Source organism: Sciurus vulgaris (genome assembly GCF_902686455.1).
Source record: "Sciurus vulgaris genome assembly, chromosome: 2".
NCBI lineage: Eukaryota > Metazoa > Chordata > Mammalia > Rodentia > Sciuridae > Sciurus > Sciurus vulgaris.
In genome coordinates this window covers 120,053,883-120,124,771 of record NC_136462.1, presented here as the reverse complement: position 1 = coordinate 120,124,771, position 70,889 = coordinate 120,053,883, and the positions used below count along the sequence as shown (strand labels likewise).

At 48.7% G+C, this 70,889-nt stretch overlaps 2 protein-coding genes across 6 annotated transcripts in view; one reads left to right on the top strand and one right to left on the bottom strand.

Annotated features, from left to right (window-relative positions):
• The window catches only part of INSYN1 (inhibitory synaptic factor 1), a 14,624-nt gene extending 7,084 nt beyond the window's left edge, over window positions 1–7,540 (top strand). Inside the window, exons 2-3 of one of the 2 annotated variants that reach the window (XM_079126166.1) lie at window positions 3,061–3,135; window positions 3,231–7,540. In XM_079126166.1, the coding sequence (XP_078982292.1) occupies window positions 3,116–3,135; window positions 3,231–3,783 (573 nt within the window). In that variant the 5' untranslated portion in view covers window positions 3,061–3,115 and the 3' untranslated portion in view covers window positions 3,784–7,540. Of the gene's footprint in view, window positions 1–3,060 lie in introns of both variants that reach the window. The other variant, XM_079126165.1, reaches the window with a different exon arrangement.
• A 16,752-nt stretch (window positions 7,541–24,292) lies between these two features.
• On the bottom strand, window positions 24,293–53,439 carry CD276 (CD276 molecule). 4 transcript variants are annotated; one of them, XM_079129607.1, is made up of 11 exons: window positions 53,107–53,439; window positions 39,143–39,279; window positions 36,199–36,537; window positions 35,686–36,000; window positions 34,825–35,163; window positions 34,325–34,621; window positions 30,014–30,148; window positions 28,538–28,579; window positions 27,068–27,103; window positions 26,577–26,732; window positions 24,293–25,759 (listed from the first exon to the last, which is right to left on the bottom strand). In XM_079129607.1, exons 2-10 carry the CDS (start codon window positions 39,219–39,221, stop codon window positions 26,644–26,646), a joined length of 1,671 nt encoding a protein of 556 aa, XP_078985733.1. In that variant the 5' UTR covers window positions 39,222–39,279; window positions 53,107–53,439; the 3' UTR covers window positions 24,293–25,759; window positions 26,577–26,643. The 4 variants fall into 4 exon arrangements, with proteins under 4 accessions (XP_078985733.1, XP_078985735.1, XP_078985736.1 ...); XM_079129609.1 differs by having other exon boundaries at window positions 39,143–39,275; window positions 53,107–53,375; XM_079129610.1 differs by lacking the exon at window positions 36,199–36,537 and having other exon boundaries at window positions 53,107–53,438.
• Between the last annotated feature and the right edge of the window lie 17,450 nt (window positions 53,440–70,889).

Genomic DNA, 70,889 nt, shown 5'->3' with positions numbered 1-70,889 from the left:
CCCCCTCTTTTTCCTTCTGTGTATATAATTATTTCCCTGCACTCCAAGACAATCCCAAATTACAGGTAGGCAAAATGATTATTAAATCACAGAGAAGAATCACAGGTTACAAGACATCCAAAGCAGAGAAGCAGGTAGCACAAGGCCTGCCCGATGCGTGCCCTCCCCAGAGGCCCATGAGATGAGGCACCAAGGTTTGGGGACTGACCCAGGCCCCTGCATAGAAGCCAGGTACCCTTGTGCACATGGCTTTCCTTTCTGATTCTAACTTATATCATTGATCAAGTGGATGTGACCTACCCCACCTAATAGACTGGGCCAGATTTGCCTGCAAACCTCACAGCCATTTGGCTCATAGGACCTTCTGGTTCTATTCTACCTGGAGAGAGGTCTGCTTTAGGCAAAATTGGTATTACCCATGTCAAGGCTGTGAAAGGCCCACCATATCCCAGTATTCTGCCCCACGCTTGGAAATTTCCCCATTAGCGTGTCATTCATTTGGTGAAGAACTGATTCCCATTTGCTCTTGGCCTGGTGCCAGGGACCTGGGCATGCACTCCTGCCCAGTGGTGCATAGCAGATATTGGTAGGCTACGTTTTTCCCCAGGCTTTCCCAAGAGCATTAGGTCAATAAATCCTCACAGCAACCCTATCAAGTAGGTACTACGAGAATTCTTTGACAGAGAAGTTAAATAACTTGACCAAGTTCACAGTTCTGGCTCCAGAGCTCAGGTTCTTAAGTTTTGGCTGTTCTAACTGCAGTTTAATCTGTTCAGTCTTCATCAACCAAGCAAGGAGGGGAGTGTCATCCCTTTTAATAGGCCCCAGATCATAGCTTGGAGGTGGATTATCACATCTGCTTAAGTTCCAACAGCCAAGAGGAAGCAGACTTAGGACTTGAACCCAGGCTCCCTCTCTGCCTTTCCTTCATACCTCCAGGGTGGAACCCAAGAGGGGCACTAAAGAAGAAGGGAAGGGTCAAAAGGGAAGGCCTTCTGAGCAGGTGGCCAGCTGCGGCTTCCCGGATGGGAAGAGCGTGTCCAGGCCTGGGGCCCATTGGTGTCATCCTCACTGAGCATCAGGAAGCCTGGCTTCCTCTCTTAGTCTCTGCTGTCTGAGAGGTCACAGCCAAGTCACTGGACACCAAATTCCTCCTGGCAGCCCGGACCTCAGGCTGCAGCAGCTTCTCAAGAGCCCTGGGGACAGTGGGGAAAATGGGCGAATGGGTGTGGTTGCCTACCTTGCATTTTCACCTGAACTGAATCCCCAGTACCCAGACTAGTCCCTAAACCAGCAGTAGCAACAGCAGGGAGTATCATGGTCTCATGGGTGGAGGTAAGACTCGAGCAGGAAGGGTAGGAAAGCCTGGCACATAGTAGGTGGTCAGAGGCGGGAGATGATGTCATTTATTCCCAAAGCTCCTTGGAGTCCTTCCACTGCCCTTCTCATTGTTTCTTATGACACTCTGGTGAGTTGGCAGGGCTGGGAGTCTCACATCCACTTGGTGGTGAATGAAGCTGAGGTACAGAGAAGTTATGTGACTTGCCCAAAGACACACAGCAATGTCTAAGCCAAGTCTAGCCCCCCAGATGACCTGACTCCTCCAGCTATTCTGCAGGCCAGAGCCGTTCCTCGTCTGGGGCCATGGTAAGTGGACCTCCCTAGGCAGTGACACCCAAAACAACTTCTTAAACCCACCTCTACAACACAGTCCCCTAGAATCCCAGAGGTAGAAGGAACCTTGGAGATAAAACTAGTTCATCTCCTCTCCCTGTCAACAAATTGAGAAATTGAGACCCATAGAGTAAAAGAGTCAACCAGGTCACCTGCCCCTGGCCTCCAACCACTGACCCAAGCTACTCCTGACAGCATTTCTGCCCACTTCCTCTTTCACCTCAGGCCACTCACTATCCCACCCCTTGCCAAGCATCTAGCACATTCCTGGACAGCAGTAGCCTTCAGTACATGTTTGTTGAATTAAGGACCTAGTTGATTAATTAATTGACTGCTATGGCTCCAGGTAAAGAACACCAGCTGGCATTGGGAGCTAGATTCTGGTCCAGATGACTCTCTGTGTTTCTCTGTCTCTGAGTCTCTGTCTCTGACTCTGGGTCCCTCTGCTTTGCTTTCATTGTCTTACTATTTTGTTTGTGGACTGAATCTTCTCTCTCCTTTTTAGAACTCTGTCCTCTGATTGATGTGCTGACAGAGGCCCAGGCAAGGGGCTGTCCTAAGGCAGGGCCACCTGCATGGAGGCTCAGAGCTTCACTTTACACAGGGCAGGGAAGGATGTGCAGTGACCGCCACAGCTGAACTGCCTCCTAAGTGCATTTAACAAGCAGCTCTGGCCAAGAATGCATGGTTTCTTTATTGCTTACCAAATAATGCTCGCTTTATTCCTTTTCCAAACAAGCCAGGATGGATCTCTCCTCATTGGTGGGCAGGGAAGGCAAGGAGGGAGGAGGCTCTGGGGGCACAGGGGTAACCCAGCCAGTGCCACACACCTGCTGTTCTTATCCTGAAGGGCTGGTGGATACCCATGGGAGAGTCCCCAGCCAATGTCAGGAACTGTCCAGGAAGCTTTAGGAAGCCTGAACAGGGTCCTTCCTGTGGTCACCCTCTATTATTTCCTCTTTGAGGATGGCTAGGCCTCTGAACAGGCTTGCTGAACACCTTCAACCCTCTTTAATGGACCCCTCTCAAATGAAGATAAAACCCTGATCACCAGGGCAGCTCCCCAGAACAGAACCTTGGGGTAAGGATGTTTAAATGGATGGAATGCAGAGCTGGAAAGCAGTCTCTCCTCCCCCACCCCAAGGAACTGAGGAGTGGTGAATTGGCCTTGGGGAATGGCCAGAACAAGTTCTGTACATCCTGGTCCAATTCTGGTCCTTTGGGACCTCAAGAGAACAAATAAACCTATGACCTCAAATCCAGTCCCATCCTTTAGAGTCACCAGCCAGGAGGTCTAGCAGGGCAGGACAGAGGCACACTCACACCTCGGGGTTACTCGGGCCCCTCCCCCAGCCCCTCTCATCTCCTCTCCCCTTCCCTGGCTAGGTGGTGAGCCAGATCGACAAGCTAACGTCTGACTTCGACTTTGAACTGGAGCCAGATGACTGGACCACGGCCACTGTGAGCAGCACCTCTAGCAGTGACAAGGCGGGTGTGGGTGGCCCCTTTGACCTGGGCCATCTGGACTTCATGACAGCTGATATCCTCTCGGACAGCTGGGAGTTCTGCTCCTTCCTGGACGTCTCCACACCATCAGACTCCGTGGATGGCCCTGAATCAATGCGACCAGGGGCTGGCCCTGACTACCGGCTCATGAATGGCAGCATGCCCATCCCCAATGGGCCACGAGTGGAGACCCCCGACTCATCCAGCGAGGAGGCCTTCAGTGCTGGCCCTACTAAGGGCCAGCTGCCCCAGCGGACCCCAGGGACACGGGAAAGGGTACGGTTCAGTGACAAAGTGCTTTACCACGCTCTGTGCTGCGATGATGAGGAGGGGGACGGTGAGGAGGAGGCAGAGGAGGAGGAGGTGGGCCTGCCCCCTGAGCTGCCCCATACGGAGACCCATGCAGCCCCCCTCAAGCCCTCCCCAGTCCCCCATAAGACAAGGCGCTCTCCACTGACTGGCCGTCACTCAGGACCCACATTGGCTCCAGAACAGACCCGAAGGGTCACAAGGAACAGCAGCACCCAGACAGTGTCAGACAAGAGCACGCAGACGGTACTGCCCTACACGGCCACCAGACAGAAAGCCAGGGGGAAAAACTAGGGGTTGGGGAGGGGGATGGGGTGGGCACATAGAGCTATAAATATATATATATATATATATATATATATATATATATATATATATATATATATATATATATTTAAACAAACACAGTCATAATAAAATTTAAAAATGCTAAGGATCCGGCCCCGCAGGGCCCAAAGCTTTCACAGAGCTCATCTTAGACACAGATGCCCACTCACCTCCTCGGCCCCAGGAAGCATGGTGAGAGCCCACCCTCCACCCCTTCTCATTGCAGGGCCCCTGAGGAGGTGTCTGAAAGTACGTAAGTGAGGTGGGAGTGGTCTAACCTGGCAGGTGGTGAGCACAGTGGTTCTAGGTGGCTGCTGGCTGGGTCATGTCTTGGGAGAGACTCATCTGCAGAAGGCAGGCTCTAAGAGAGCAGTGTCAGATGCCAGGGCTCAGTTGGGATGGTTGAGTGACTGTAGGACTCAGGGCCCAGGGGTTGCATCGCTCTGGCTGGGCCCTGGGTCGCTTGCACCCCCATCTTTCTGCTCCACGGCAGACAGACTTTTGCCTTTCTTTCCCAAAGGAAAATTTACCTGGATAGATACAATTCCACCTTACCCACTTGCATCTTAGGATTTCCAGGGACATAAAGGAAGGGCAAACCTCTCCCAAGGGACTGGGAAGCTGGGCTTCCACAGAAGTTGCAGGACTGGGCTGGGCAGGGTAGGGGCTTGTTTAGAGGGCTTGGATCATTCCAATCCTTGCAGTTCCCATTCTCAGCTCATCTTCTGAGGATCAGAGCCTCAGAGCAGATCCTTAGCCAACCTCTGGCTTGGCTCTGAGCAGAACTAAGATGTGTATGAGCAACAGGCAGCAGTCCAGACAAGGCTATGAACCAGGGCCACACACCAGCCCCTAACCACCTTTGCCAGGCAGCCAGCAGGGAGGGGAGTGCAATGGCCCTCCTTGGCCCCTGCTTCTCCACACCCAGCCCCTGAGCCCACCTTAGCAGTTTCTTGAGCAGAGACAAGGGAAAAGCCAAGAGGCACCGGGGGCTTCACCTAGGACATGACCTGCCAATAGGGACAGCATCTGAATTTCCTTGGGATGGTAATCACAATCATTGCTCACATTTATAGAGCAGGTCTCTATGTCACTATATGCCAAATACATTTTATAGCATTATCTTATTTAATCTTCACAATAACCCAACAAGATAACTATTATGATTCCCATTCTTTCAAATGAGAATTACTGAGGTTCAGAGAACCTCAGTAGTTGCTAAGTAACTGGACTTAGGTCATAGAGCCTATGCCATCCTGCCCCTCATGAGCAAGTGGTTTCCAGACTGTACATGGCTCTGCTATCTAGCCGCTGTGTAACCTTGGGAAAGTTCATTTGCCTCTCTGAGTCTTTCTACCTCATCTATCAAGTGGGTCTATAGACCACCTACCTCACTGGCTACTATGGGACTCCAGCAAGATGGTGAATGTGAAAGTGCTTGATAAACTACAGGCACTGGATGGACTGAGGTCAGTGCGACTCCCATCCCATGTTTCAGTGATTTCCAAGGCAGAAGAGTCATGAGTGTGTGGAGAAAGAGCTGCTCCCTTCCAACCAGAGGTCATCCCTCAGTCACAAGCAGCACATCACTTTGTCCCTCAAAGCAGCGGGCAGTAAGGAGATGGCTACCACTTGATTTACTGTCCCTCACCCAGAGCGGAGAGGTGGTGCCAATGGCACAGCAAGGACCTGGCTCCTGGGGGGCCCTCTGCTGCACATTTCAATTAAGGCAGTTAGACAACCCTCCAGGGACTATCCAGAGGGGACCCCCATGTGAGGACTAAGGAGGACCTGCCTAGCAGGCCCAGCAGCACCCCTGCCCCTACCTGGAGAGGTGCTACCAGCCCAGGCGATGGGGAGCCAGTGAGAAGGTGCAGGCCAGTCTGGAGTGATGAGAGGATACAATCAGGAGACCATCAGCACATCTAGGGTGTTCTGAAGTGTGGGGTCTCTCTTTGGGCCCATGGTGAGATCAGAACCCTATAGAGCCAGCCTGCAGCCTCCAGAGTGGAAATCCAAAGATGAGGTGGATTGGTCCACGTCTGCAAGCCAGCAGGCAGAGCCCCTCTATCAGCCCCAGGAAGCCCCAAGCAGGTGATTCTGATCTTTACAACCATCAGGGAAAAGAATCCAATAGAATAGTTTTCCTATCACAGAGGAAGAAACTAAGGTCTGGAGCCAGGGTTCTCAGAGAGAGCCCTGAATAAGGATGTGTCCCCTCCCAGGAGATTCCCCCACCCTGCCCTGGCTCTGTGAGACTGTATGTGGTTATGGCTAGCGTTGTGTCACTTGTACCCAAATGGAGCAAGTGTGTCCTGGAAGTGTGGAGCGAATTTTGAAATGGATACAAGTTTACTTTGGTGAAAGCCCAGAAAGTACATGACTGCCAAACCCAGTGGAGCTCTGGGGTGGGATCCTTACCACTTCTCCTAACTTGAAATGTAGAATGTGTCCACTTGAAGATAATTATGACTATGTAATAAGCTGTTGAGCAGTAGAATGGGCACCTCCAGGGAGTGAGCTCCCCATCCTTGAGACAGATGTAGCCATCCCTGGACCCTCCTCCAGACCTGCCAGCTCCAGCCAGATGCAGTGCTTCCTGCTCTTCCCTGCCTCTAAACCCTCCCAGGTGTCTGGGTTTCCTCCCCAGAATGGCCCACCAGGTCTGCTTCCAGGAGGTCTGATTCCACTAACCACCTACTGTGTGCACAGACTTAAGCTACATGCTGCTGTGAAGGAGGCAAGAGGGAGCCAGGCGCTAGTGACACAAAAGAGCTGTCATCAATAGCTCCTGTTCATTGATCACACACTACAAGTGAGCATTGTCCTAAGCACATGCCTTATCTCATTTATTCCTCATAGTAAATGATGAGATAAGCCATTTTACTTACGCCTATTTTTTAATGAGAAAACTGAGGCTCTGAAAAGTTAAGTCACTTTGCTGACAAGCATATAGGATGAATTATGGACGAGAATTCAACCCCCAACTCAGTGACTTAGCACTCAAACATCTGCTGCAGTCCAAACGCATGATGGAACCCATGCTCTGGTCCCTCAGGATGAGGATGAGGGCTTGGCAGCCTGAGAGCCAGGGGACCTTGGGAAGTGGGAAGTGAGTTGAGAGAAAAAAGTGTATGAACATAGGTCAGTGTTTGGAGAACTTGGCTGTTATCAGCCTGAATATCACAACCCCTGACTCAGAGCCTGGCACTGAATGCATCTTGGGTTCAATAAACGTTGAATGAATGAACGAACCCCATTTGCAGAGGGGATATCCATTGTGCATTAATTCAATCAACTTTTATTGAGGACCATCTATGTGCCAGGTCTTGTGTCAGACACATATACCCATCTCCCTCCCCTGTGAAGCTTTGTAACTAAGGACCAGGCAAAGTCAAAACTGAAGGGTTTGGGGTTTCAGCACTGAGAAGCTGGAAATGACACTGGGTCCAACCCGTGATGACTGGGAAAAGGGGGCCAGGAGTATGAAGCAGGGGACCAGGTTGGTGAGGTAGCCAGCCACTCTGGGGCATGCTCTGCAGGGATGGAGGATCCTAGCCTGACACCACTTCTATAGGGTGGGGATACTGCAGAGTGTCTAAGAATGACGAGGCATTCCTATATCTACTTTATAAACAAGGGACAGAGAATGCAGCCTACAGAAGTGGTCTGGTGAAACCAAGGGCCAGAAAGGAGGGTATGTTATTCAGAGACCCCAGAACCATCCCCTGTTCTTAGAGACAAAGCATGGGTAAGTTAACAAGAAGGGAAAAGGGGGCATGCTGGGAATTCAAGAGACAGTAGACCCAGCCCTGCAACCCTCCCTTCTGAGTTCCCCTTCTCCTGTCCCAACACCTCCCACCCAACCTCCTGACTTGTGTAAGAAAACTGACACTTACTGACAACTTAGTAAATGCCAGGCTCCATGTCACACCTTTTAACTGACACTAAATGGCAGGTTTAGTTGGGCCCAGTACAGAATAGGTTGCTCAATAATTGTTCATTGAGTAAATGGGTTAACCACAGTCTTCATTTTACAGGTCAGGTGAGGAAACTGGTTAACAAATAAGGACTTTGCTCAAAGTCACACAGGCAGTGATTGGCGGAGCTGGGACTCGACATGGCTATTATGATTTACGCTGTATATGAGAGCTAGCATCTATGGATCACCTACCACGTGATCACCTGTATGAGGGTCACCAGGGTTCAGGCCCCACCTTCATCAATTCAGCTTGGGCAGGACTCCTAGAGTCTCCCCCTAGTTTCTGGTGAGCCTGGGACACTAACTAGGTGACCCAGAGAAAAGCAGCTCCAGGTTCAAAGTGCCCTCCTCTTCTACCTCAGGCGCAGCCAGAAGACCAGCCTGCCATCTAATGCCGAGGTCTTACTGGTTTGGGCTTACAGGGCTCTGAGAGCAGGAAGGGAGTGCTGGGGTGTTCAGGAGAGAATTTTGAGAGAAGAAAGGATTTGAAGTAAACCTTCCTTTGGAATGGGGAAGTGGAAATGAAAGGCATTTGGAGCTGGTAGAGCTTTAAAACAAAGATGGCTGAGGTGACCCTTGTGGCAGACAGTAGTGAGGCCTTGTTCAAACAAAGAGTGCACATTGGCGCAAACTGGGAAAGCTGAGATCACCGTCAGCAAGTGACTTCAGAGCTCTCCAGCGCCCTCCGAGGCACTCCATCCTCCTGACTGTCGGGGAAGGAGGCAGGGGGCTTGTCTAGTCTGATAGACTAGATAGGTCAGTAGAGACTAACAAGAGAGGGGCCCATTTAAAGGATAGCTAAGAACAGCAAATAATTAGCACATTGGTAAGTGAAATAATTTACCTTGAACTCTTGAAAATAATTTAATCCTACAGAGCAAGTTCAATATCCCGCCTGCAATGCTTTCCCCACCTTTCAGGTCAACAGGGTGGGACACCAGGGCCTCATCATCTCCAGACATGTAAACTAGCTGGATTCCAGTGTGACCTGATTTGGCCCACCTGCCTGCCCTGCACCCTGACAGAGCACCCCCCTTTCCCTATCCCCAGCCAACCAGCCAAGGAGACCAAACGGTCTTGGATAGGTAACCTCGGGCTAATGTTGCCCACGGCTCAGGCCCTGTGCTGATCGGATCTGACTCCCTGCCAGGAACACTCAAGCTCACATACCTACCTGCAGCTCCGCTTTCCCTCCTGTTCCTGCTGGGATACGCAGAGGTCAGGAGCTTCCCACAGTAGATCAGACCCACCATGGCAGCTTCCCCTGCCACCATCTTAGAAGCACCACGAAACCCACTCTCCAGACCTTACCACATACCTGCCCTCCACCCTCAAGAAATCAGGACAGCTCGCTACAAGGTACAGCCTGTGGAGGAACCATGGAAAGAAGTCTAGGGCCCTGATCTTTGTGGTGTTTCCTTGACTCATTCTGGCCCAGGAGACCCTTGAGAGTGGAGAATTTGTCCTGAACCAAACAACAGAATGATTTGGGGAGGCTTCATGAAGAGAGTAGGCAGAGCTGAGTGCAATTTGGGGAGATGTGGAAGGGGGAAGAGGTTCACTAATAGGTAGTGATCCAAGAAATCAGGGAGAATTACAGAACTATGAAACCCCTCATAGTCAGGGAACTGGGTACCAACTTTCCTCTTTGCCCCCAGAGACTGACTGTGGGATCACTGCTAGGAGAAGGCACATCTGCCCCTACAACTCCGGGAGTGTGAAGGGTTAAATCCAGAAAATCGCCCAAGAAAGGCAGGTATGTCCCAGAAGTGATGAGCGCAGCACACATGGCGTGAGGAGGATCAGGTTGGCCTGTGATCCCAGACAGGCAGGGGAGCACCAGGAGGTCCCTGGGCTGTGGGTCAGGAGCATGAGGGAGCTGCTCAGTTTGGTGAACTCCCAGACAGCTCTGGGACTATTCCCTGGGATTCTTGGCCTGGCATCACTGCAATGTGGGTCACATTGCAATGTCCCTGGTACCTGAGAGTGAGGTCCTAGCCCCTGTCAAAACAGACTCCATTCTAGACTTGGTATAGGCAAGAGAAGATACTTTCTCAGGGTGGCTCACCATTCAAAGTCCAATTTTGCCCATTGAGCATGTGAGTCTCTCCAGGGTTGTGAAATTTCCTTGAGGAAGGTCCTTCTCTTGGGCTTCCTAATAAAAGGACTCCTTGTATTCTTCTGGAGACTGGGGGAAGCTTCAGGGTGATGTCCTCCTGCCCTAGGGTAGAGAACTCTGAAAACTTCTGGAGCCCAGAGAGCCCCTCAGATCAAGTTGACCCTACCCACCCTGCAGTTTTCTGGACATTTCTCTTCCTCTCATCTGGAGGTTGTGAATTGGTGGCCTGCACACCTGCTTTACTTCCCACATTGTTCGAAAAAGAAGATTTTACATAAAAATCCAGATTTCAGATTTCTTAGGAAAAAATCTGTTGCTATGAGAACACTGAGTTGGTACTCACATATTGAACTGGTCAGCAGGAGCTGAGCAGCAGAAACTCTAGTTGGGGTGGAGACCCACCTTGATAACTTATTTAGAGACAGGGTCTCGCTGAGTTGCTTAGGGCCTCACTAAGTTGCTGAGGCTGACTTTGAACTCACGATCTTCCTGCATCAGTCTCCCAAGGTGCTGGGATTATAGGAGTGCACCACTGCACCCAGCTGCCTCGCCATTCCTAAGTAAACCTTCCATCCATGTTCACTACTGCCCTGAGGCTCCCAACACACACACAGACAGCTGTCCCTCCTGGCAGACTGCAAACCCCATAAGGGCAAGAACAACTGACATGCTTCCAGAAGTCTGGTTGTCCCCGCACATGGCAAGTTCTCAGTGAGTGTACTTCTTGCCTCCACTCCGGCTCTCTATGGCCTTCCTGGGCCCTCAAGGTTTAAATGTCTCTTCAGGTTCAGAGTGTGGAGGAGCCATGATTCCTGAAGACTTATTGAAAAAGAGAGGGTGTCATGCTGGGTCTTGGGGAAGTGGAGGCCTGAGTGACCACTTTGCCTGAACCTCTTGCTCTTTCAGGCAGCTGGCCTCTGCTGGAATTTCGGAAGCACTCACCCAGTTCTGGTTTGTTTGGGGGTTCTTTTTTTGTTTTTATTTTTGCTTTTTTTTTTTCTTTTACTTCAGACATTGTCTCATAGCTGAGGAATGATTTCACACTTTTTAATAAAGGAATCTTCAAATCAAGTAGCCCTCATTGCTGTTCCATCAATCCACCAGAGCCACAGAGATAACTCATTCACTAAGTAATTGCCATGGTTCAAGTAATAGGTGGAACATTGTGAGATGTTAGCTAAGTGAATTTTGCTTAATCAAGTGCCTTTGCCCCACAAGGTGTATATATTCTGAAGGCCCAGAGGAACCCTAGACAAATTAGGTCTAGTTAACTACATCAGCATTGGGTCCCCCAGCTTCCCTGCTACTGGTGCCTTGGGGTGGTGTTCCATTCCATAAGCCCTCTAAGACACCCCACTGACTCTGCCTATCAGAACGCCCTTCACTTGGGGGTGCTGAGGGTATCTACCAGGGATACCATTCGTGTTGTACGTTATGGAAATAGCCCCTCAGTGCAGGTCCCCAGAGGACACCACAGGATTGATGCCACCTGGAGTTGGTAAACATAGTGACTCTGACATCTGCACAGAACCACAAGGACACATGGTCCTGATTCTAAGCTGAGACTGCTGGGGCCTTCTGGCCCAGGGTTCAGAGCCTCCTCTTACCTCATCCTTCTGAACTCCACACATCCTGAACAAGCAAGCACTGTGGTCCAGAGAGGTTCCCACATGGAACAGAGCAGGAGGCAGGGTGTGCCTACTGAAAGGGTCCCTTCTCTGGCCCCAGCCTGGTCCCAGAGGGCCATAATTCTTATCTCACTACCCCTTACCCCTGTCAGAGAGCCCATTCCAAAATTCCAGATGCAGAGAACAGGTTCATGGCAGCCTAGACCATGCAGGCAGGATCCTGGGGCCTTGAGGCTCATAATCACTGACTCCTCCAAATTTAGAAGCTGCCTGTAGCCCGGACTAAATGGTGAGAAAACTATCCAAAAGTGACATATTGTGAGGTCTCAGGCTTTGGAGACAGAGACTACATCTGAATTAGGGCTCTATCTCCTACTCTTGGACCTTCCCTTTCTTAAAGGTGTAAGACCTACCAACAGCACTACTGGGAAGGCTCAGTGACATCAGTGCAAAGCCCAGATGGACTGGCAGGATGCCACCGGTAATGTGTGTCCTTCTCTCTAAAAGGCTCTCTGCCTCCTGTCCCACTGGACCTGGGAAATGTCCTGAGCTCAGGATAAGGGACCCAGAAGGACATTCCGTTGTTGCTCTCAGGGTCAGTTTGCAAAGCATAGAGAGGACTCATCATCACAGGGGCAGGGCAGGAGCAGGACTGAAGCACATCCTCCCCAACAGTTAGGTTTTGTTGGCCCTGCAGGGCCAGTGGTATCCTGGGGTTTCTATAAATCTGTCTGCCCCCTAGGTAAGCATGCCAGGTACCAGCTAGAATCCTTTCTTTCTCCAGAGGCTTTGGGACAGAATCCCCCTATGCTGGAAATAAAACAGGAAATCTGTATGGGGACAGGAGGCACAGTCCAAGTGACTCATAGAGCTAGAAGGGACAATAGGAAAGGTGGAATGCAGACGGGCCAAGCAAGGCTTCAGCACCTGAGAGAATCACCTCATCTCTGACCATGTTTGCTGACCCCAGAGTCATGAGACACTTAACATCAGACAAATAGGTTGTTTTCCCAGGGCTCAGCTCCGGGGTTCAACTCTGCCTGCTGCCTCCATTCACAGCCTGCCTGTGTCTTGCCAGTGGATGACATGGAGGGACAGGCTGGGTTTGCCCTGCCTTAACAGGCTTCACCAGCCCTCCTCCCCCTAAGATCCCACTGGCCTGTGGTTATGGTAGGGCCTGGGATCTGAGCTCTCTCTCCTGGAGGCCCAGCAGTTTGTCACTAAACCCTCCCCTACCCCCACCTGGTTTTCAGGGAGCTTAGGTTTGTAATGTATTAGAGCCCCCTTTATTGTAGAAAAGGGAGCTGAATGTTCTAGGGTCTCACCTTCCTGTCCTTTCCCTCCTGGACCCACCCTCTTCCTCTTTCCCCTTCTTCTTCTTCTTCACTCCCCTTCCCTCTCTTCCATTCATCAAGTGCTAAGCAAGCACTGTCCAGTCATCCTTCACATCTTAGAAGCTGACACTTTTTAAGCTTTTTAAAGATGTAAGCTCTGAGCTGCAGATAGCAATAGAGAAGGGCTGCCTTGAATGAACTATTCTGATTGTCTGCCCAGGATGCATGAGAGAAGGATTCTGCTATGGGACTTGCCCTGACTAAAACCAGAGTTAGTGCCCAGAGAGAGGCTAAGAATAGGATTCAGTCTAGGGCAAGAGTGGGGCTCAGTGTATGACCAGGGTCAGGGGTCAGTCTTCTCTCCCCATTTCAGCTTTCTGATCTCTACTGTAAATCTTCTTCACTACAAAATGCAAACAGCCTGTAGTTCTTTTGCCTTAAAATCTTCAATGGAAGAGGGGGGCGGGGAGAGGGAGAGGGAGAGGAGAGAGAGAGAGAGAGAAAGGAAGGAAAGGAGGAAGAGAGAGAAAGAAAAAAGAAAGAGAGAAAGAAAGAAAATGAAACTTCAGTGGTTCCTTGTGGCCTTTATTGCCACATTTAGCAGGATACTTTCAACTCTCTCTGGTGTCTGATGCCCTCCCTGCTCCTTGCACCCCTACCACAAAGCTCTTGTTCAAGGCACACAAGCTGCCCACATAACCTGAAGCACCCAGTTCCTTTGTGCTGTGCTGTTCTCCAAGGCCCTATAGGACTTCCCCTGTCCCTGCCCCTCCTCAGTACTGTGAGTAGTTAGAAACCCGGATTCAAACCATATCTCCATCCCTTCCTTGCTGGGGGTCTTTGGGCAAATAGCTTAGCCTCACCTTGACACAGAAAGTTGTTTCAACACCTGTGCCTTGTCTGGTGCAATCTCTCCACCATGATCTCCTGGAAAAGCGTGAACACCTAGTTGCTCGTTTTAATCATTAGTTATTCCCCATTGGGTTTGTCACCTTTGACTACGACTCAGCATTCCATTCCTACCATATCCTCAAGCCTGGTTAGACTGTGGTGACTGGAAAGCTAAAAATGTGGGGGCCTTTCAGCTGAGGCTCTGTATGTGAATCAGGTTCCAGCAATTATAGGCACTTTGGCAAGACATGGAGAGAGCTGGAGGCTATGCATGGTCGCTTCTGGCTATTTTCAGCCGGTAAAACTGACCATGGAAATGCAGCAGTGATTCTGTTGAGTCTTCTGATTCCCAGGTGTGGAGAGGAAGCAGCAATGGGTTTCTGATCCCTGGACCAGGCTCTGGAAGAGTGTTCTTGAACCCCATGGTTCCAGCAATTCCTTACACCCCATGTTCTTTTGGCTACTATAACTAATTATCACAAACTTAGAGGCTTATAACAACATGAATATCTTTTACAACTCTATTGGCCTGAAGTTCACAGCAATTTTACGAGGCTGAAGTCAAGGTGGGCAACACCGTGCTCTTTCTGGAGTTTCCTTACCTTTTAATTTCTAGAAGCCACTTGCTTTCTTTGACTCATGGCCCCTTCCTATCTTCAGGCCAGCTTCAGCTTTCTCATCCCATCTCCAATTTTTGTTTTGTTTTGTTTTCTGACTCTGCTTTCCTGCCTCCCTCTTATAAGAACACTTGTGATGCTATTGGGCCCACCTGGATACTCTGGAATAATTCCCAGCTCAAGATTCTTAACCTCATCACATCTGTAAAGTCCTTTTAGTTATAAGGTAACATTTACAGTCTCCAAGAATTAGGACATGGACATCTTTGGGGACCGCTATTCAGGATACCATAGACGAGGAAGCTGCCCCATGGCTAGTGATTCCTAGTTAGTTCCAGAATATAGGAGTCTGTAGTTATTGCTAGAGACCCAACCTCAAGATGGCTCCTTTGGCCCATCTAACAATGTTATAAGCATCTAATACACTGATTTCAATTCCTTTCTGCTTAAAATACAGCAGCTTCCATTGATTGCACCATAATTGATATGCCAAGAGTTCTCCAAGTTGCAACTCAAATATCACCATGTCTGGAAGGTCTTCTCCTGTTTCTCCAAGGTTCCTTGCTTCCTCCTCTGATTCCCACAGGTCTCCTAGATAAAATTAGCATAAATGTTTATCTCTACTAGCGGGGTTATGACTCCGTATGCACTATAGCATGGAATCTAATGCTGATGAAGGCTGCATGCAGAAATGAACTAGAGGCCATCAGCTACATGCAGGTTGCTAAGCATGAAGCCTTGGATACAAGCAGAGGCAGTGATGCCCTGGGAAGGTGGAGGTCTGCCAACCACACAAGGAAGGAAGCCTGGGTAGGAAAGTCACCTCAACCTCACCAGCCATATCAAAGTTGGACACAAGTGAAACCAGGCATTCTTCAGCCCCTGGGTTACATTCCAATCTGGGGCTTTGTGGTCCTGAATCCAGAATGCAGAAACAATGGCACATGACAGAAGAGACAGACCCCCACAGGAAAGTGTCAGGAGTTAAATCCAGAAAACAACCAGTGAGCTGAGGATGGATCTTTTTTGATTGCAGGCAAGAAAGAAAACAGGAACTATGATGTCCTTAGTCCTTGACAGGACTTGACTATACCTCTCCTGGGACAGGACAAGCAGTGGGACCCCAGAACCCAGAAGGCATGGGTGTAAATGGAGCAAGTAAACTACTCTTTAAAATGTCAGATGCATGTAAGAAATTGAAGAAATGCATAAAAAAATTTAAACCTAAAAACAAAAACAAAAAAAAAAAAATTGAAGAAACTTTGTCACTTTTGATGGTGTGCTATGAAGATGGCACACAATAGGTTAGGGACAGCCCTGCAGAAGTCCACCTTCACTGGCAGGCAAGAACCAAAGAGCCCCAAATCAGAAAACCCAAAGTTATACTCTGACTGTGGCTAGTACACACTGTGACATTGGACAGACCTCTGCGTTCCCTGGGTCTCAGTCTCCTCCATCTACTAATGGGAAGAAAAGATACTGTGCCAAAGAGCTTAGGAAAAAAGAGGCAGGGAAGGTCAAGAGATCGGCGATAGGATGCTGGGGTTGGGGGGCAGGCAGCAAAGAGGCCCCGGCGGGGGACGGAAGGCCCGGAGGTGTGAGGTGTCACTAATGAGGTCCCAGCAGACAGGGCTGGTGTGAGCTCAGGAACCAGCCCTCCTCCATCCTGATGCTCAGCACACTTCAAATTAATAATTAAAATGCTTCCTGTCAGATTCCAGGCTGACACGTAATTAGAGCTGCTCTGGGCTTTAGGTGATGGGGATGAAAACAGCTCTTGTTAGAAAGAGACTTTGCTGGGGACCAACGAGTGAAGGAAGAGCCCTCCTTCCCAGATTTCTCCATGAAGTTCTCCCTTCTCTCTGCCTGCAACAGAGATATGGACAGGGTTTTCCTTCCTATGTCAGGACAGGTGCCATCCTAGCTGGACAGGAGAAGACAGCTCATGAGTTGTGCAAGGAGGGCAGGAAGGAGTCGCTTGGACTTTCACAGGCCAGATACACAAATCTGGGCTCACATGCATATTTGAAATTACTCCCTGGGCGTGGCGGTACACGCCTATAATCCTAGTACTCGGGAGGTTGAGACGGGAGGATCACGTTCAAAGCCAAATTCAATCCCCAGCACCAAAGAGAAAAAAAGGGCTGGGGTTGGCTCGGTGGTTAAGTGCCCCTGGGTTCAAGGCTTCGCTATCGTGACTTTTCAAAGAGCTGCTGGGGTAGCCCTGCTCAGCTACCAGCTCTTCAGGAGTCAAGGCACCCCAGGCTCCTCCCGACCAACCCATGACATTCATGACTTTCTCCTAGAGTACAGCCCTTCCCATTCCTATCAACAAGGTGGGGCATTGACCCAGGAATCTGTGCTCCCAAGCTTCTGGGCTTCTGTTTCCCAGGGCAGAGTTTGGATGCTGCCTATGGTTCTAGAGTAACTCCATCCTCAGCTCTCTCCCTTGTCAGAAGCTCATCCAGAAAGCTCACTTGCCTCCCTGACCACCTCAACACTGATCCAGAGTCCAGTTCCTGCCCTCTGTCACAGGGTCACACTTCCACCCCTACCACCAGGCCTGGAGCCCCCTTCCCTGAGAAAGCTCATTAACATGAGTGCCTACCCTGGAGCTTCAAACCCTGAAGGGCTGCCCTCAGGATCTTGGGAATTTGAGTCCATGCTCAACTACCGATTGAAAGAAGATCACTTTAAAGCAATGTTGTGCTACTTCATTGAAGTTGCCTTCATAAATATTTTAGAGGTGTTTATTAGGAAAACCACAGGAGCAGAGAGGAGGTTAGCAAGGCTGGGAGGAAAGGTTTCAGCTGCCACCACAGCTACCACTACCACCAAAACACATTTACCCCCTTGGAGAGACTGGTTTTGTGGGGGATGCAAAGAGGAAAACCCCAGTTTGTTGAGATGTCCCTCCCTCCGTGGTAGGGTACCTCCAATGCCCATGCTCTTGTCCTAAGATGGAACCCCATGAAGGTATATAGCAGAATCCTTAGGACATGGCTCTGAGTTGGGGAAGATGCCTCTTGGGTACTACTCTGAGCTTTGTTCTCAATTGCTGGGCAATTCCTCCCCATCTGAGTTCAAAAATACAGTGGAGAAGAGACTGGGAGATCCCTTCCACAGCCACTGACATTTCCAGATTTGTGGGGGGCGCCCTTTGTCCTCTTCCTCTTACTCTCTCCCTTCCCTCCTCGCCACCCAATGCACACATTCATCCAGGGCCACCACCCTCCAGGGTCACCAGAGCAGAAGCAGAATAGGCACACAGGGCCAGACCACCATCCTTAGGAGCCCTTCAACCCAGCCATCTTGGCCTCGTGCCACACTACCAGGCAGGGAGTGCCCTTGCTGGGGCCTGGGGAGGGATAAGACTGATGTCCTGTCTGTCGACCCATCATGCCTCTGGGGGGAGTGTAGCAGGGATAGAAACACAGTGGCCACCTCTAATACAGCTCCTCTCCTTGAAAAAGAACTTCTTTCTCTTCCCTGAGCCAAAGCCAACAAGCCAATTAAACTCTAAGGAAGCAGAATCCATCTGTAGGCCAAGAAATTACATTGATCTGCAGTACTGACACTCAGGGGGCCGCTGCTTCCCCCGTGATGCCTGGGGCTCCTTCGAGTGCCATCTTGAGCCAAGCAATGGACAACCCCTGCCTCCATCTCTATCCTGCCCCTTAACACACACACCTCCATCTGACCATCCATCCTCCGCTATCAGGCTCAGATCAAATCTTACCCCTTCATCCTAGCTGAGTCTACTGCCATCTGCATAGACCTGTCAATTCACACTCTGGAAGTGCAGGTGAGGTGACCCCATGAATGCTTTATCCTTTGGGAAATCTCTCTCCACTTTGGTCAACCAGGAGAGGGGGGTACTCTTGACCCTATTTTATACCTGCAGCCTGCGAGGATACACAACATTCAGTCCCAGCTCCCTGAGGGTTGGCAGGTAGTCTTCCCCAACAGTGCCACAGAGCGTTCCCACCACAGAGGAGTGGGCCAACAGAGCCTAAGTAATCTTCTGTGGTAAATAAAAGAAAAAAGGAAAAAAGAATGACTTGCAATTACCATATCAATTGTTTCTGGGTAAATAGGGGCTTCTAAAAGATTTTTTAAATAGATTATTCCTTTAAATAGGTTAAGCGCCCTTTGGCAGCGTCATTTACATTATTCGTTTGCTGGGAAATCCTTTTTTCATGGCAAGTGCAGAAGTAAACTCCAGCTATAGTCAGTTGCATTCAGAGACCTGAATTAATGTGGTTCTGGTCCTTCCCTGCCTGCAGTGAATACAAGGATGAACTGCTCTGTGCCCAGGACTGAGCTGGGGAAGACAGCTCAGAGCTGCCACTCTCTGGGGAGAGGGAGTGACCCTCCCAAGGAGCAAGGAATAAGCAATGTTTCATGTGGCTGTGAAACACCAAGATGCTGAGAGCTGAGGACAAGGAGAGGGAGAGTGAAGGATGAGCACAGGCAAAGAGAGGGCCAGCCCTGGAGGAGGAACTTGAGCACATGTTTACAGACATAAAGAGGGGACATGCAACTTGTGCCACTCAGTCAGTCCTCTCTGTCCCCTTCTTTACACCACCCCGACTTCCTCATCACCTGTCCTCCAAAGGATTTCTCCTTCCTCAGCCCTGCAGAGTCCATTCCACCCTTGTCCTAGGTTTGGAACCCCCTGCCAGCACATCCTCCTGTTATGCTGACCCAGATCCTCCTGACTGCAGCAGACTCAGAAGAGCAGCATGGATAGGCACCAAGAAAATCAGCACCCTGGCCCTGCGTCCCAGGTCACCAAGGCCCCTGACCAGGGCACTTAAGGAGGCTGAGCGACCTAAGTAACCTGACCAGCTTCAGTTCCCAGAATGTCCACTAAAACTACCATCAGCAAGCAATGGACCTCGATGCAATTACAAAAGCAGTAGGAACAAGAAGTGCGTTCATTCATTAGAAGCAAATTACACTCAATTATCTTAGCCAGTAAGGCAAAACATCAGAGCAGTGGTTGGCATTCTGCAGAGATGTGTTGCCCTCTCCCGCCCCCCACAGTGGGAGGTGGGTCACACTGAGCAGGATGCTGACAACCAAGGCCAGGAAGGAAACAGAACAGGGTGTAGACCCAGACCCAGGGAATCCTGGGACCAGGAGGTAGACTCCAGGTAGGTAAGTTTTGAAACAGGAAGAACTAGAGGCCAGAGACCTTCAGGAGGTAGTGGGATGGGAGGCATGGTAGAGGAGCTCCAGATGCTGTGCTTGGTTGCTCTGGATACTACAGGTCTATAGGACAGTGGAGACCCCAGGATACTCAGGCGGGGAGCACATCTACGATGTGGGGAGGGGGCTGGAAGACAGAGAAGGCTGTTTCCCTCTGAGGCTGGCACAAATGCACAGACTGACAGCTACGGGGAGCAAGACAGATGGTCCTTCCCTCCATGGAGCTGGAGGGAGGAGGGAGCCAGAACCAGCCACGTGACTGTGCACATCTGGAGGCCCAGGGGCGACATGAGAGAGGCACAGAGGAAGAAAGGGAAGCAGTGGAAGAGGGAGGAGGCGACACTCAGGAGTGGGGAGGGACCCCAATTTCCTATACGAGAGCTGGAAGGAAATTAGCTGTCACCTGTGGCACTCATCCTTGCTCTCCCAGAGCCTGGTGTCTGACCTGACAGCAGGAACTTGGGATTCCTGCTCTCCCCTGGAGCCCTCCTCTTCTCCAGGCTAAACTTGATCACATTTTTTGGTCCAATACAGTGATGACTAAGAACAGCTGGTTTGTCTCAGGTGCCTAGTCTCAACGGTCTCTGCTCAGGTTTGTCCCTCTGAATTCTATTTTCTATTAACTTGAAAGTCAGACTAGAGCCCCCGGGATATGCACATCAAATACTTAGTAATGATCTCAACCAATTGTGTCATCATTTCTGGAGAAGCAATCACGACACCAGCATTATTAAAAAACCCCTAAGTGATTTTAATGTGTAGCCAAGGTTGAAAACTACTGGACTAAAGAGATCTGGAACTGTATCACTAGGAGCATAGTAAATAGGATTGAGGAGGTGAGAGGCTGACCAATTATGAGCAGAAATATTATGATCCAAGTCAGGGGCTCAATCTAAAAGGAACAATGACGAAAGACATCCAGAGGGTTATGGGGTGGAGAAATCTTATTAGCTGAGGGAGGTTGAGGTGAAGGTGATATTTTGCTACTCAGATACAAGGGAAAGGCTGGGGGAAAGATCACAGATCTTCTGTCTGCAGGCCCTATGAAACCCAGGCTTTTCTCTGCTCTGTCAAAGCACTGCTTCTAATGATGAAATGGTGTCACCATAATTACCTGGAGCTGGTAGAGCCAAATGGTATGTTATGAACACTGTCAGACACAAATGCAGAAGATTTCGCTTGCCCTGAGGCACCTCGTCCAGCAAGATGCTGATGAAATTTCTCCATCAATTATGGTCACTCTTCTGGGCACAGAGCTCAGTCCAACCTTGGCACATGCTCAGGCTGCTGCGCAATGTTCACATCATCCAGCAGAAGGCAGACCCACTCATCCTGGGACTGGGGCCCCAAGACAAAGGACAGCTCCTAGGGAACTGAGGAGACTGTGGCCACCAGCAGATGCTGCAGTCCAGAGGGGATGTGAGGGTGGGATAACCATAGGCCCTGCCCACTGCTGAGTCTGGGCTCCACCCTGAGAATCCCTGAGAGCCCAGCTGGAGCATGAATTCCAAGCATAGTTCTTGCTCTGTCTAGGATCAGTTTCGCTAGTGACCCTGTATTCTTTGCTGGCACGTTCTTACGTGGGGCTGGCTTAAAAGAAAGCCCAAATAATTGGCAACTCTACCAGCATTTAAAATGCATCCAGAGATCCCACTTCTAGGACTCCATTTTGTGGAAATTGAAGTACAAGGCTGCATTATTTATACCCAAACCATAGGAACCGGCAAAATATATTCTAGAATAGCAGCACTGAGATGCTACGTAGCCACTTAAAAGGAATAAAGGAGATCTTTGCAAGAAGCTAGTTACAAAATAGTAGGCACTGTAGGATTCCATTTATGCAAAGTTCAAGAGCAAGCAAAACTAATCCAAGGGGAAAGCAGCCAGAAGAGTATCTCCAGGTAGGGACGCTGACTGAGAAGGGATGCAAGGGAATTTTCTGGAATTCCAGAATTGTTCTACATCCCTATCTGAGAAGTAGTCATTTGAGTAGATGTTTGTGTAAAAATTCATGGAACCACACACTGGGGATTAGCATCTTTAAAACACAAGATGGTGAGTTACACATCCATATAAAGCTAAAGCAAGGAGGGCACTCTAGAACTGACTTGGGAAAATACTACCAAAAAACTGAAAAAGTTGCCAGATTAATACGTAGGTTTGCATTTTTATAAATGTGGAAGCCTCGAGAAAAGTCTGGAAGGATAGCAAACCCTAAGCAACACTTCCCTCTGAGTGGGGAAATTATCTTCATTTCCGTATTGTCTGCATGTGTTGTTTGGTCTGCTGCCCACCGGCTCCACACCCTGTGCCCACCCCGACCCCAGCACCCCAGCACCCCAGCCTCCAGCTCCTGTTTCTCCTAGTCCCTTGCATTTGGAGGCCAGCATTTTGGCTACTTGGGGCAAACTCTGGCTTCATGTCTCAGTTTAAAACTTGGACTTTACAACTAGACCTTTAGACATTGCCCTGTTCAGGAGGGACAAGGCTCTCTGCTCAATGGCCCACACATGCCAACACCCCACTCAGGAACAGAGCAAGGGCGAGTGTCTCTCCCTGAATAGACCCCCAGAGAAGGCATCGTTTGTGTCTGCGTGTGTAAACAGAACACTCTGTGACAAGCAAGTAAAAGAAGCGGGATGACTCAGGGGTCCCCAGCACACCACCTCCACCCCTCCCCCAGCTCCTCCCTCAGAATGGCAAGTGGTCAGGCCCACTAATTGGTCTTCACAGTCCTGGTTACAAATGGTCCTGGAGGCGAATTCCGGTCACACCTCAAGCCAGGCAAATGAACCCTCACTCTGTCCCCTCTAATATGAATGTGACACCTGCAGGCTACAGCTTGTCGCACTGTGAGAATTATTTCTCCATTAAAATGCAGGAATTGGAGCTTTGCCCAGGAAGGGCAGCTGAAAATACTGCTCTTGATGGTACTCGTCACTGAGGAACTTGGCGACCACTCTCCTCTCCCCTAAGCTCACAGGCAAGTCCCATAGCTGCTGGGTCCCTCCTTCAAGCACTTGATATAGCAAGTCTGAGCCTTAGCCCAGCCCTGACAAGAAAGAAAAAGCATTGGTCATTGCTCCTGTTTTACAGATGGGCAAAGAGGTGCAGACAGCTCTGGGTGATTGTGGTCAATCTACAAAATCACCAGAGAGCAACAGTGCATGGCCTGTTGCAAAAAGGGGAAGAACCCACCCACACAGGTGCCCAGCACTTGACACTCTTCAGTACCTTCTACTTTTTAAAATTTTTTAGTTTTTTTATTTGGATTTTTTATTTACTTATATGTGGTGCTGAGTATTGAAACCAGGGACTCACACATGCCAGGCAAGTGCTCTACCACAGAGCCACAACTCCAATCCCATGCAGTAGCTTCTTATCCTTTAAAACAAGCACTTTATTGCCTACCCATTTCAGGTGGGGATCAAAGCCCCATGAGGTGAAGCAACACATTCAAGGGCACGAGGGGCAAGGCCAATCTTCTACCCAGAGCAGCACTGGGACTTTGAGCAAGGTGATTTATGTTATTCCTAGAGCCAATAAAGCCTCCAGTTTGTAAGGAATGTCACATGCTTCAGAAGAGGACTTGTTACCCGTTCTATGAAGAAATTAAGGTTCAAAGGTATGAGGGATACTAATAAGTAGGTGAGTCACGGTTAAAAGCCAAGCATCCTGGGGCTGGGGTTGTGGCTCAGTGGTAGAGTGCTTGCCTAGCACATGTGAGGTACTGGGTTTGATTCTCAGCACCACATAAAAATAAACAAATAAAATAAAAATCTATCAAAAACTAAAAAAAAATATATTAAAAAAAAAAAAAAAAAAAAAAAAAGCCAAGCATCCTGACCCCAACCCAGCCTTCTCGTGCTGCCCCAGGGCCTGCAAAGCTCTGAGAAAGACCACTGGCCCAGTGCCGCCCAGAGGCAAAGGAATGCAGTACACTCTGTGAGCTCACTCTGTGAGCTCCCTGAACCTGGTTCTGGAAACCTGCCACATGTATCCCTCCTCTCAGATTTCCTCCATGACAGTGGTTAAAATTTCAACCCATTTTTCATCCAAGTAAACTAAGGCCCAGAAAAGGTCAAGTGTTCACCTGGGCATCACAGGGCAGAAGTAGGGCTTGGGACTGGTACCCAGGTGCATGCCTATAACCCAGCAGCTCAGGACACTGAGGCAGGATCACGAGTTCAAAGCCAGCCTCAGCAACTTAGTGAGATCCTGTCTCAAATAGAAAATAAAAAAAGGGCTGGGGATGTGGCTCAGTGGTTACGCACCCTTGGGTTCAATCCTCAGTATTAAAAAAAAAGGGGGGGGGGCCTAGGCCTAGGAGCCTCAGCCTGGCACACATCCCACGGGGTCAGTCGATACCACATAGAACTCCTTTTCCTGGTGTCAGCATCTTCCTGGGCCCCAGTTCCCCTCTCTGAAAAATGGGGACATTAGCAGAGGCCCTAAACAAGCCCAGGATTAGTTTTGTGAGGCAAAGAAATTGGTGACACTCCCATGAGTGGGATGAGCCCCCCACAAACAGGTCAGTCAACTTCACTTTTTCAAGAAAGAAACTGAGGCCAGAAAACTAAGAGTCACAGGGCCATGGAGACCCAGGAACCCCTAGCCCAAAATGTCCAGGAGGGTTCCTTCCTGCTGAGAACTGAGCCCCTTCCCACTACATCCAGACATTTCAGAGGAAAGGCTTTTGACAAAGGCATTTATTTTTCCCAAAATACACCCCCAGTTTATAGAGTCCACATTTAAATTAGAAATCCTCGTGTCTTCCACTCCCAAGGTTGGGAGAGATGGTATCAGGAGGGTGAGAACATGAGCAGTTCTACTCTACTGGAGGCCGGGGGCTGGCCAGAGACATGCCAGGAGGTGCACGCTCTGGCTTCAGAATAGCACCGTGATGAGGAAGCAGTCCCTTCTTTCCCTGGGCTCCAGTCAGTGAGAAGGGGTCCCCCACTTTGCCTGTGAGGCTGCTACCCAAGGTCCAGAGGCTTCAGCCTCCAGCCTGCAGCGCACCTGGGAAGACCCTCCAAAACCACCAGCTTCTCCAGTGTGGCAAGGGCTGCATCCCTCTCTCCAGGATTCTGCCCCACCCCAAGCTCTGGGTGAGGGGCAGGGATGGGATGGGGGTGAGGTATCTCAGAAGCTGTGGGCACAGAGGGTGCAGTAGGGAGCAGGGCAGGAACGGCAGGCCACAGCACAGTGAGTTGTCTGTTTCCCAGCTGGAGGAGGAGAGCCTGAGGGAGAGACTCAGCCTCCCACCCAGGACCCCCAGCATCCAACACAATGCTGACACCTGTGGTTGCTCAACAAACATTAATTCACAAGGTAAGGAAAAGGAACAAAACCTCCAAAGGTGGGAAAAGCAGAGGAATAAAAGCTCACCCCCAGGGAGCCTTCTACAGACCCCCCCAGAGAACCAGTGTGACCAATGCCAGCTTCCTACGGGGAGGCTGGCAGAGGAGAGGGCCTCATGGGGCACAGCCCAGGGCAGTGCAGGGAAGACCAGAAGGGTGGGGGGTGTGCACGTGGTCCAGCACGTGCTGCTGCAGGTCTCTGCACACCTGTTGTGTGTGGCTGGGAGCATGACCAGTCTCAGTGGGGGAGGGAAAAGGCCAAGGCCAAGGCCAAGGCCAGGGCCAGAGCAAGAGGAGGCAGGAGAGACAGTTTCAAGACTCAATGAGAGGTGATTATACACAGGATGGGAAAAGGGCTGAGAAATGGTAACTAGTGTATCAGGGCCATGGGAAAACAAGACAAGGGGTGACTGTGTAGTGTGTGTCTGGAGAAATAAGGCATGAGGTTAGTCTGAATATTGTGTCCTTTGGAGAAAAAAGGCCACCCGATGGCCCATGTGGCTTTGGAAGGATAGGAGGTGGGGTGGTCTGTGTGTTATGTCCATAAAAGGCAGCAGGATGATTTGGTGTTGTGTTGATGGAGTTATAAGGCAGCAGGATGACTTGGGAATTGTGGTCATTGAAGAAATAAGGCTGCAGGGTCGTCTCTGTACCGCATCCTCTGGAGAACAGGCAGACCTGCCAGAACAGGACTCATCGGTTGGGGGAAGGCTCACGTTGAGGCCCCAATGCAGTCAGAGGGTGGAAGCTCCCAGGCAGGGGCAGCAGCTCCTGGTCAAGCTATTTCTTGTCCATCATCTGCATTATGAGGGAAGAAAAAAAAGGGAGGGGTGGGGTGGGAAGCATTAAATGTAAGAAGTTGTAGTCTTGGGATTATGCCAGAAGCCCAAGCACCAGGTCACATTGTATCAGGTGGAGAGTATGTGTGAGTGACTGGCCACAGACACCAGTCCATCACCCTGCACAGCTCCCTCTCATGAGGCCCTGGGCGTAGAGCCATGCTTTCCCCTCTGCCCTGCCCTCCAAGGCCTGGCCCGATTCCCTCCTCCAGCAGGAAGGCTTTTCCCAATTTCCCCACCCCACATGGATACCCCCAAGAAGACAGCTGTGGGGAGCCTCCTCCACTCTGGCTTTTGACCTCCCTGTGGAAGAACAACTCCCCCAAGGCCTCTCTCCACATCTTGGCCTGAGCAGAATATTTAGAAGAAGACCCCAGACGTGTTACCCTGCCCCTGCCTCTCCCAAACTTTGGGCTCTATGTGCCCCCAGGGAAAGTAGCTTTCCCATCTGGGCACTGCTCTCCAGTTATCCAGCATGGCCAGACTGGGGAAGGGCGGGCAGGTTGCCTCTCTGCGGGGAAGGATTAGGAAGCCCACTGCTTCACCCCCAGGGCCACATTCTCCAGCAGCTCTCTTCAGGCACCAAACGAACATTTTTGTGATCCCACTCTGCTCAATCCTTCTATGCTCATTTGGTTCCAAACAATAAAGAAGGAGACAATTTATTCCCTACATTCCCTAATATAACCATTGATGTTATAATAATATGAATAATAATGACAGTTGATATTGACCAGGAATGTGAATGTCCAGCCAGAAACTATTTCCAGTCTCACCTGAGTTAGGGATCATGTGACCAGGTTCTGCCCAACGGGATGCAAGCAGAAGCAAAGTGAGCTATTTCTAGTCAAGCCCTAGAAAGACACGTTTCCTTCCCTCCTCTTCCCCTCTTGCCTTTGGAGAGGGTGTGGAGCTGGAATGGCCTGTTGGACCTAGGGATGGAGCTTCAAGTTGAAGAGGGCAGAATCCTGGAAAATGGAACCTGGCCCAGGTCATCAGCTGCTTTATGACTAGCTATGCTCAGACTATTACAAGAGAGAGAAAGAAATACCTGGCCTGGGTAAGCCACTGTCACATTTGGGTCCACTGGAGCAGCTAGGACTTGGGTCGTTCAGCCCTCTGCCATCTCACCAGGGGAAGGTTGAGCTTGCTCTTTTGGGGAAGCCTCAGGTCACCACTGAAGGGTGATGACCACCCACCCTCCTCAGCCTCCTAAATGCAATGCAAGAATGCACAGACAGGCAATCTCAGCACCGTATGTCTTTACCTTCTTTGCTCTCAGAGTGTTTCAGAGGCCGTAGGGCTGCAAAAAAAAAGGGAAGGAGACTGCGGTGAGGAAGAAACCATGGAAAATGGGAACGGTGGGGAGTGACAAGAGGCGGGAGAAGTAAGAGAGGGAAGGACTAGAGGAAGGGGCAAGAGGAAGAGATGGGCAGGATGGGGACACCATTGCTGCACCAGGGGAGGAGTCCTAGGGAGCCATCCCAAGCCTCAGTCCATAAGTCCCAGCTCCACTCTGTGGCTTGTCACTCCTCTCTGAGCATCAGTTTTCTGCATCTACAGACTGGGGACAAACACTTGGGTCTGCAGCAAGTCGGAGAAGTGGAATTGCACTGAGCTCTCTCTACAAACAATGGAATGAGGAGCAAAAGGAAGCTGGCATATTTGCAGATGTCCCAGGGGAGCCCAGGATCATGTGAAACTGAGGCTGACCAACTCTCTGCCCCACCCTGTTCTCCCCACTCCCTCCCTTCTGCCAATGACATCTGCCTCTAAGCATGAAAAATGAGGCCTGATCCCAGGGCTGTCTCCACGCCTGCCACACGGGCACCAACACGTGGAGAATTAATTGGCATAATTTACAGCAGTCCCCAGGTGTCAATCTCCTGCCCTTCCATTTGCGGGGGTGGGGAGGGAAGTGGTGTCAACTGGAACCATCCCAAATGACCTGGTGAGAACCTGCCTCCCCCAGCCTAGGCGCCCCTGGAAGCGAGGCCTCCAGTGGTTGCAGGGTACCAGGGTCTCAGCACCCACCCCAAGCAGGTCTCCAGGCTTTCCAGCACCAGATCCTTGGCAAAGCACTTTCCTATGAAGTCACTGAAGAAAACTTCAAAAGAGCACTGGTGCCATCAGGGAAGGGTCAGGATGATGATTTTATAGATGGGAACTAAAGCCTGGAGGAGTAAAGCGCCTCACCCAAAGTGACACAGACTCTAACAAGAAGAGGACCGCCCTAAGCTGTGTGCCTAAAGGCAACAGGATTCCAATGCATTAAGCACTTACTAGGCACCAGGTATGGTACTAGGTCTTCTTCCATATGTATTATCTCATTTAAGTCAACCTAGAAAACTTAAGAACCTGTTGTTATGCCCATTTTACACATAAGGAAACGAACTTGCTGAAGGCTACTGTTTGTAGGAGACAGTTCAGTCGGCCCTGTCTTCTGAGGCCCTGCTCCTGCCCCTTGGAAGCCCCCAAACTGTAGAGTTCAGGGTCAATAATGTGGCATCAGCCCTGGTGCCTGGGCCAAGGTAGACAGGAGAAATGAAGCAGCTCATGGGAGGGGATCAGGAGATCCACCTCTAAGCAAAGCACAGACTCCAGGATGGGAGGCCTCAGTTCAGGGGATGCACTTCACTCAAACCTCAAAGCAAATCTGGCCCCTTCAGCTCCCAAAGTTTTCTCTTCTTTCCTTGTGTCCCCACAAACAAGGGGTCAACTCCAAGTTCAGACCCACCTGTCTTGGATCCTTCCCCATCCCCATCCTGGTCCTCAGCTCCTGGAAGACAAGAACTCAGAGTGAACAAAATGCTTTCCCAGCCCCACTTTCATCCCTACACTTTCCCACCTGGGACATCGCCTACAATCCAAATGCCAGGCATGGGGTTGGGGCTTGAGACCAGAGCAGAGCTGAGCCTGGGACAGGCTGAACAGGCGCCCAGCCTGGAGCCCACCACTCACCCAGCCAAGGCCCATTCACTAACTCCTCCTCAGTCCACCCACCCCATCCACTTAGCACTCACTCACAACCCAGTCAACCACTGCCCTCCAACGTGTGCCCTGACCTGTCTACCCGCCCTGCTTCCACCAGCCCACCCAGCCATCGGTGGCACAGGCACCCACCTACCTGCACCTGACCCATTTCTTCCCCACTCTCCTTTCTTTTTTTTTTTTTTTTTGGTACCAGAGATTGAACTCAGGGGCACTCAACCACTGAGCCACATCCCCAGCCCTATTTTGTATTTTATTTGGCGTCAGGGCCTCACTGAGTTGCTTAGTGCCTCGCTAAGTTGCTGAGGCTGGCTTTGAACTCTCGATCCTCTTGCCTCAGCCTCCCCAGTCACTGAAATTATAGGTATGTGCCACTGTGCCCACCTTACTCTCCTTTCTGACACCTTGGCTCATGCCTCTGTTGATCTGTTTGCCCCTGTACCACCCACCAATGTCCACTCACCCAGCTACCATTCCCCAAAGTCAACTCAGCCCACAAGAGCAGCAGCTTAATGCTCTGCACACCAAGGTAGATGCACTTACCCGGTGATGTATAAACCCACTACAAGGATCATAATATGCAGCCTCATTTCCACACTCTAAACCTGCTCTTGCTCACAAACACACACACACATGCAACTCATACACTCAGTCACACTTGTTTACACAGACACACTCATCCCCTTGTAGCACCACACAAGGGCCTTACACACCCACCTTCCAGTCACACCCATATCTAGGTTCATCTGCCATATCTGCACACTGACAGGCAGGCCCACACTCGTACACACACGACATACTAAGCCTCAAGGTCTCAATTGAGTCCCATTTATGTTCTAGCCATTCTGTCACTGTCCAAGTGACATCACAGACCCAGCAACTGCTATGGTTTGAATGTCTGGCCCCTTCAAAACTCATGCTGAAATTTGATTGCCATGTCACAGTATTAAGATGTAGGACATTTCAAAAAGTTGATTAGGTCCTGAGGGCCCCACCCTCATGAGTGGGATTGGTGCTGTCCCCTCTTACCTTCTGTCAAGTGACAACACAAGGCTAGCTCCTTGTTTTCGGACTTCCCAGTCTCCAGAACCATGAGACGATATCTTTCTGTTCTTTATCTTACCTGGTCCCTGATACTCTGTCGTAGCAGTACAAAAGGGATCAAGACGGGAACTCACCCCAAGACACTGCATGTGTGTTCCCACATGCACCCCCTCCTCACCTGCATTCTCCTCCTCACAGCTCTGTTTGATCTTTCTCCAGCACACAAAGGCCAGGGCCACCAGCAGTGCAATGAGACAGACAGACAGCCCCACGGTCACCCACAGAGCCTCAGGGGGAAATGTCATGGGCTGTCCTGAGAGGGGAAGAGGGTAGAAGGAAACCGTTATACCTGGCCCCACCCCCCTGAGGACAGGATCCTCTGGCTCCAAGGTGCAAACAGCAGCTCCCACAGCCCCAACACCATGAATGAAGCTCACTTCAGTTCCTGCTGCCTCTTCTCTAATCACCGGCCAAACCCTGACACAGCTACAGCTGACAAAGACAGGCCTCCACCTGGAAGGCAGTTGAATGATGCTCAAGAACCTCCTATGGGTCCCTACTGATTTTAGAATAATACCTCAATTTTCTCTGGATGATTCAGGGATCTCTATGATCTGGCTCCTGCTTACCCTCTCCCAGCCTTTCCTTCTAGTTTCACTACAGGAAACTCTACACCAGCCAAACTGGCATCCTGACCACCTTCTGCAGAGACACCTGGCTCCTTCTAGTCTCTGTACCATTGCCAGTTTCCCGTTCCAAATAGTGCTCCCTAACTCTCCACCTAGCTTGAGTCATGTCCCCGGGAGGCCCTCCTGACTGCTCCAGCCCCACCTGGCAAAATCCCTATCCTATGAATCAGGAGTCAGTACTATAGCCTGTCAGCTAAATCTGGCTTGTGGCCTGTTTTACTATAGCCCCTGAGCTGCTAGTATTAGTTCTTACATTTGTTAAGTGTTACAAAAAAAAAAAAAAAAAAAAAAAGGAGGAGGAGGAAGAACAGAAGGAAAAAGCAGCAGAGGCAGAGAAGGTATGTGACCCATAAAACATTTACTATGTGGTCCTTTTCAGAAAACGTATTCTTAGTTCTGTGCCAGATGAGGGCCCTGGAGTGAGGTTTGAGTTTCCTCAAGGATTCATACAGGTCCGGGAGAGCCCTGCCAGGGGAAGTCATGTGAAACACTGAGGCACCTCCTGTTAGTTATCTCATGTCAAAAGAAGGAGTTGCATAACCCAAGCCCAGATCAGGATCAGAAGCTGTTCTGAGCACAGCCCTACATGAGCCTCTCACCCTCACCACCCTCCAGCCAGGTCCCTTGTTGGGTCCTGGGCAGAGCCTAAGAGAAAAAAATCTAGCAAAGACAGAGCTCCTTTCCTTTGCTCTCTGCAGACACGTGGCCAGGGTGTGAGCAACACGGCCAGCAGCTTCTGCAGAAGGCACCCGCAGCTTAGCCAGCAGGGTCCTTAACCCTTCAGCTACAGAGGCACCAGTACAGATGTGCCATGGGCAGTAAAGAAGATCACCGAAGTTCCCACTGCATCTATTTGCAGCAGGTGTTACCTTCAAAAGCATGTTGGCAAAACTGCTGCTCTGGACATTGGAAGCAAAGAAACCCCACACCTAGGTCGGCAGGAGCTGTCATGGTTCGCCAGGAAGGCCAGTTCAAGGAGCACACATAAGAAACCCCTGGCTAGGTGCAGTGGCACACCCCTGTAATCCCAGTGACTCAGGAGGCTTAGGTAGGAGGTCAGCTTCAGCAAATTAGCCAGACCCTGTCTCAAAATAAAAAATTAAAAGAGGCTGGGGATGAAGCTCAATGGTAGAGTGCCCCTGGGTTCAATCCCCAGGACTGCCCCCAGAAAGGAAAATATACCTGGAAGTCCCAGGATGGGGCTTCAGCAGCAGAGGAGGGGACAGAGCTGCAGAAATACTCAAAGGGAGTGTCTCTTTCTACATTCACCTCTAAGCTAATGATGGTCCCTGGAACACAGATCAGACTCGCCCTCATTCACCTAGTAAAGGACAGAGCCAGCTGGGGCTCAGACTTCTCTTCAGGCTCTGTGTCCAGTTCCTGCTCCAGAAAGCCCTCTCCACAGAGAGGCTTGGCAGGGCACACTCAACATCGCTTGCCCGCATCAGGTGTGGGAGAGACCAGCTGGAGGACTGAAAGTCTGAATCCCAGAATGTTTTACAAAGCACAAAGCTGCCCGAACAAAATGCAGGCCAAGGGCTCCAAAGTAGGCCAGACCTGCTCTAACAAAACCAGGAGGTTGGCTGGCAGGGAGGAGGGATAATTAGGCTGGGAGGCCAAAGCTGGATTCTGATCCTGGTTCGTCAGCTCGCTGCAGAATGCAGGAGCCAAGGTTCACAGATCCCCCTGCCGACAAGTTTAGAGGGGCCATGAACCCTCTGAATTATATGCAAACTATCACAATTATCATTTATCCAAATTCAAAGAGGTGCCTGACCTCCAAAAGATTCGGAACCACAGGGCTAGTCTGTGGTTTTGGAAAAGTACCCTCTTCTCTCTGGACCTTACTTTCCTCATTTGTGAAATATACTTGGCAACACTAGCCTGAATGAACCCCCTTAAGTCTTAGCTACCGAAGTGTAAAATACAGAATTTTCTCTTGGGTGGGGTAAATGCTCTTCCTGCAATCACACTTACAACTCAAAAGCCCTTTCCACATAGCAGCACCCTGGGGTGCAGATGATCTCAAATTCTTCTCCCCTCTCTGATGAAACTTCATGTTCTCTGTCCATCTCACTCTATCTTACATTTTTTGGTTTTTACTGTGAACACACTGTTTTCCACTTCCAGATCATATGCTGTTCTCTGAAAGGTCAAGATATCTCTGAACATCCTGGAGCACAGAGTGACTCTCTCACAGGGCACATGCTGGGGTCTCCAGGAGAGGGTGGGCTCAGGCTTGGGGAGGGGCTGGGCAGTGGGAACATGGGCTTGTGGGAAAGAAATGCCTAAGGGAGACAGAAGAATGAGCCTGCCCCCTAGAAGACAAGCAGGATGGGCATTGGCTCTGGGTTCCTCAGAAGTGAAGGACATGGGCTGGGCATGGGGGCCCACACCTGCAATCCCAGCAGCTAGGGAGGATGAGGCAGGAAGATTGTGAATTCAAAGCCAGTCTCAGCAATTTAGTGAGGACCTGAGCCACTCGGCAAGACCATCTCTAAATAAAAATATAAAAAAGGGCTGGGGATGTGGCTGAGTGGTTAAGCACCTCTGGGTTCAATCCTTTATGCCAAAAAAAAGAAAGAAAAGAAAAGGGGGGGGGAGGCAGGGAGGGAGGGAGAGAGAGAGAGAGAAAGGAAAGGAAGGAAAGAAAGGAAGAAAGAAAGAAAGAAAGAAAGAAAGAAAGAAAGAAAGAAAGAAAGAAAGAAAGAAAGAAAGAAAGAAAGAAAGAAAGAAAGAAAGAAAAGAAAGAAGGAAGGAAGGGAAGGAAGGGAAAGGAGGGGAGGGGAGGGGAGGGGAGGGGAGGGGAGGAGAGGGAAGGGAAGGGAAGAAGGAAGGAAGGAAGTGAAGGCCACGGAAGGCCCAGCACATTCCAGGGGGAGAAGCAAGAGGAATAAGTAAGCCCTGAGGTTTATGCATATACTGGGGACTGGTGGAGATATGAAGCTGGGTGGGCTGAAGGATCAGGCAGAAGTCAGAGAAGAAAAAACAGAAGAAGCAGCAGATACACAGGACCTGCTGTTCTGACCTCAGGGATACAGGAGGTCCCTGAGAAAGTTCAGATGGCCCAGATGGAGTATCTGAGAAGTCAGACTTAAGTAAACTGGCTATGAAAGGACTAGACGGAGACTTCTCAGGACCAATCACAGATGGTGACTGTCTCCCTTGATCTGAAGGTGGATCTGAGCCCTCTTTGCACCTCCAGATGCAAGGAGTGTGCACCTGGAAACCAGAGATTAACAGGCAGCTTGGATCTAGGGGGCATCTTGACCACATGGGGGCTGCAGAGACAACCCCCGCCTTAATCTAATCCCTGCCTGCAGGAGTAGGGCTGATCTTGACCCAGGTGAGAGGGGCTAACCACCTGAAGAGGCCCCACTGTCTCTCAGGGCTTCAGAATCAGACAGTGCTTTTGGACTTAGCAATGCCTCTACACCACTCAGAGAAGTTCCTGTAGGAAAGCAGACTCACCATGTCCCTGGGCATGCTTTGTGACTGCCCCAGAATTCCTACCCATTCCTCCAGATTGCAGGCAGGTACTTTGTCCTCTATATAAGAAGCATAAGCACCACCTCAAGTATGCTTAAGAGAGCAAATATTATAAGCAATTCTTATCAGCTCGTTAAAGCAAGTACCTTAAGGACTTCTTGTTGGGGAGATTTTGAGATACCCAAAATCTATGATTTCTTTTTTTTTTTTTTAATTCTGACCACCCAAATCTACTGAGATACTAGTTTAGAGTCTAGAAAAGAGGGAGTTGCTCCCTCCATCCTTTCCCAACTGATCACCTGCCCCCTCACCTGTGATGGTGACAGAGCCATGGGCGTCCTGCTGCAGCACGGGGTTGCGAACCAGGCAGCTGTAGGTGCCATTAGCGCCCAGCACCACCCGCAGCACACTGCGCACGTCGAACAAGCCCTGCTCGTTGGCCATCTGCGACGTGGTCACGTTGCCAGTCAAGGGCGCACCCTGCCCATCCTGCCAGAACACCTCGGCCTCGGGGTAGCCCCGGTGGCTAGAGCAAGTGATGGTCACCATGTCCCCAGGTCGCAGGTCCTTGTTGGGATCCAGGGTCATGCTGGGCTTTGAGTAGGGGGCTGGAGAGTGGCAGAGGGCAGGGAGTCAAGGACACAGTAAGGGTGGGGGAAGCAGGGCAGGGCAAGGGTGCGTGTGGCCATGAGAACAGGGGTCAGCAATGGGGCTGGGTCCTGGGGTCAGTGTTGGGCAGTGGGTAAGAGGCTGTAGCAGGGGAGGGGTGAGGAGTGGTCCAGGAGGATGGCACCCCACTCCTGGTGCTCACCTGCCACCTGCAGGCTGACAGCAGCGCTGCCAAAGTCCCGGATGCTCACGAAGCAGGTGAAGCTGCCTTCATCGGCCACACGCACACCCTGCAGCCTCAGGGATGCGTTGCCCTGTGCCAGCAGGTCTGGGAAGAGCGTGGTGCGGTTGGCATAGGCACTGCCCTGGTCCCGGCCCTCAGCAAAGCTGTGCACCAGCTGTTTGGTGTCTGTCAGCTGCCAGATGAGGTTGAGCTGTGCCAGGCTGAAGCCAGGCTCAGGCGAGAAGGAGCAGTGCAGGGTGGCATCGGTGCCCACCAGGGCCACCACCGGGTCTTCAGGGACCTGGACCTCCACAGCTCCTGAGGACATGATGGGCAGTGAGGAGGGGCAGGGACTCTATAACCACCCATGGCCTCCACCATCAACCCCCAGTTCCTGTTCCACCTTCCCATTTTTTCTTTAGACCCCCCCAAACAGGATTTTCAGACATGAAGTATCCCTCATCTGAGAAGAATCAACAGGTAGGCCTTGGCCTGACAAGATCCACCCCGGGGTGCAGGCCTGGGGCTGAGTGATTGTCAGGGGTTTCAGCAAGCACAGTTTCCCTCTTGAGCAGGACTGCCTCCTATACTAAGGCTCTCTGCAAACCTGGATGCATCTCCATTCTATCCTAAAGTTTGCACAGTCTTGGAGTCAAATAAAGGAAAGCCTATGGTCACTGACACCTGCCATCACCTGGGGGCCCCCCAACTTTCTCCTCATCATTGACAGTCACCTCATTGTTCTGGGACATTGCAGTAGGGAGACAGATTTAGATCTTCCAGCCCCTGCAGAGAGAACTAGAAGCCCCCTCCCTCAGAGGAACATTTAAACAAAAAAACCTGTGGGATTGCTGTGGGCTGTGATGGTGACAGAGCCATGGGCGTCCTGCTGCAGCACGGGGTTGCGAACCAGGCAGCTGTAGGTGCCATTAGCGCCCAGCACCACCCGCAGCACACTGCGCACGTCGAACAAGCCCTGCTTGTTGGCCATCTGCGACGTGGTCACGTTGCCAGTCAAGGGCGCACCCTGCCCATCCTGCCAGAACACCTCGGCCTTGGGGTAGCCCCAGTGGCTGGAGCAAGTGATGGTCACCATGTCCCCAGGCCTCAGGTCCTTGTTGGGATCCAGGGTCATGCTGGGCTTTGAGTAGGGGGCTGGAGAGTGGCAGAGGGCAGGGAGTCAAGGACACAGTAAGGGTGGGGGAAGCAGGGCAGGGCAAGGGTGTGTGTGGCCATGAGCACAGGGGTCAGCAATGGGGCTGGGTCCTGGGGTCAGTGTTGGGCAGTGGGTAGGAGGCTGTAGCAGGGGTGAGGAGTGGTCCAGGAGGATGGCACTCCACTCCTGGTGCTCACCTGCCACCTGCAGGCTGACAGCAGCGCTGCCAAAGTCCCGGATGCCCACCAAGCAAGTGAAACTGCCCTCATCGGCCACACGCACACCCTGCAGCCTCAGGGATGCGTTGCCCTGTGCCAGCAGGTCTGGGAAGAGCGTGGTGCGGTTGGCATAGGCACTGCCCTGGTCCCGGCCCTCGGCAAAGCTGTGCACCAGCTGTTTGGTGTCTGTCAGCTGCCAGATGAGGTTGAGCTGTGCCAGGCTGAAGCCAGGCTCAGGCGAGAAGGAGCAGTGCAGGGTGGCATCGGTGCCCACCAGGGCCACCACTGGGTCTTCAGGGACCTGGACCTCCATGGCTCCTGGGGGCAGGGTTGAGGGGTGGGTGGTGAGGAGGGGTGGGGACTCTCTGGGCCTCCCTGATCCCCCTTCTCTCCCCAGCAATCCCTAGGCTCTGTCCACCCGGCTTTTAGGTCTGAGACCCAGAGCAAGTTGATTGCCTTTGTTCTTCATTCAGTTAAGGAGAATATGGTGAGCACCTACTGCATGTCAAGCATGAGTGAGGAAAGCAACAGAGAATGAGACCAAGGTCACATTCTGCAGAGCTTATATTTAATGGGAGAGAGGGACAAACTAGCACACAAATGCTTGCAGGCCCATGATTAGGGTAAGAAAGAAGCCGAGGATGGATTAGAAAGGGAGGCAGTAGCCAGGCGTATGGCACGCACCTGTAACCCCAGCAACTAGGGAGGTTGAGGCAGGAGGATCACAAGTTCAAGGCCAGCCTCAGCAATTTAGAAAGAACTTGTCTCAAAATAAGATAAAAATGTAACTCAGTGGTAAAGTGCCCTGGGTTCACCCCCACAACAGAAAAAGAGTAGCTTTTTAAAAAATCCAACAGATACTATTTTACATGCTTGTGTATAGTACTATGGATTCAACCCAGGGTGCTCTATCACTGAGATGCATTCCCAGCCCTCTTCATATTTTATTTTGATACAGTTTTGCTAAGTCGCCCAGGCTGGCCTTGAACTCAGGATCCCCCTGCCTCAGCCTCTGAAGTCACTGGGATTACAGGCATGCACCAACTGGCAGCTACTTTCCACTTGCTGGGCTATGTGCATTTCCCCTAAGTACATACTAGTTTTATAAACTGGGAAGTGGAACCAAACATGGTATACACCAAAATGTTCATAGCGATTTTCTCTGGATGAGAGGATCACAAGTGCTTTTTTTCTTTTCTTCTCTTCCTAAATAAATATGATTAGCTTTTACACAAGAAAGAAAGAATAGCCATGCCTTTAAATGTGGTGGTGGTAAAACACAAGCTCTTGAAAGAGTCCAAAGGGCCAGTGTAAGAGTGTTCCAGGCTGAAAGGCTCTGAGGCAGAACCCAGAATGACACCATCCAGAAGGTGCCCTGATGGGAGGGCCTGTCTGAGCCAGATGCAGAGACCTTTGAGAGACCAGATAAGGAATGTAGGGTCCTAGTTTCTTTTGAGAAGTCATGGTGGGGGGTGGAGCGTTAATCAGGTACAAAAATTCACTCTGGCTCCACTGTAGAGGGAGACGAGATTGTAGAAGAGCAAGAGGGAATGCAGTTAGGAGTGACATCAGTGGTCCCTGTAGGAAGTGGAGGTGACTTGGCTTTGGAAAGTGGAAGGAGATGGAGAGTTGATTCAAAGTTGATTCAGGAGGGAGAATCGTGAGTTTGCTGATGGGTTGGGGTGAGGGGAACACAGGAGCATAGGTCAACTCCACCCCAGAGGCAGGGCCCAGGGCATATCCAGATGTCTCAGACAGGGCAGGATCCTCTGCTCCCATTCCTGCCCACTGTCCCTTGGAGTTCCCCTGCAGTGTCCCCACCCAGGCACCTCTGCCTCCACTGCAGCTCCCCTCCAGTACTCTGGAATACTGGGCAAGGTCTGCTGCCCTTCCCTGGGAGGCCAGCACTGCCCTTCCTTAGATGACAATTGCATCTGGCTCTGGGTAGACACACTCAAGATATGTGAAGCTCGGTCTTGAAATGAAGCTAACTGGATACGGCACCCATGGATGGTTTAGGAAAACAGCATTTATTTTATGGTTAGTATTTTTACTGTGAATTACACACATAATCTTCACAGTGTGTGAAGATTTCAGAAGGTCTGAAGCTAGCCCCGGATCTCTTACTGAAACCCAGGAGAATTTGAGTAAGTTCACTTCCCTTCCAGCAGGACCAGAGTACCCCTTCTTAGGGACATGTAGAGCAGACCTGGAGGAGCCTATACAAATTTCTGTGTTGAGAAGTCAGACTGGCCACGGTAGACGTAAACTACCTCCTTATGACCACAAGATGGCGCCAGACACCAGACTCTGTTTCCCCATGGAGTCAGACATGACTGTGTACCAAGAATTGTGTGGAAAGAGTTGCACCATTTCTTCAATATGGTTATTGAGCACCTACTATGTGTCAGGCACTCATCTGACCCTGGGAATAGACCCTGCTCTGCAGGGTAGAAGCTGCCAATAAGCAAGTACAGTATGTCAAATGGAAGTGAATGTTTGAAAGAATGCAGTGCAATTGGAGATGGGGAGGGACAAAGGGTGACATGCTATTTTATACAAGGCAGCCAGGAAAACCTTGCAGAGAAGGTGTCATTTGAGCAAAGACTTGAATTAAATAAGGAATGGAGTCATGCCAGTGTCTAGGGAAGAAAGATCCAGACAGAGCAAACAGTACGTGCAAAGGTCCTGAGGACGGAGCACACAATGTGCTCAGGAAACTGCACTATCACCGCTTAGTGCTCGGTGCTTACATTCCCATTCTACAGACAAGGTAGTGGACGCTAAGAAAGGTAAAGGAGGTTGCCTCCTGGATCCCAAGAGGTGGTAATGAGTGTGGCCCTGTTAAAACCAGCCTAGCAGGAACCCAGGTGGGAGTGAGTACCCTCACACACACTACCATGATGGTTGACCCTCTCCTCACCTGAGAGGCAGAAGCACAGTACTCCCAGGGCTGTGCCCACATGTACACCCATGCCAGGGCTGACTGGTCTGTGCAGCATCTTCCTGTAGGCAGTCGACAGCTGGGCTCTCCGTGGTGGAAGGCTGCCCTGCCCCTGCCTGTGGAGAAGAGGAAATGAGGCCTTTGTCTGCAAAGGTCCTCCCCACACCCCTTCTTCTCGGCTCCCAGGACCAGCTTGGAAGAAGGCTGCAACTGCCCACACCCACAGGACTCCTGGCTATGGGAGCCTGGTGAGGAGCTGCAGGAAGAAGTCACTGGGGAGGCTGGACCAGGACACGTGGGCAGGGGGCACCTGGCGTCCACCCTTTCAGCCCTGAGATGTGAGCATTCAAATGTGAGGAGGCAGCCAGGCAGCAAGGAAGTCAAGGCCAGCCTGCTCTGGGTCAAGGCTGTGCACAGATCACCTTGGCTCAAGACAAGAACTGCTGGGGGCAGTTAGGAGCTCAGACTGCAGCCCGATTTGCCCTGACCATGCCATTCCCACTCTTCTAGAACTTTCAGTGGCTCCCAGCTGCCTTCGGGGCTAAGCTTCATGAAGTTTAACCTGACAAGAACTGCAGGATAATCAAGGGAACGTGGATCGAAATGACAAACCAGGTCCAGATAAAAGTGACAGCACTGGATGGTGTGAGGAGTGAGGAGGGTTGTCCAGGGTTGGCTGTGAGCCCCAGTGACCAGGAGGGGCATTCACTGAGGTAGAGAACATGGAAGGGTTCAGTTATGGGCATGTGAAGCTAGTGGGATTTTGCAAAAACACCTAGGGCAGAGGTCTAGGAGGTAGCTGGGTACAGCAGTGTGGGGCTGCAGAGACATTGGTTAGTTAAACACCTGTGTACTGAGTCACCAAGACTGATCAGGAATGAAAGAGGCCTGGAGTGGGGCTGAGTGAGAGGTGGATCTATGGCCACAAATCAGGCCTGGGTCAGGGACCCTAGACTTCTGGGTACAGCCCTGCTTCCAGTCTGGTCTTCCTCCTCCAATTCAGGCAGGCTACTCATGCCTCATCCCTGTGTCCCACAGCTGCTTCTTTGATGGCTCAAGTCACTTAACCAGTTGTCCACCTATGCCAACCAACTCTGATCAGCAGGAATATGAACAGTTCACATCTCCTAACAACCCAGGCAGACAGGCTACAAGACTTGGTTGTATTTTTGCAGGAGAAAAAAAAAAAAAATTAGAGCCCAGATAAATGAATTTGTTAATATTGTGTCAACTGCCAGTTAACAGCAAAGTCCAGCCCCGCTACCTCTCTGCCTGAATGTGCAGCAAACCTCACCTAAAGACAAAGCATTCGCTCCACTCACAGGCACTAAGGCTCAACCCTACCAATTCCAGCCAAACTCCCCAACCCCCAGCAGCTGGGCTGAGGGAGTCCCTCAGCTAAGCCTGGTGCATCCTGGCCAGCCCTAGCCACCCACAGTGGGGAAGCCCTGAGCAGCCGCTTCCTTTCCAGACACTTCCGGTCCAAAATCTGGTGGCCTCAAAGCCTCCTGCCTGCTGAGTCAGCAGCCCTCCGTGCTCCATTCATACAGCACCCTTGGCAGGCACCACTTCCTGCCCTAGAAGGGCCACCACAGCCCACAGGACAACCTCACAGCAGCTGCCTACATAGTGCCTACCCACACTCCACAGGAAGCACCAGCACTAAGAACTAAGAAGGTCCCAGATTTCTTCCTCTCTTTCACCCCCAGACAAAACCAAGTCCTTCCTGTCTATTCTTGCTGGGCTGCATCCCTCCTCCTTCTCACTGGTGTCTGCCATTGACACTTTTTTCCCCACCAAACTCATTCTCTCACCTGCATGGGGCTGGGGTTGTGGCTCAGTGATGGCGTGCTCACCTAGCACGCATGAGGCCCTGAGTTCGATCCTCAGCACCACATAAAATAAAATAAAGGTACTGCGCCCACCTACAACTAAAACAAAATGTTAAAAAAAAAAAAAAAACAGGAATCTATTCACATTCTTCCCTGCTCAAGAACCCCCCATGGTTCCCTATTCACTACAGAAATGAACTCACATTCCTCTGCCTGGTACTCAAGACCCTTCTTATGACAATCGAGTCCATACATGTCAAGCTAATTACTGTCCTAGGGTCACCAGGGGATGTCTGCTGCCTCTGTGAATTTGAGGGGAGGAGGAAACACCTCTCTTGATCAGACCTATCAGAACTCCCCAAGAGCCAAGTTGTCCTTTCCTCCAGAGAAAGGAGGAGGGGCTTCAGGGATGGGCACTCAGTTTGCTTCCTTGAGTTCCTTTCCTAGACTATGGACCCAGGAAGCCCAGCCTTGTGGCTGGACAGCCCAGAACCAAAGAGAAATGAGAATTCCATACCACCAAGAGACACCAGCAGAAGTAGGACCACAGGGATCATCCCAAAAGAGGACCCAAGATGCACCCCCATGAACCCAAAACAAATGGGACTGAGACTGGGTTCTGGGTCAAAATGCCCTGAACCTGGGATACCAGATAGGAATTGCTTACCCCCTACCATGACCACAGCATCACTCATAATCTCCCAAGCCCCCACTCCTTCTAATCCCTCCAGGGGCTCCTTGGGCAAACTTCCCAAGATGCTGAGAAGGATGAGAGAGATATAGAGCTGTGAAAATATCAGTTAACCCCTGGATCTAGCTATGCCTGAAGCAAGCTGAACGCCTAGACTGCCAAATACTTGAGCCAAACTTTTTTTCTTCCTTAAGTCTGTTTGAGTTAAGTTTCTATTATCTGCAAGTGAAGGAGTCCTTCAATACAGATTCATTCATGTACTCAAATACATTTAACTACATACTGAGTGCCTGGTAGGGAGCTGTAGGGACAGAGACAACCAAGTTCTACATGATCTCAAGGAGCAGATTACAACAGGTTGAAGATGGACATGCACATAAACTGGTACAGTTCAGTACAGAATACATTTTAAGATATAGTGAGGGCCACTGAGAAGTACCTCAGAGTCCTAATAGCCCCAAGGATCCTGAAGAACAATGAGTAGCTCCCCAGGTAAGAAAAAAAAAAAAAAAAAAAGCTGCCTCAAGGGACCTGTCCTACCTCTGTCTGTCATTCTCTCAACTACCTTTCCTTGAAATAGCAGAAAGTGAGTCAAAGTTTGGCCTCTAGTTCCTGCTCTGACATTTTGCTCTTCCATTTGTTTTTTTGGATTTTTTTTTTTTTTTTTTTTTTTTTTTTTTTTTGGGTACGGGGGATTGAACCCAGGAGTGCTTAACCACTGAGTCACATCTCCATCCCTATTTTTAATATTATGTTTGTTTTGATGTGGATGATCATTAGCTGAATTACTTAGGACCTCGCTAAGTTGCTGAGGCTGGCTTTGAAGTCGTGACCCTCCTGCCTCAGCCTCCTGAGCTGCTGGGATAACAGGCGTGTGCCACTGTGCCCAGCCTTGCTTCTTGAAGCTTAATGAGGTGCCTTCCCCTGTCTGAGCTCAATGCGCCCATTCTAAAAGAAAATTTTTGTTAGAAGCTGATAGAACTTCATCAAAATTTTAAGGCTTTATGTACTATATCCTTAAACTTCAGGCAATTAAAATCCATGCACATCCCATTGAAAGGTACACAGTGACTGTGGCAGAAACCAGTAGCAGTCCCCTTCTAGTCATTTTCCCCTTCTGTAAAATTGTTACTTAGCACAGGGCCACTTAGCTAGACTACAGATCACAGCCTCCCTTGCAGGTGGGTGTGACCATATGACATTTTCTGGCTAACGGGATTTGAGAGGAACAGGATATGTACAACTTCTGGTCATGCCCTTAAAGAGGAGGAACTTATTCTCTTCTTTATTCTCCCTCTTCCCACTGGCTGGAACACAGACATGGGCTTCCAGGACCAAACTGCCAAAGGCAACACCCTGGGCATCGCAGAGCAGCAAGACAGAAGGATCCTGCAGGGCTGTGGTATCAGCCCTGGATATTCCTGGACAGTCACATGGGTGAGAAATAAGCATCTGTTCTAGCATAAGTCACTGTTATTTTGGGTCTTTCTTACAGCATCTGAACTAACTAATTTAGGGAGCCATCCCTCCCTTTCTTTCCCTCCTTCTCTTCTCCCCCTCTCTCCACGCTATGAAAATTGCCATGCTCACAGCCACAAAAGGAAACCACATCTAAAATAAGTATCACAAAATATGAACTGGAGACTGTCTCATCACAGTCACTTCGCCCAGCTCAGGGGCTATTTCAAGAGTGGAAGTGACCTGGGGATTGTCTGGAAAGGAGAAAAGAGTCAAGAATGGTCTGAAGTCAAGAACAAATGAGACAGGCACAGTGGCACACACTGTAATCCCAGTGGCAGGAGGATCGAGACTTCAAAGCCAGCCTCGGCAACTTAGTGAGGCCCTAAGCAACTCAGCGAGGCACTGTCTCTAAATAAAACATAAAAAGGGCTGGGGATGTGGCTTAGTGGTTAAGTGCCCCTGGGTTCAATCCCTGGTACAAAAAAAAAAAAAAAAAAAAAAAAGAACAAATGGGTCCATGCACTTAGAATAGAATGGAGATCTGGAGATGAAGCAGGTTTAGGAGGAAGAATAATTCCTACAGAGCTTGAGCTAATGGTCATCCACACCAAAATATCTTACGGATTCCTGAACCCAGAGTAAGAGCTCAGGAACGCAGAGACAGAGAAAAGTCATCCATGCCCTGGTGCTGGTAGAAGCCAAAGCTGAATCACTGAGAGGATGATGGAATGAGAAGCCCCAAGACAAATTCTGAAGAAACTGCAAAAGTTGATGATTAAGTATCAGAACAGGAGTCCTCTCTTCCCTACCACCTGTTTGTCCTCTTCAGTGATGGGTGCCAACCATCTCCTAGCATAGTCCCCTTGCTTTTAGGCGGCCTCTCATCAGTGGAAAGCACTACCTTATTCTGAGCCAGTATAATATAGTCCATCTGACCTCATTCAATCCCTTGAACCACACATTCAATCCCTTGGACCACAAGGAACAAGTGTCCCTGTTTCCTTATAGTCCTGAAAGCATTTGATCTTGACAAGATTACCACTGGGCAGCCATGCCACATGGGTCACCAAAATAATAGGCTATCAAATCCGTGGCCAATGATCGGAAGTCATTTGCAGGACTAGGGATGTAGCTCAGTAGCAGAGAGCTTGCCTAGCATGCACCAGGCCCTGGGTTCAATCCCAAGTACCGCAATAACAAAAAACAAAGTGGAAGTCATCTGCACTCATTGTGCTATCTCACATCTCTGCTGTCCTCCTCTGATGAAGCTGGGGGTCAGGTGGAGCTTTGTAGAATGTTCCATTTGTTTTTATTACAGTTCACCCAGGTAAACCAAGTCCACCCCTCCATACCATGATCTCTTTATTTAATGTAGTAAAATAACTGTAACATGAAGTTTACCATTTTAACCTTGTTTAAGGAAACAACTGGGTGGCAATAAGCATATTCGCAGTGTGTGTAGCCATGCCATGAGTTTTTTCTTTTTAATTATTTAAAAAAAATTTTTTTTAGTTGTAGATGGACATAATACCTTATTTTATTTATTTATTTTTATGTGATGTTGAGAATCGAAACCAGTGTCTCACATGTGCCAGGCAAGTGATCTACCACTGAGTCACAACCCCAGCCCCCCATGCCATGACATTTTGAAGTACTGTTTTCAATAGTTCCTGGTACACAGAAGGTGCTTAATGTTTCTTGGTGAATAAAAGAAAAGGATAAATGTCATCCAGAAAGGTTGCTCTCTCCTCTGTGCTGTGTCATGGGTCATCAAGGTCCTCAGGGAAAGGACAGGAATAGGAAAGGCCCACAGCACTCTCTGCCCCCAGATTAATGTCCATCCACAAGTCATCGTTTAGAATGAGGAATGTTTCCTCTTGTGCTGCCACCCAGTACCCTCTATCCATCTCATCTGGAAGACTGTCAGGAGTAGTTTCACTATTTCTGGCTGGAGACCAATAAAACGGAGTAGAACAGGGAAAGAGGCTCATTTGCAAAACCATAGTAAAGCCCTGCCAACTCCTCCTGATGGACTCTTCTTCAACGGCTCATTTGATAACTGGTTCCAGAACTTTGCCAGGAATTAAGGACAGATCACTAATCTGTTCCCGCAATCTGCCTTCTTCCCTCTAAAACTGGTTATTTGTCCATTTCAAGCCTTCCAGCACTCATTCATTCATTCACTCATGCTACATATTATTATTATCTCATTTTATAGACGAGGGAACTCAGGGCTGGAGAGATTTAATAAGTTGCTCAAGGGTACAAAGTTGCTAAGTGGCATAAATATGTAAAATACCAAATTTTCATAATATAGGAGGAAGAGTTTGGGAAACAGACAAAGAACTATGACGTTCTTTGATACGGGTTCAGGTTTATACAAGGTAGTCTGGATATGGAGGGTGAAGCAACTCATTGGGAGTCAGAGAGGCTTAGTAAGGGGGCCTACGGCTGCCTAGCAGAGGGTGGAGGGGAACAGTCACAGAGGCATGATCAAGTGGACATGACATCATATTCTGGGAAGACAGGACTCTGGGAGAGGCCATCAAAGATGAGGCAAGGAAGTACTCGGGTCAGTTAAGGATTCTGGAATGATTCTGATTGATTCTGTACATGGTCAGAAACTGGAATGGTGTGACCACTCCTCTACCCCCTCTCCCACTTTCTACCCAACTGTCCTGAAATATCCCTGACAGCTTCTCAGAGATATTATCTCCAAGTTCACTCAGCACTGGGACAGGTAATCCCAAGGGCTAAATTACAAATCCAGTTAAAATAGACTCTCACCTCCCCACCTGGCCTGCATTCCAATTCCTTCTGAATATCTGCTCCTTCCTTCCTTCCTTGACAAAGAAGCAAAACAGCTGCCAGGCAAGTCCTCCCTGCCTTCCGTAGCTAGTCTTAACACTTATTTTCCTCTGCATTCTTCATCCTAGAATACCCCTCTTTCCTTCCAGACCGGCTCCTTCAGATAGTAGGGATCCACCTTCCTGCAAGGAACCCAGTCTGTATGGTGCTAGGGGAGGGTAAAGGAAGCTGGCAACCAGCAGCAAGTGTGGACATGTGACCAGATCTGACTCAGTGGAGAACCCCTGCCCCACCCCCTCTCAATGATTGGTTCAGGAATGGGCTGTGAGCCAAGCTAGAAGACTTCCCCAGAGCTTTCCTGCAAGAGCCAAAGAAGTCTGAAGTAAAGGCTCTTTGTTACCGATTGCTGGGAAAGATATGGTCTGGGGCTGTTAGCAATTATTGTTACCAACAATCTAAAGAACTGACCCAAACAAATAAGCAGAGGCAGAGATGAAAACTAGAGGGACACAGAACACCAAATTGTGATTTAAGTTCTGATACCTGAGGCAGGTTGCACAAATGCTTGGCAAATTGTGCCAATATTTTATTTTTCTTAAGGCTATTTGAGCTAGGAGTCCTTGAATATATTTTGATAAATCTTCACTCTCTGTTTCTCTCCACCTCTGCTTCTCTGCCTGGTTATTCCAAGTCATCATCGCTTCTTCCTGGATGGACTACAAAGCCTCTTCTCTGAGCTCCCACCCACATGATCTAAGCTCTACACCTCAGCCAGAGTAACTACTGTAAAATCATAAATTGCATCAAGTCACCACCTTCGACAGTTAGTTCCAGGGCTGTTCATTTCACTTGGGATAAGATCTCTGCTCCTACAGAGCCTAGTCTGGCTTGGCCCTGTTTACCTCCCGGTACTCACTTCTCCCTACCTGCCCCTTGCCACAGGGAGTCACTTCCAGCTCCTACATCCTAAGACCCGCTTTCGGACCTCACAAGGTTTCTGCTAACATGCTTCTTTCTTCCTGGATGACGTGGCTAACAGTTCTTTACCTTGAAGGTGCCCTTGGCAGGAAAGCCAGGGCAGAGGTCTGCCACTCAAAGGAGATCCCTATTATCCACTGCATCCCATCTGTAGTCCTCATGTCTAAATGGTACCTCCCTGAGCAGAAACTGTGTCTGCTTTCTTTGGCCATCACGTCCTTAATTCTAGCAAAGGTTTGACACCTACAGAAGCTCAACGCATTCCTCCAAGAATGACTGCATGTGTGTTCAGATGGAGAGCGGATGGATGGACAGATGTTTGTATATGGGAAAAGGATCCAGAAACCTCATCGTGAACCCAACCCTGGAATGTGGGAATGAGGGTGAGTCTACATTTGTTTTCTACTTTGGCAACAAACATGTAATTCTTTTGCAATTAACAAGGAAAAAAAGGAAAACACAACATTGAAAATTTGCATGAATTTCAGACCAGGCACCACTTACTTACTCTGATCCCTAGGACAAATCTCTGCTTCTCTGGGTCTTCTTCTCCTCAACCATCAAAGGGTCCAAGCCACCATTCCTTGCTAGGATCATAATCATATGCTGGGCTGGTGACATCAAAAGAAATGAGCCATTCTGTTTAGGATGACAACTTTGGAGTTGGAGAGCCAGGTTCAAATCCACACTGCCACCTTCAAAGTCAGGTGACTTAAGGGAAATATGCCAATCCTCATTTTGCTCACTTGTAAAATGGGAATAATAAACCCTATCCTCAGATGGTGATTATAGGACTCACCTGGGTAAAAGATCTAAACTGACCTAGTGAACACTAGGTGCTCCATAAATGGGTGGAGGCCTGGGGAGAGGGAGGTACCTCTCTATTGCCTTCCTTTTTCCTGATAATCTGAGTCAGTGTGGGCCTTTTTTGTCCAAGGCTGTCCACTGGGCACTGTGCCCCAGTCCTGTGATCCCACCCAAGAGAGCAATTCAGTCTTCCTCTCCAAGTGATTTCTGCGTGAGTCAAGACCTCCGCTTGTCATCAGGGCCGCCTTGCAGAGTAGCCCAGGGTCTTCCTGGTATCTTCCACCTGCTTCCCCCATGCCTGGAGGAAGCACAGGAAGAGATGGGAACTGAACAAGAACAGGACAGAGTGAGTGGCCTCCCCAAACACACTGTCCTTGCTAAAGCATCCTTTCCATACAGAGGTCAAGGCTCAAACCTGAAGGGGGCAAAACCATAGGCCTTGACAGGCCTGAGCACACAGGGAGACTCATGTGCAGCAGCAGATCTGCTTCCCTCACTCCCTTATGGCCAGGACACTGCCCCAGAACGAGTTTGCAAGTTTGCATCTTCTAAGGACTAACAGTTACTTGACGAGGCAGTGATGCCACTTTTCTTTTTTTTTTTTTTTTAAGTACCAGTGATTAAACCCAGGGGCGCTTAATTACCGAGCCACATCCCCAGCGCCCTTTTATATATTTTATTTAGAGACAGGGTCTCGCTGAGTTTCTTAGTGCCTTGCTAAGTTTTTCTTGCTTCAGTCTCCTGAGCCACTGGAATTACAGGTGTGTGCCACCGTGCCCAGTGTGATGCCATCTAGAAGCAGAGATCTGTGTAGAAGCTGAGAAGCTGACCTGTACGTGCACAGGGATGCACATGTGCACACACACCCCCTTGGTGGCACAGAGCCCTGAAAGAGGTCAAAGCCACGCTGAGATCCAAAGGAGGTCCAGCCAGAAGAAAGGATGGCCACCAGGGGGGTGACAACAAGAGGGGACAAAAAGGGATGAGAGAACAGGACACCACACCAGAAGGCAGATCCCAGGTCAAATGCCAGCAGGCCTCAGCACATGCAGCTGCACCTGTAGAGCCCTGCTCAGTGCCCACCTAAACAGGTCTGCAAGTCCCAGTCCTACCAGAAGCCTTTCCAGACTCTACACAAGGAAGGGCACATCCCCAGATGCATTCTGCTCAATGCCTCCCTACTTCCAGATTCTTACAGATTCTGCCCTGAAAGAGGTTCAGTCTGGTAGAACAACTCTGCTGACATCTCCCCACCTAAGCAGTAGACTCCTCTGGCTCTCCCAAGGACCTGTCTCAGTAATGGAGCAGACTCCACCCATCCTCAGAAGGCCTCTTGGAGATCACCTGGCCCAGGAACCATCTTCATGCCCACTGTACAGATGGGAACCTGAGCCCAGAGGGGAAAGCTGGTTGGGCATCCATCAGTCATCAGTCACCAAGGCCTAGACTCCTTACCTGTTACAGGGAATCATCAGACTGCCTACTTCCCTCCCCCAGGGTACAGTGTCACTCAGAAGCAGACAGCAAATTCTGACACAAAAGCCCTGCTAGACACACAATCAAGTGTCAATGACCTAACCTATTTAAAACTTGATTTTGAATCTCTAAAACAGCAGCAAAACAGCAGTAAAAATCCCTACCCTGCAGGGCTGGTATGAGAATAAGACAACAGAAAGACTCACACAAGGGCCTAACACCAGAACAGTGGTAGTAACTATTGCCATTGCTGTAATGATTGCCACAGGCATGGGGAGAGGCCTCCTGGGCACCAAGCCTCCCTCTTCTCTGACATGAATGCCCCCAGCCAAGACCTCCATTGGGCCATTACTCCTTCTGGGTCCTTCCTTTCCTCCTAGAACAGCACCACCACTCTAGTTCCAAAGCGGCAAACACAACTGGACTCCATCTCAGGAGCTGGTTCTCCCCTTTCTACTTCCCAGAAGCCCATCCGTGGCTCCACAAATCACAGGGTCCAGCCCTACAATCCCTACTGCTGACAAACCCCAGGACAGGGCCTCCCCCAAGGAGCACCTGTTTCGGCATTTCCCCTGGGAAGGACAAATACCCAAAGGGATTAAGGGTGTGGAGAGAGCATCCATTCTCTGGATAACAAAAAGAATGAGTGGGTGTGGTGGCATAAGTCAGGAGTAGATGGTGTAGGAGGGACTCCTGGTGGCACCAGTGTGACAAACACCAGGCCTCTGGGACAACAAGAACTAGCAGCAATGGCCCTGACCACACTGTGAGGAACACTAGTCTCTGGGTGACCAGGTTGGGCCCTCCTTCTCCCTAGCTCCCCAGAGGAGTCTTCTCCACCCTAGGGGACTCTTAGCCTATTTGCTAGGTTCCAAAATGAGTGATAAAACCTGGTGGCTGCCTTCAGAGTGTCAGAAAGAGTCAGTTTTTGAAGCAGACAATAGACCACTTCCACCATTTGCCAACTGTGTGTCTTTGGGCACGTAACTTGCCCTCCCTGGGTCTGGGGTTTCCTCATCTGTACAATGATGTTAAGGATCCCCTACCTCATAGAATTGCTATGATAACCACATCAGATGACATCTGTTAAGCACCCAGTGTAGCTCTGTCCCCAAATATGAAAACCCAATGCTCCTATCCAGCACACTACACAGGTTGCTGTACCAGGCAAGGGTTGCACTAACAGTACCCGGGGCCCTCCTCCAGGTGTGATCCATTCTGAATCCCTCTGTCCACACTCCCAGGCCCTGGCTATGCCCTTCTCTTTAACTGATGAACTTCCCTGACACTACTGCCCAGGGGATGGGGGGAAAGGACAGCAATAAATTGCCACCCACTCAGAGGATAAGCTCATGGGCAGTGAGGTCATCCTTCCCTTCTTACTTCTCCCCTGACCCTGTGACTCAGATCCACAGCTCAGCAGCCCCCATGCAATTATAATCTCAGAGGCTGCTTGGATTTGGGTCATTTTTCTGCACATGGCCCAAGCCCTGTAGGTCCAATGAAGAACCATCTGGCAACAGGCACTTATACAGTACTTCCTAGCAGTCTCTTCCAGTGTATGGAATACAACTCATGGCTCTAGGGTCACACTGTATCTCTGATCCCAAATAGTATTGCCCACTCCAGTCTCAAATCCAAATCCTCCTCCAAATAATGAAGATTTTCTATTGCAGAGAAGGTCAGTTTTTAAGGAGGGGAATTCCCACAGAACGTTCAGGAGCCAGCCTCACCAGGATGACACAGACTCCCCAGAGGGTTACTTTGAAAGAACACTACTTCTATAACTCCTCTCATAAGTATTAAAGCACCCAACCCAGATGTCAGTCATCTGAGCAACTTAGACATTCAGTCAACCTGCCCCCATCATATAGGGGGGGACAGAGCTAAAGAAGGACAAGGACAAGAAGGAAAACTGGGTCAAAATCCAACACCCATTCTCACACTGAGGCTGGCATTAACTCAGGATTCTCCTCTCACAAGCTCGATGGTCTGATCTCTCAGAGCACAGGAGTCTAGAGTGCACTGGAAAGCTCCCTGCAGGGGGGCAGAAGACCCCACTGATGCCATGTGTGCATAGAACTTTGGTGATCAGTCATGGGACCAATGATGCAAGCTGAGGCCAGTTAATGCACCAGCAAAAGCTATCTCCCCTTAAGAATCCCCTTGCCCTATGATGTCTTAGAGCAAAAACTGATGTCACAGGGTTGATCCGAAATCTCGAGGAAATTCTATAAGCTGACTGTGATATGCAACATGAGGGAGGAAGATTCCCATGGCCCCACAGTTAACTCAGGTTAGTGCTTAAGCTGGGAAACTCCAGCAACCAAGGAAATACATACACCCACAATACTCCCATTCCCAAGCAAAAACGGAAACCTGAGCCACCACTTCCTACCCAGCAGCTCCATAGCCCTCCATCCCTGCCTGCCGCCCAGATCTGCCCAACCCATTCCACAGGTTTAGACTTCAATTTCAAGAGTAGACTTCCATTGCTCTGGCTTTCAGAAATGCCCCATCAACTTGCAGGCCCCCAAACTACAAGGAAGGCTGCTGCCCTATCAGATTTCCTAGGGATTTCAGGGAGGCCAGAGGGAATCAGAAAGGAGGCTCAACTAAATAAAGAGCTCTCTTACAGTTCACACAACTTCCATAATTTCCAATGTAGAAAGTAACTACTACACACAAGCTCATAAGAAAAGGACTTGGGGCCTTAATTCAATGAAGAGATCAGGCTCATTTACAGATCATCTACAACCAATTTGAAGGTAAATAGGTTTTCTCAATTAAATCAAACACCCCCACCCAATCCCCATCAAGCGCGGGCGCGCGCGCGCACACACACACACACACACACACACACACACACACACACACACATCTTTGGTTTACTATTTGCTTAATGTTTTCCCTCAATGATAGATCCCATGTCTGAGTCATCCATCACACATTTCTCATTAGGCAGGTTTGGCTTAGAAATAAATCCCCTTTTCTGCCAGTTCACTGCCTTAGGCTCCCAAATCAGCCAACTAGTTAGCTAAACATTAGCAATGGAGGGCCCGTGGAGCACTGGGATTCAATCCCCTCTCCTCTAGTGTGTCCACTCTGGGCCTACCTTTCCTCCACTGACTTCCCCACATCCTCTCCATCCTACCTCACCCCAATCTCTCGGGGACTTCCCAAGCCCAAACTGCCCCATCCCTGTTCCCTCCTCAACATCTAATATTCTTGGTCCTTTTAAGCTGTCCCTACCAAACCTTCCCAGAATCTTTTCTCATTCCTACTGCAGCCTGTGGAAGTCCCCCAGCGGTCCACTCCTTCATTCTTCAGGGTCAAGCACAGTGGACCCACCAAACCACCCGCGTTCCCCTTCTCTGCAGCTCCCCCTCCTCAGAGCTGGCAGTCAGACTGTTTTCCTCGGCAGGGCCCCAGAGACAGCTTCCCTCCCAGCCCCGAAGAGCCGCTTCGTTAAGCTTCCAGAACCGCCGACAATGACAAGATCTGCCTCCATCCCAGTTCCACACCCAGGGCTTCAGTAATCACAGTCATCCACGCAGCCTCCCACAGCGGTTCCACCGGGGTCGGATAGGGCCCCAGCCCCCTTTCGGCCCCAGGGAAGGGGAAGCCAGGTTGGGGGTGCGATGGAGCCTGTAGCCCCCAGCTGACTCTGGGCGCTAGAGCCCGACTGGTGGCCCGAGTTCAGCGCGCTCACGTGTGCGGAGGCCAGGCGGGGCCGGAGAGCTGGGGTGCCTGGGCGCTGCGGGAGAGGGGGCGCCGGGCGCGCTCCAGCCACCCTGCCTGAGGCCGCACGGCCCCTGCCCGGCCGCAGACAAAGGCCGCCCCACCCCAAGCCGTGCCGCTTCACCGTACCGCGCCACGCAAGCACTCACCGCGCTGCGCCGACTACCGGGACTCGGGGACGCGGCGAAGCGCAGCTGAGTCGCAGCAGCCGCCGCGAGGCCCGGCCCGAATGAGGGCCGGGGGCGGCCGTGAGTCCGAGGGGCGGGGCGGGCTGGAGGAAGCCGCGGGCCCGGAAAGGCGGCCCGGGTGAGCCCCAGAGGCCGGATTGGCCCTGCAGCAGCAGTTTGGGGCAAAGGCTTGAGCGAGCCCGCCCGCTGGGCAGGGCCCGGAGTCTGGACCCCGCCCCAGACCCCAGTCCAGACCCTAGAGGGGAAACTCCGGGAAGGTGGCGCTGGTCTACTCACTGCCCTTCCCCCACCCGGATCCCACGCTACAAAAGCCGAAGTTTCTTTTCTGTGAGAGAAGACAGGTGACCGGTCGTTGGCCACTCCCACACTCCGGGCTGCCGGCGGCAGAGCAGAGCTCGGATCTGGCTGTCCGATCCCAGTCCTGTATTCTCCCTCGACTCTAGGCAGGCACCGCGGTTTGGAAAGGGTTAACTCGACCGCGGAGAATTAAGAGCTGCTGGGAGCTCTCTATAAATGCAGTGTCGTGGGCGCCTGAGCCAACCGCAGGGCAATTTCCACTGGGATGGTTTTCCTCTTTTCCTTCCACCCACCGCCATCAGACCAACCCTGCCTCCGACCCCATGATGATCAAACCAAACTCTCCAGGGCCTTTGGCTTTGTCCTTACAGTGTCCAGCTCCAGCCTGGGAGGAGGTGGGGCGGTCAGGCCCGACCAAATCTTTACCTCTGTGCATCTGGCCTCCACACCTGTGTTTGGATCTACTCTTCGACACAGACAGGTAAGACTCAAGGGTAGAGAGGCTGCTGTGGGCTAGAGTCTAGGTTGGGAACTTTCTGTGCTAGATCTCTTAGATCCTTAAAACAGCCCCATCAAGTAAATAATGTTATTCCCATCTTGCAGATGAGAAAACTGAGGCTCAGAGGGGTGACGGGATTCCAACCTTGTTCTGTTGCCAGGCTTGCCATCAAGTGACAGCAGCAATATTGAAGAGCACTTAGAAAATATACATGAATGCTATTGTGTCTGTCTGAATGTGTCAGCCACTATTTTAAGCTCTTCATCATTTTACCTCATTTAATCTTCACAGCAACTCAGGTGAGTGCCATTATTCTCATTTTTACAGATAAGGAGATTCACACACAAAGAGATTATGTAATTTACCTGAGGATACCCAGCTCTTTAGGGAGGAGCCAGGATTTGCCCCTTGAGTTTACGTGCCTGTGGTCAAACTGAACTTCAACCATGATGTATGAGTAGGGGCAGTGGGGCATACGTGTGTATTTGTGAACATACGCAAGCAACTCTTTTATGCACAAGTATTTCTGAATATAAGTTTGAAAATGGTCATCACCTCTAGGGACTCTGGACCACTCCACACTGCTTCCCACTGTCTCTTAGGCCTCACAGGTCTCAGAATGAGTAGTCCTCAGTAGGCCCAGCACCAGAGGGCAAAGAATCCCAGGGAGAGGTGTCCCTTGGCTGAGAGGGCTAGGAACCCTGCAGTAGGACCCCAAAGATAGTATTTGAACTCATCTAAAGGAATTTTTCCTTCCCTTCATGAAGAGTTAGCCTGGGCCCTGCATTGGTGACACAGGTCCTGTCCCAGAGGATTTAGAATCTGGCAGGGAAGGCTTGTTTCAACTGTGATGGACAGTGAAGGAATAGTGAGGACAGCTTAAACTGACTATTGCTCAAGAGCATAGGCCAGGAGGGAAGGAAATAGGTATCAGCTCTCATTCCTAGAAGCACAATCGAGGGCCCTCTGACCCTTCGGGAAAGAGAAGCAGCTTGATCAGGGCATCTATCGTGTGTCTGTAGGACTGGCTCATCTGAGACTCACACTGGGCCAGACACCTGGACATAGACAACTAGCATGATCATCCCAGCACACAGGAGTCTCCCTAGTTCACAGAATGTTTGTCGGTTGCCCCAGGGAACTTGAGAGTAGGGGTGCTTCATAGAGATTCCCATAAGAAGCAGGATGGAGTATTTGTTCTGGACAGCCCCCACTCCCACCACTACCACCATTTATCCACCTGCTTCCTGGGCCAGCACAGACATGGATGATTCAGAATAATCTGTCTCCAGTGTTGCCTCAGTTTCCACAAGGGGATTACAAACTGAAGACCCAGACTGAGATAGGCCTTCTCCCATTTTCTTTTCCTATATAGGCATCCTCCAGTCTCCTTAAATGCAACATGTGCAAAATTGGATTATCACCTGCCTCCAAAAAACATTTCTCCTCCTAGTAATCCAAGAAGAACCCAAGCCCCAAACCAGAATTCAGCTACTTCTCCCACTCCTTCACTGCCAATCTCCAAACTGACATGAAGGAATGCTCAGGAATATCTTGGGAACCTATCCCTCCTCTGAATATCCTATTACCACCCCAGCCTCATCTGGGGTCTGTCACTCCTCACTGGAATGCTTAAGGATTGCTGATTCTCCTGATTAGTTCCTTAGTCAGTCCACAGCTGCCAGTGACTTTATCTAAAGTATGACTCCTCCTACATTGTCTCTCTGCCACTTGAAGCCCTTCCACTGTTCTCATTTGCCCTTAGACTAATTGGCTCCTAAAATTTTCATCTTCCTTACCAACAGAGTAGTTTTGTTCTAAGAAGTTCTATGCCTAGCTGAAAATACATCCTTTCTCAGATTCCCTTGCAGCTAAAGGTAGTCACATGACCCAGTGTGGCCAATGAGATGAAAGTGAAACTCACTGATTGCAGAGTTGGGAAAAAACCAAAAATAAACATTTTCTCTCTCTCTCTTTGCAGTCCTGGAGGTAAAATCCAGGGCCCCATTTATACTAGGCAAATGCTTTACCACTGGGCAACACCCCAAGTCCAATCTTTTCTCTTTACAGGTGGATTATGTAATTTATTTCTTACAGTACCTAACACACTAGGCAGTGTTAACACACTAACACACTAGGGCAGAAATTATAAGTTCATTGTGAAATTCGGAAATCATTTTCCTTTGCTTCCTTTGACAGACAAAAGGACAAGTATTTCCCTCATCTATTTAAATTCATCTAAGCAAACTACATCCCTTAAGAGCTTAAGAAACGTGAAGACATTCTTGGCTGTTTAGAGCAGCTAAACAACCCATCTTTTAGAAAGCTCTCAGAGAAATTGGGATGCCTCACCTAAGAATCATACTCAAATCTATTCATCTTATCTGCTTCTCTAAGAAGAAAAATCAATTCTTGGCCATGCTTGGGCTTAAGGCCCTGATTGGGCATTTTCTTGATGACAGCTCTGACACTTAACCAATATCTTGACATTGGTTTCCAAAGTTGTTTGCATTTTCAGTCCTCAAGTCCTTGAAGTCCTGGCAAAGGCCACTGCCCCTACCACCTGGCCCTGTCCACTCATTTAGGGCTCATAGAGCTGCCATCCAGAGATTCCATCCAGCCCAGTCTAAGGCAACCGCATTTCCCCGAAGTTGCTGAATCCAGCGTAGGGCTGAATATGGGACATTGTGACCACTGCAGGTTCTTACTTTCTATCTTCCTGTTGAATCTTGGAATAAACTTCACATGTCTAGATCCAAAGGCTTATAGCTAGAAGCATCTAGCAGGCAAAATAACAGGAGCAGCCTAAAGAGAGGAACTGATCCTCCGAGAAGGATCATCCAGGAACACACCCCAACCTGATGTATATACTACAAAATAACAAAATATAAATAAGCTTGTATAACTTGCGGCCTCCTTCTGACCTACTGACCCCTCTTCTTCATTGTTTACCCTCTCCCATTTTGTTCTCCCCTTCCCCAGCTCCTCTCCCATTCCTATTCCTTCTCCATAGCCCATGCTGACAACATTCCCAATACCAGGAATCTGTCTCAGAGCTTGTGTCCTGCTACTGGTGATTCAAGGGTATCCTCCTAATAGGAAGTCTGAGACTCTTAAATGGCATAACAATCAGAATGAAAGTCACGCCATTGTACAAGGCAAACTTTCCATATTGGAAATTGTTGTTTCTAATAGTTCCCAGGTACATACAATTAGATTATTCAAAACAGGTTTCACACTTGTGCTCACCTGAAAGTGAGCACCTCCCTCGATTTTGCATCATAGGGTTCTTGCCTCCCTCACTCTAGTCCCAGCCCTGCTCTTAGGTTTGGCCCATATCAGTCTCCAAGAAATGAATACAGAGCAGAATGACTAAGGGTTCCAGAGAGAAGAATAAGATCAAGTGCCTGGCTTGGGGAAAGGGGAGCCCAGCATGTGATGCTGGCAGCGATGATGCCCTTATGAAAAACAGTGGATAAGCATCATAAAACCCAGACATCATAATCTCAACCTAGATACTGAACCTAATCTTGCTATCTTCAGAGTCACAGGGTCTCTTGGGCATTTGTTTTCAGATGGGCTTGAGACACTGCCTGGCCATCTTCAGGGCATCTTGCCATAGTCTTAGCCCTGAAAGGAATGCTCAGTTGCCTCATTGATGAGAGATATGTACCCAATCCTCCCCTAACAGGGAGGGACCAGTCCTTAGGACTGGGGGTGTAGCTCAATGGTAGAACACATGTTGGTGTGTGCAAAGCCCAGGTTCCATCCCCAGCACCAGGGGTTAAGGTGACCTGCCAGTCCTCTTACCATTTCCCTTCCATTCTGTTTCTATCACCAGAAGTGATCCTTTCTGCCAGGGGCCCAAATCATCCAGGTCACTACATCAGATGTGTGGTATTATTTCTTATTGGCTTAACTGCTTCTTCCATGTTTGTGGTTAGCGATTGCTAATGAATACAATCTTGCATTTGTTTTCTTGAAAGAGGACTTTCAGCACAATAACATATCTGGCACCTCTTCTCCTTTCTTCATTTCCCATGATGAGATCATCACAAGCATAACTTCTTAAGAAATCCTTACAACCAGTATCTCGCAGGAAACCAAATACTTCACAGGCAGGAGTGTCGGGCACTGGACCCTGGGCTTTCCGACAGAAACTTAGTAGCAGCAAAGGTTTCATTCCTCACCTTATAACTCCAATTAACCCTTCATTGTGTTCTTGGGGTCAGCTTGCTGTCACAGTGTAACCCCTCTCCATTTCCCTCCACACCTCAGGCCTCTCCATAAATGTTCACACAGTCCATTTCTATCAGAAGTGATTCCTCTCCAACTGGACAAATCCACTCACTTCCCAAAGTCTCCTGAAAGAAACCTGGCAACTTTAACTCTTTTGTTCATACGCTCCGTACCCAGTGTTCTCTGCTTTCCTGTGCTACCTGTCATGTCTCCTTTGGCATTTTTTAAAAATACTTTTAGTTGTAGATGGACACAATACCTTTATTTTATTTAGTTATTTTTATTTGGTGCTGAGGATTGAACTCATTACCTCACACATACCAGGTGAACACTCAACCACTGAGCCACAACCCCAGACCCTCCCTTGGCATTTTGAGAGCTTCCTCATGCCTTCCATTCCCCACCACTGATGTAGCCACAGGAGAGATTGAACTCTGGAGGGAAAGCCCTAACCCTAGCTGGTGGAAGTGGGGCGTAGACAATACAGAAGGCTTCAGATCAGGGTACCAAGACTCATCTCCCAGTCCTGCCAAGGACTAGCCATGTGGCCTGAGGAAGTGAGTTAACTGCTGGGCCCATGTCTCCTCCTCCAAAAGGCTCCTCAACGGCCTGCTGAGCCCTGACTATTCCTCACTCAGAGCACAAACAAGGATTTCTTCCATTCGATAGCACAAGTACTAACGAAGTAGGGAGTGCTACAGACAAGCAGCCTGCCAAGCCAGGAAGGGACTAACAGTTTGCCTCCATCGTCCTTACTCTTCCAAATGCTTCCCATCAAGGTTGCTTTGGGCACTTGCTACTGAGCCCCCTCCTGGTGGCCCGTGTAAATGCAGCTGAAGAGGTCTTCTTACCCATCAGAGGTCTCTGCTTCAGTCTCTCCTGAATCATCCACTCTCTTGAGAAACACTTTCTGCCTTCTACAACACCATCCTCTCTTGCTTTTCTTCTCACCTCACTGAATGCTCTTTCTAGCCTCATCTATTAGGTCCTCCTTTTCCCAAACCCTTAAGATTGGGAACCCCAGGATTTAGTACTTAGAACTTTCTCCTTCTGAGTCTTTGCCTATTTCCTGGGTCATCTCATTCAGGCTGATGCCTTTAAATGCCATCTGTGCACTAAGTGAGACTTGTCCAATTCAAATCTCCAGCTTGGACCATGTCCTTGAATTTGATATATCCAACTGCCTACTCAACATCTCCATTCAACTTGTCTCTAATACCCCACCCCCACCACAATGTCAACAAAACAAAACAAGCTGTTGGTCCTGTAGCCTTCCCCTGTCTCAGGTGATGACAATTCCACTCTTCAAATAGCTCAGGCAAAAATTCTGCAGCTGTGCTTAATTTTTCTTTCTTGCAAAATCCACATCAGCAATCCTACTGACTCAGTCTTTGAAAGAACTAGAACAATCTTTCTCTGTCTTCACTATTGTCACCCTAATATGTGCCATCCCTATCATTAGCCTGTACTCAGTGACCTCCACTTTGGTCTCTCTCCTTCTACTTTTGTACTCTATAGTTTACTTTCTACGCAGCAGCTAGAGTGAGCCTCTTAAAAATAGGCAAATCTGTCATTTCTCTGCTCAGAATTCTCTAGGGTAAAAGCAGAGTCCTTAAATTGACCCACAAGGCCTTACATGATCTGGCCCTTTCTATCCTCTGATCTCATTGCCAACCACTCTTCCCCTTGCTGATTTCTGGATTGTATGGTAAGAGTGTGTTTAATTTTCAAACTTCCAAACTGTCTCCCAAAGTGTCTGTACCATTTTGCTTTCCACCAGCAATGAATAAAAGTTCTTGTTTCACATCCTCACCAGTATTTGATGTTGTCAGGATTCTTGATTTTAGCCATTCTAATAGGTGCATAGTATTAGTTCATTGTTTTAATCTGTATTACTGTGATGACATGGGATTTAAAACTTATTTTCATGTACTTATTTGCCCTCTGTATATCTTCCTTGGAGAGGTGTCTGTTAAGGTCTTTAGTTCATTTTTAAACTGGATTATTTTCTAAATTTGAGTTGTAAGAGTTCTTTGTATATTTTGGGTAACAGTCCTTTACCAGATGTGTATTTTGCAACTGTTTTCTCCTAGTCTGTGGTTGGTGCTTCTTTTAAGATGTGAGAAATCAAAATATACTTATGGGCCCATATGAGGATACCTGGAGAGAAGAAGACAATAAGCCCCATAAGGGAGAAGGAATAATAATCAGCATATGGAGATCTCTAGGAAGCAGAAATGGACAGTACACAGAGCCTGGGGGAGAACCACCCTTTCCTTGGTCTGGAGGGAAAGGACATGAGAATGGGTAACTGATAAGAGTGTGAGATGGGAAATTGATGGAAACCTACTGATAATTTATTTTTTCTGTGATGTATAAGGCAAGATCACCTACACAGGGTAAGAAAAGTGAGAACAGATAAATCTTGAGAAGAGGTGTGAAGATTTTGGGTAGTGGCTCTAAGAAATAGGAGAGGTTGATCTTCCAGTAATGTAATGGTTTTTAAGCAAAGATGAAAGATCATGGTTTAGAATAACAATAATCGCACCTCTTCCCTCTGTTGTGGGGGTTGCAGGCAAGAAGATCACAGCTGGGCAGGAGAGTTGATGTGGGAAGGCAGAAATGCAGGCCCAAAGGTCCAGAACATATGGCTGACAGATCTGGCTCCATGAGAATGTTATAGGCCAGACTCTAAGGGAAATGACTAAACAGACTCCATTTTGCTCTGAAACTTCATGTTATGTAGGAAATAAGTTTCTCCCATGGGAACACCCCGCCTCTGTGCCCATCATCAGTTACTTAGTGTGACATGCCTAATAATATACAATGGCAACTCCTATGTAGTAAAGAATTGCTCTCTTTTGATTCCTATTGCTCCTAAACAATGTACCATGTGAACATTGATTGTGTGGATGTTAGTAAACCATTCTTTAGTTTGTACCTAGGTAAGGGTCATTTTGACCCACTTCCCCCTCTGTCGATGATCTCATGATGTTAATGTGTAATTTTGAATCATAGCAACAGACACTTATGATTAATGTGATTTTTGGTATGAGAACCCCTACAACCCTGTGGTCAGGGCTGTTCTCCCAATAGCCAATTTTTGGGGCATTGTGTGAGACAGTCAGCTGGCCAGCTAATAAAGGCTCTCAAATTTGGACTTCTCAGTGGTGATCGGTCTGTTCTTAAGTTGCGCCCCATAACACTACCTCATGAACTCTCTCTTCAGCTGCTGCTCCTTCACCATGACTGAAACCCCAAGACCCCAGTCCCATCCCAAGTTCTGACTCCCTCAGGACTGTAAGGCAGTCAAATTATGGAAGGATGGGTTCTTAGCAAGCAGAAGCTGAGATTAGCATGTTGGAAGTTTTCTAGGGAGTGCTCTTGAGCTCAACAACATGGGAAGGAAAGAAAAGAGGATTGGGCAGCAGAAAGTTGGGTCCCAGAACAGTCTCAACAAAGGTCCTGACCTATCACAGGGGGTACTCTGAAGCTGGGGTCATCTCTTCAGAGTTGTCCTGTGTTGGGGACAGAGCAGGCCTTTTATAACCAAGCACAAATCAGGATGTAGGTCTCCTTAGAGGGGAAAAGACCATGATTGGGTTACTTTCTTGAGCAGAGGCAATTCCCAAAAAGGACTTGTACCTGAGAGTCATCTTTCTTCAGAACTTGTAGCAGCTGGAGAAATAAGTCCTTCAGCCATAAAGTGCACCACAGCATCCACCCAGAAGCACACATTCAATTAGCCCTATTCTATGCCTAAGTCAGGGGCTCCCTCAAACTCTGGTGGGAGGGCTTAGAAGCATCGGGGACTTGCCTGAGGCATGTGGGTACAGGCATCAGACTCCTGCATAGGAGTAAGAGGCCTTGAATTCTCCTCTTACTTTAGCTACTGACTCCCTGAGTAACATCAGGCAAGTCTCTGCTCTCTCTTAGCCTCAGTTTCCCCATCTTATATAAGGGTTGAACTGAGGTCCTTGCCAACGGTCTATGGCTTTCTGGTGCCAACAGTCATGGACCTGCTGTGCCTCTTTCTTGTCACTCAGAGGCCCCACCTGTCACCCAGCCCTCCTACTTCCAGAGCTGTTAGGCTCAGGTCCTGTATGGCTGGGGGTCCCCAGCTGAATCCAACATTACATCTAAGAGAGAGTGAGCATCAAGTGCTCCTTTCAATCCTCCAACCCTTCTCAGAATAGATTTTAACTCTTCCAGAACCATTACGGGTTTCTGCTTCAACAGAGAGCCATTATCGAATATTTGATGGGCATGATTCTTGGAGGTCTTTCTGTTATCTGGCATCATCTAGAGAGTTTTAGTCTTGCACTCATCATTAGAAGTTTCGAGGAATTTAGGGGCTCTGAAAGCAGCCAGATTACAAGACAAAAATAGATGAGAAGTCTGCTTTTGCTTTGGGAAAGATCAAACACCACTGAACTGTCCCTCCTCCTATACGCCCACCCCCTGCCACCAACTTTACATTTCTCAGAATAGTCCCCTGGTTACTTAACCCAACTGCTTACCATGGCAATGGTTTTGTTTATGCTCTTTTGTTTGTTTGTTTTTTTCTTAAGGGAAGACAGTCTTCACTTCCCAGCTCTACATTTTGCTTTTCACTCAGAGTGAAATCGGGGAGAATGTGGGCCACCACTCACATTTCTGAACTGATGCAGAATGTAAAGAAGAAAACCAGTCAAACAACACTTGAGCTCAATCCCTGGCGTCACCGCACCTGGGGGTTGGAAAGACCCTTCAACATCCTCTGATCTATTTACGCCAACTTTACAGATGGAAGGAGATGAATGCAAGTTACAAAGCCACACAAGAATCCCTGCTTCTTCTAGATCCTTTAGAAAAGGAACGAAGGCTTTTAGAACATGGTCTTGCCTTTGAAATAGCAGAAAAGACAACATTTAACAACCAACCCATACTTAACAGTGATAGAAATCAGGTGAGGAACCATTGGCAGACCAGAAATATCCAGGAACTTTTAGAAGTTGGAAAGTAGATGGGGGTTTCAGGTTCCCCAGATTGATGCTGGATTAAGTGAACTGTAGATTCCCTCCTGCAACTAAGCTTTGGAGAGACTGGATAAGTGCAAGGGGGATGACCCCTGCAAAAAGATGGATCCCAGTCTGGGCAAGTACTGTGGCTGGGATGGAGAGAGTCAGACACGATGGATAGATAAAAGTCTGAGGAGGGCTTTCTCCTCAGGTGATGGTGGCCTTCTCCTTCACCATTATGGGTAGAAACATTAGCACAGCCCCAGTCTGTTCATTTTCTAATCATATTGTCTTGATTGGCCCCTTTTCTTAGCTGTCTAATAAGGGAAAGGTAAAACCTATCTGAATAAAAATATCATCTTCAATTTCAGTCCATTTATCTCCAGCAAACAATAAAGACTTGTAAGTCATATGAAGAGGCAGGAAAATATGATCACATGTGCTGAGGAGGAAAAAAGAAGGTAAAAGAAGACTCATAGATGACTCAATACAGTTAGCAAATGGCATTTTCTTTTCTTTTCTTTCTTTTTTTCTTTCTTTCCTTATTTTTAAAATTCAGATATTTTGGGGCTGCGGTTGTGATTCAGTGGTAGAGCGCTTGCCTAGTATGTGTGAGGCACTGGGTTCAATCCTCAGCACCACATAAAAATAAACAAATAAGGGGCTGGAGAGATAGCTCAGTTGGTAAAGTGCTCACCTCGCAAGCACAAGGCCCTGGGTTCAATCCCCAGCACCACAAAAAAATAAATAAATAAATAAATAAATAAACAAACAAACAAATAAAATAAAGGTATAAAAACATTGAATTCTAGTTTAAAAAAAAAAAAAGAATTTGTTTTAAAAAAAATCCAAATATTTTATTTCACCACCAAAGAGGAGATGTTGCTATCAACTGTTCAAGTTTGAAGATACTATTCAGGTCAAATTAATTAGTAGAAATTTATAAAAGGGTATATTAGTTTGTTTAAACTGCAATAATAAAATGTCACAGTTTAGGTGATCTTAAATAACAGAAATAATTTTACACATTTCTGGAGTCCAAAACCTGATGAGCCATCTCTCCATGTCTTGTAGACAGTCACTGACAGACAAGCATTTTAAATAAATATTACAAATATGTTAATGATGATAATGGAAAGTGCAACAAAATGGTTAAAAAGAGAATTATGTGTAAAAATAGCAAATGAACTTTCTGGAGTGGCAAAACAATATCTGAAATTAAAAATTCATTTGAATGGATTTAATATCAATAAAGAGTATTAGAGAACTCAAAGATCAATACAAATTATCTAAATTGAACCCCATAGAAGGGAAAAAAATGGAAGGAACAGAGCACATGAGACATCTGAGACACAATGACAAATTCAGACATCTGTGTAAGTGGGATCCCAGAACAGAAAGAGAACAAGACAAAAGCAAAACTGAAAGAGCTAATGATCAAGAACTTTTCCAAACTGATCAAATACATCATTTAAAATGCTCGTTGAAACCCAAGCAAGATAAATACAAAGAAAACCACACCTAAGCACTTCATAGTTATATAGTTGAAAACCAAAGCTAAATAGCAAACCTTAAAGGCAGCCAGAGAATAAAGACATATTACTTCCAAAGGAGCAATAGTAACATTTGGTATTTTTGCATCAAAATTAGAAAAGTTAAATTTGGAAGCTAGAAGAATATCAAGTGATATTTTAAAGGTGCCAAGTGAAAAAGACCTGCAAGTGTATAATTCTATATTCAGTAAAATATCTGGGAAAATGAAGACAGTTTCAGACAAACAAAACTGTAGCCAAGATAATACTGAAAGGATAATCAAATAAACTATTAAAATCAAGAGAAAGTAAATACACACACATACATAAATATAGAAAATCAAACAATTGTTTATAAAAGTGTCAAAGCAATTCAATGGGAAAAGGAAAATATCCCCCAACAAATGTGCTGGAACTACTAAAAACCCATTTGGGAAATAAAGGCCCTCAATCTCTACCTCACACTATATGCAGCAGCACACAGTAGATGGATCATAGACCTAAACAGAAAAGCTACAATAATAAAAGCTACTAGAAGTTCTAGGAGAATATCATTGTGACCTCAAAGTCAGCAAATATTTCTTAGGGAAGATACAGAAAGTATAATCATAAAAGAGATGAGTGATAAACTGGCCTTCATCAAAATTAAAAACTTCCATTCACCATTAAGAAAATAAAAAGGCATGCTATGGAATGAGAGAAAATATTCATAATACATACTAATGGAGGACTTGTATCCACATATATAGAGAATTATTGCAACTCAACAATAAGACAGGTCACATTTTTAAATATGCAGAAAGCCAGATATTTCAAAAGATACGCAAATGATCAATAAGTAAATGAAAAAGTGCTTCAAATCATTATTCATCAGAGAAATATAAACAAAAACAACAATTAAGTATCACCACATACCTGATAGGATGGTTAAATGAAAAAAGATTTACAGCACCAGCCACCAGAACTCCCAGAGGTTGCTGGGAGTGTAAAATTAAACAATCTTTTGGAAAACTGATAGTTTCTTAAAAGTTAAATGTACACTTATCCTATGTCCCGAGGAGGGTTGTCCAGGGTTGGCTGTGAGCCCAGTGACCAGGAGGGGCATTCACTGAGGTAGAGAACATGGAAGGGTTCAGTTATGGGCATGTGAAGCTAGTGGGATTTTGCAAAAACACCTAGGGCAGAGGTCTAGGAGGTAGCTGGGTACAGCAGTGTGGGGCTGCAGAGACATTGGTTAGTTAAACACCTGTGTACTGAGTCACCAAGACTGATCAGGAATGAAAGAGGCCTGGAGTGGGGTGAGTGAGAGGTGAGAGGTGGATCTATGGCCACAAATCAGGCCTGGGTCAGGGACCCTAGACTTCTGGGTACAGCCCTGCTTCCAGTCTGGTCTTCCTCCTCCAATTCAGGCAGGCTACTCATGCCTCATCCCTGTGTCCCACAGCTGCTTCTTTGATGGCTCAAGTCACTTAACCAGTTGTCCACCTATGCCAACCAACTCTGATCAGCAGGAATATGAACAGTTCACATCTCCTAACAACCCAGGCAGACAGGCTACAAGACTTGGTTGTATTTTTGCAGGAGAAAAAAAAAAAAAATTAGAGCCCAGATAAATGAATTTGTTAATATTGTGTCAACTGCCAGTTAACAGCAAAGTCCAGCCCCGCTACCTCTCTGCCTGAATGTGCAGCAAACCTCACCTAAAGACAAAGCATTCGCTCCACTCACAGGCACTAAGGCTCAACCCTACCAATTCCAGCCAAACTCCCCAACCCCCAGCAGCTGGGCTGAGGGAGTCCCTCAGCTAAGCCTGGTGCATCCTGGCCAGCCCTAGCCACCCACAGTGGGGAAGCCCTGAGCAGCCGCTTCCTTTCCAGACACTTCCGGTCCAAAATCTGGTGGCCTCAAAGCCTCCTGCCTGCTGAGTCAGCAGCCCTCCGTGCTCCATTCATACAGCACCCTTGGCAGGCACCACTTCCTGCCCTAGAAGGGCCACCACAGCCCACAGGACAACCTCACAGCAGCTGCCTACATAGTGCCTACCCACACTCCACAGGAAGCACCAGCACTAAGAACTAAGAAGGTCCCAGATTTCTTCCTCTCTTTCACCCCCAGACAAAACCAAGTCCTTCCTGTCTATTCTTGCTGGGCTGCATCCCTCCTCCTTCTCACTGGTGTCTGCCATTGACACTTTTTTCCCCACCAAACTCATTCTCTCACCTGCATGGGGCTGGGGTTGTGGCTCAGTGATGGCGTGCTCACCTAGCACGCATGAGGCCCTGAGTTCGATCCTCAGCACCACATAAAAATAAAATAAAGGTACTGCGCCCACCTACAACTAAAACAAAATGTTAAAAAAAAAAAAAAAACAGGAATCTATTCACATTCTTCCCTGCTCAAGAACCCCCCATGGTTCCCTATTCACTACAGAAATGAACTCACATTCCTCTGCCTGGTACTCAAGACCCTTCTTATGACAATCGAGTCCATACATGTCAAGCTAATTACTGTCCTAGGGTCACCAGGGGATGTCTGCTGCCTCTGTGAATTTGAGGGGAGGAGGAAACACCTCTCTTGATCAGACCTATCAGAACTCCCCAAGAGCCAAGTTGTCCTTTCCTCCAGAGAAAGGAGGAGGGGCTTCAGGGATGGGCACTCAGTTTGCTTCCTTGAGTTCCTTTCCTAGACTATGGACCCAGGAAGCCCAGCCTTGTGGCTGGACAGCCCAGAACCAAAGAGAAATGAGAATTCCATACCACCAAGAGACACCAGCAGAAGTAGGACCACAGGGATCATCCCAAAAGAGGACCCAAGATGCACCCCCATGACCCAAACAAATTGGGACTGAGACTGGGTTCTGGGTCAAAATGCCCTGAACCTGGGATACCAGATAGGAATTGCTTACCCCCTACCATGACCACAGCATCACTCATAATCTCCCAAGCCCCCACTCCTTCTAATCCCTCCAGGGCTCCTTGGGCAAACTTCCCAAGATGCTGAGAAGGATGAGAGAGATATAGAGCTGTGAAAATATCAGTTAACCCCTGGATCTAGCTATGCCTGAAGCAAGCTGAACGCCTAGACTGCCAAATACTTGAGCCAAACTTTTTTCTTCCTTAAGTCTGTTTGAGTTAAGTTTCTATTATCTGCAATGTGAAGGAGTCCTTCAATACAGATTCATTCATGTACTCAAATACATTAACTACATACTGAGTGCCTGGTAGGGAGCTGTAGGGACAGAGACAACCAAGTTCTACATGATCTCAAGGAGCAGATTACAACAGGTTGAAGATGGACATGCACATAAACTGGTACAGTTCAGTACAGAATACATTTTAAGATATAGTGAGGGCCACTGAAAGTACCTCAGAGTCCTAATAGCCCAAGGATCCTGAAGAACAATGAGTAGCTCCCCAGGTAAGAAAAAAAAAAAAAAAAAAGCTGCCTCAAGGGACCTGTCCTACCTCTGTCTGTCATTCTCTCAACTACCTTTCCTTGAAATAGCAGAAAGTGAGTCAAAGTTGGCCTCTAGTTCCTGCTCTGACATTTTGCTCTTCCATTTGTTTTTTTGGATTTTTTTTTTTTTTTTTTTTTTTTTTTTTTTGGGTACGGGGGATTGAACCCAGGAGTGCTTAACCACTGAGTCACATCTCCATCCCTATTTTTAATATTATGTTTGTTTTGATGTGGATGATCATTAGCTGAATTACTTAGGACCTCGCTAAGTTGCTGAGGCTGGCTTTGAAGTCGTGACCCTCCTGCCTCAGCCTCCTGAGCTGCTGGGATAAACAGGCGTGTGCCACTGTGCCCAGCCTTGCTTCTTGAAGCTTAATGAGGTGCCTTCCCCTGTCTGAGCTCAATGCGCCCATTCTAAAAGAAAATTTTTGTTAGAAGCTGATAGAACTTCATCAAAATTTTAAGGCTTTATGTACTATATCCTTAAACTTCAGGCAATTAAAATCCATGCACATCCCATTGAAAGGTACACAGTGACTGTGGCAGAAACCAGTAGCAGTCCCCTTCTAGTCATTTTCCCCTTCTGTAAAATTGTTACCTTAGCACAGGGCCACTTAGCTAGACTACAGATCACAGCCTCCCTTGCAGGTGGGTGTGACCATATGACATTTTCTGGCTACGGGATTTGAGAGGAACAGGATATGTACACTTCTGGTCATGCCCTTAAAGAGGAGGAACTTATTCTCTTCTTTATTCTCCCTCTTCCCACTGGCTGGAACACAGACATGGGCCTTCCAGGACCAAACTGCCAAAGGCAACACCCTGGGCATCGCAGAGCAGCAAGACAGAAGGATCCTGCCAGGGCTGTGGTATCAGCCCTGGATATTCCTGGACAGTCACATGGGTGAGAAATAAGCATCTGTTCTAGCATAAGTCACTGTTATTTTGGGTCTTTCTTACAGCATCTGAACTAACTAATTTAGGGAGCCATCCCTCCCTTTCTTTCCCTCCTTCTCTTCTCCCCCTCTCTCCACGCTATGAAAATTGCCATGCTCACAGCCACAAAAGGAAACCACATCTAAAATAAGTATCACAAAATATGAACTGGAGACTGTCTCATCACAGTCACTTCGCCCAGCTCAGGGGCTATTTCAAGAGTGGAAGTGACCTGGGGATTGTCTGGAAAGGAGAAAAGAGTCAAGAATGGTCTGAAGTCAAGAACAATGAGACAGGCACAGTGGCACACACTGTAATCCCAGTGGCAGGAGGATCGAGACTTCAAAGCCAGCTCGGCAACTTAGTGAGGCCCTAAGCAACTCAGCGAGGCACTGTCTCTAAATAAAACATAAAAAGGGCTGGGATGTGGCTTAGTGGTTAAGTGCCCCTGGGTTCAATCCCTGGTACAAAAAAAAAAAAAAAAAAAAAAGAACAAAGGGTCCATGCACTTAGAATAGAATGGAGATCTGGAGATGAAGCAGGTTTAGGAGGAAGAATAATTCCTACAGAGCTTGAGCTAATGGTCATCCACACCAAAATATCTTACGGATTCCTGAACCCAGAGTAAGAGCTCAGGAACGCAGAGACAGAGAAAAGTCATCCATGCCCTGGTGCTGGTAGAAGCCAAAGCTGAATCACTGAGAGGATGATGGAATGAGAAGCCCCAAGACAAATTCTGAAGAAACTGCAAAAGTTGATGATTAAGTATCAGAACAGGAGTCCTCTCTTCCCTACCACCTGTTTGTCCTCTTCAGTGATGGGTGCCAACCATCTCCTAGCATAGTCCCCTTGCTTTTAGGCAGCCTCTCATCAGTGGAAAGCACTACCTTATTCTGAGCCAGTATAATATAGTCCATCTGACCTCATTCAATCCCTTGAACCACACATTCAATCCCTTGGACCACAAGGAACAAGTGTCCCTGTTTCCTTATAGTCCTGAAAGCATTTGATCTTGACAAGATTACCACTGGGCAGCCATGCCACATGGGTCACCAAAATAATAGGCTATCAAATCCGTGGCCAATGATCGGAAGTCATTTGCAGGACTAGGGATGTAGCTCAGTAGCAGAGAGCTTGCCTAGCATGCACCAGGCCCTGGGTTCAATCCCAAGTACCGCAATAACAAAAAACAAGTGGAAGTCATCTGCACTCATTGTGCTATCTCACATCTCTGCTGTCCTCCTCTGATGAAGCTGGGGGTCAGGTGGAGCTTTGTAGAATGTTCCATTTGTTTTTATTACAGTTCACCCAGGTAAACCAAGTCCACCCCTCCATACCATGATCTCTTTATTTAATGTAGTAAATAACTGTAACATGAAGTTTACCATTTTAACCTTGTTTAAGGAAACAACTGGGTGGCAATAAGCATATTCGCAGTGTGTGTAGCCATGCCATGAGTTTTTTCTTTTTAATTATTTAAAAAAATTTTTTTTAGTGTAGATGGACATAATACCTTATTTTATTTATTTAATTTTTATGTGATGTGAGAATCGAAACCAGTGTCTCACATGTGCCAGGCAAGTGATCTACCACTGAGTCACAACCCCAGCCCCCCATGCCATGACATTTGAAGTACTGTTTTCAATAGTTCCTGGTACACAGAAGGTGCTTAATGTTTCTTGGTGAATAAAAGAAAAGGATAAATGTCATCCAGAAAGGTTGCTCTCTCCTCTGTGCTGTGTCATGGGTCATCAAGGTCCTCAGGGAAAGGACAGGAATAGGAAA

Excerpts from the sequence above, each read along its gene's own strand:
- CD276 (XM_079129607.1), bottom strand. The coding sequence starts at position 39,221 with ATGCTGCACAGACCAGTCAGCCCTGGCATGGGTGTACATGTGGGCACA. Across the intron at positions 35,164-35,685 it reads AGCCCACAGCAATCCCACAG|GAGCTGTGGAGGTCCAGGTC; the intron begins GTTTTTTTGTTT and ends TCATGTCCTCAG. Across the intron at positions 34,622-34,824 it reads TGTCAGCCTGCAGGTGGCAG|CCCCCTACTCAAAGCCCAGC; the intron begins GTGAGCACCAGG and ends GCCACTCTCCAG.